Source organism: Rhopilema esculentum, chromosome 11, assembly GCF_057945365.1.
Source record: "Rhopilema esculentum isolate cy_ngs chromosome 11, ASM5794536v1, whole genome shotgun sequence".
Classification (NCBI taxonomy): domain Eukaryota; kingdom Metazoa; phylum Cnidaria; class Scyphozoa; order Rhizostomeae; family Rhizostomatidae; genus Rhopilema; species Rhopilema esculentum.
The window spans coordinates 15451434-15505735 of NC_142825.1; the positions used below are offsets into that span (position 1 = coordinate 15451434).

A 54302-nucleotide genomic window follows, 5' to 3' on the forward strand; every position below is an offset into this window, starting at 1 on the left:
GAACGATCGTCATGGTCGAACGCATGCTGTGGTGATGTTTCCTTAGAAAGTTTGCTTTCAGGACATGCTACGAACTCCACTTAGTTAGCATTAAGTGTCGTTTTTTACATTACGTTAAGCACAATCATATGAGATTAAACGGCTCTAATTAATCAAGAATGCAGGGAGCAGTGATGAAATAACAATAGGTCACTGTCTGATTATTGATCGCGAAACAAACGACACCCCAGCTACACCTACTCGTGTAATTGAGGACTGCAGATGAAAATAGCGCACTCCCGTCAAGTAAAAGTCGTTTCGGTGCAGATATTCTGCACGGGCTCCAGTACCCTCTTTGGTGTACACTTCACGTTTTATCGGGAGAACCCTTGCTATAGGTCAGATGCAACGAGCTGGTTACAGCCGTTTAGCTTGGGAGACAGTGCTAACGCTACAGGTGAATCCTGGTGCAGACGTGTATGGTAATAAAAGCTATAGACAAGAATAAACAAATGCTTTCATTTCAAAATAATCTGCCTTCTTTCGTCGCTAGCTGAAAATCATCAAAACAGACTTCGGATCGCGAAATTTGGTTTGAAAGCAGCCTTGTCTGTCTTAATCAACATATCTCCTTTGCTATGTTTCTGCCGATTTACCGTCTTTTTTGGTTGTACAAAATAGAATAATGCGGATTGACCCCAAGTTAGCTTATTGGCCCAGATTTGTCAAAGTCATAACAGTTCTATTCCAACGCGACAATTGTAGACAGCACAATGAATTTAAAAGCTTCTTTTCTAAATTAAGTTAAGTTTCCTTCAAAGTTGATTTGAAAGTCCAGAGAGAGATGTCTTTGTTCAAAGTACAGAGTGTCTTGACAAAATGAGCTAACCTTGTATGTATAACTTTTTTATCTTCCATATTGAAGCTGTCTTCGAGGAGGGGGGAGGGACTTCTTGGTAGGTGATGTTTTGGAATGGCCTGGGAGCCTAGCCTTGTGAATTGCTAATGGTATGGCACAAATGCACTATCCATAAGAACATGCTAAGCTGCATCAGCTTTGTCTAGGCATTTGCTTCCAAGAAAAAGGTCTAGGGTTTACAAAGCAACCACATAGTTTAAGGTGGTGGCTAGGGGGGGGGGGGCAAACTCGAGCATGCTTTAAAACAAGAAAACAGATATATAACAAACATATATTTGGACAAAATCAAGGTCATGGAATTATAAATATGCCAGATTTTCTAAAAATTCATTTGGAGAAACTGTAGCCAGAGGGGGCAAACTGTTGTCAAAATTTTCATTTGGGGGGCACAGCCCCCCCTGTCCCCCCCCATGACCACCCCCCACCCTGCAGCTACGTGGCTGTTACAAAGGTTAGGGTGAAGTTTACAAAGGTTACTGCCTGAGCCAACCTAGGCCTAATTTTTGACCCAGTCCATCTGGTATTACTCAAATAACTGACCAGCCTTTTTATTATCTTGCTTTCTTTCCAAAATTCAAAACTTCTGTCCACAACAGTGTGATGCAATCCAAGGTATGTGTTTCATAGATTTGACAAAGATAGCTTTCTGAAATAAAAAAGGATGTAGTCAAACATTCAATTGCCACAACTTTTCTCTACTTCTAAGCCATATAATAAGCAAGCAAGCAATACTTCAAGCATATCTAGATATTCTTTGATAAAAATTTATCTTTATAAAAGTCTAGGGAAAGTTCTAACATTTTTAAATTTCTGATACAACATAGGGGTTCAAGAAACTTCCTACTTTTGAATCCACACCCCTTTGGCAATTACCTTTTAGTATGATTCTTTTTGCCTGCCTTGACATACTGCCAGAAAGAAAGTGTAAACACACTACAGCCTTTAAGAAGAAGACATCAATGATTGTGTTATTAATCAACTATCATTATTTAGATTTGTGCAAGGTTGCTGGAACAAATAAAAAGGTCTTAACATCTAATTTGCACCCTTATTTGGTGGAATGAGACAAGTCTAAAATCAATCACCATAATCATGCTTTATATGCCAAGATGTTGGAAATCAGTGCTGCCAAAAGAGCTGTAGGGCAGGAGAGGCAGAGCACCAGGAAAAAGGGCCAAAAATAGCAAAGCAATGAAAATCACACAATTTTGCGTTTGCTTTAGGTGTAACAGCTCCCATGTACCCATTTGTACTCCTATGAACCTTAACATCCCCATGCCACAACATCCCTGTTGTGATTCACAGGCAATCACAGCACTGATAATGTTTCTCCCAATTATACTTCCAGCAATTTTACTGAAGACTAACAAAGATAATGAAGATTTACAAACCAAAAAACAGGGCAGGATGGGAAGAATCCTATGGGGCCTTGCTTTCAGTTTTGCCCCAGGGACTCTGAAACCTCACAGTAGCCCTGAATAGGATTACCCAATTTTGGAGGTAGTCATGTCAAATTTAGGGGGTATTACCCCTAGTATTTGCATGATTTCCCCAACTGCCAATATTATTTATTATAATCTACAAGGATGCAGTGCAAAGCAATGATGCACTAAAGATGCAGATATGTTATCGCCAAACCGTTAGCTTTATTTGAATCAAATCTAGAACAAATTACAGTTCTGGTGCAGCTGACACTTTGGATCATTTTTGTGGACCTACACCTGAGGTGCAGGGCTGTTGGTACACTCAAGATCTTATAAAAAACAGCCAAATTCTACAAACTGGATAATCTAAATTAGCTTCATTTGCAAAAAAAAATTTATGAAAATGTGAATGTGGGGCAGACTCCTAAAGTTCTAAAAAGGGGCAAATATACAAAAGTTGGTGTAACATGACCCCTAGAGCCCTTGAGTTCAAGCACCACAGAGCAGGGGGCTGGGGGGCTTTAGCCAATTGCAAAAAATGCCAAATATTTAGCAATCAACTACCAGTAAAGCCTCTCTTTATGCGGTTTTAGCCCCTCCACATTTTTTAGACCCCCCCCCCCCCACTTTTCTCAACGCTCCGAGGTGCCTGGAGTTCCTATGCCCCTGCTCAGAACAGAAAGGAAAGATGAGACAGCTTCGGAAGAAAGAATGAAAATTGATGAGTTCCTTTCTCATGGGGCTCCGGAAGCACCGTCAATGCCAATTGATCTGTGATGAGTTTTGGTACCAAAAGATAGAAAAATTGGTCCTTTAACTTATGCAAATAAATTAGGATACTCGCAACGCCTATTTCTTCATTTGTCCCTAGTTTTCAATCTTGAATGTCACTTGCAACTAACGGGATTTTCCAAACCAATGATCTTCGATTGTTAATTGATTGTAACATGAATTGTAAAAATGGTGTCAAGAAATGCCACAGCAAAAAGATGGAAGGCACACTGTCTGAAGACTAAATAAACGTATATGGTATTTCAATATTAAAATTTACTGACAATCTCAACATAAACTATATTTCTAGGCAATTCTAGAAACGCCTTTTTTAACTGGACTTGCAATGCAGGCATTTCAAGAATGTGAAGCAATGAGAACTACAAAAGCAAATGAAACAACCTGACTTGAATGGCAATCGATTTCCGTTCAGCCTGTTCGATAGTACAGCTCTACGTTTTCTTTAAGTAGCCGCGTTTAGATGACTACATTGTTTAGAGGAGACAATTAACACAACAATTAAAACAAGGCTGGAACGAGGCAGTTTGTTTCTCATAGTTATAAATGAGGGAGGCTCGGAAGTATAAAAAAGAATCCCTATAATAGCGAACCGATAGCGACCCAAAGACGAGTTGTCATTCTGCTAAATCGGAAAGCTATCACGGCCAAAGGCGAATGTCTTCTACAAACGTTTTCTCGAAGATGATTCAACTCCGATCGATTCTTCTTGTTTTTCTAACAATTTTTCACGAAGATGTGGCAGCGATCCTTGATGTAATGGTTGCCGGGAAAGAGGTGCAGCGATTTTTGGACTTCGGTAAGATTTGCTCTTCGATAATATTTTTACTTCATGGATAAGATATGCGCGAGGGTTAAGTTTCCTTCCTATCACAAGGGGCTGCCTTTTTATATAGATTTTTCTATTCCCTGCCATTGTGGCAGTAACATTCTATTTGACAAATTTTAAGTCTGGTCGCTTTGCGTAATAACGGCAATTGTAATCCCGTTTTAAAGAAATCCCAGTACCCAAGCTTGTCAACTTTGACGTTTGAAAAGCAAAGCATAGAAATTTTTTTCTAATCACGAGGGTTCTTAATAGTTTCATACGCCAGTGATTGGCATACAAAGCAAGCCGGAAAAAATGATTCGAACTCCAGAATTGCAAGTTTACTTTGTAGAGCATCCCATAGTAAGCTGTTTTATGTAAATTCACGCCCATCTCACAAATAAAGAGAATTTGAGGGGTGAAATACTGTCCCTCTTTAATGACATTACTAAAAAATGAATCGAAAGCAACCAGAAGTAGGTTTATTGAGACAGATTTACCTCTCGTGAATGAAAAGAAATTCTGTTTGTATTTCCCTTATTGTTGTAGAAGTTTATTTTGGTGAAATATAGCGGAGAATGTATAACTAAGAGCTGAAACCCGATTATTTCAGCTTGATTGCTTCAATTTTGCCGAGGATCATCATTTCATAGACTCTTGATTAGCGAAACAAAAAAAGCTAAAAAATCCATTTATTAGAATTTCCACAACTCTTTAGGAACTCCAATGTAACTAGTTCAGTCTATTTTTATTTTATTGTCGTAATGAATGCTCTGTCTACGATTGGTCGGGTAGCCATCTTCTTTAGAATAAAGCCGAAGGAGAGTCGAAGAAACTTCCATTTTCTTGGAATTTTTAGTAAGCATAAACAGAAATCTATGTTAGTTTCTTTCAGCAAAAATATTCAATTTAACATAAAGTGCCCCAATCATTTATCGTTGATGGGAAAAATTTTGCTCAAATAATGGAAAGTCCTTTTACAGATTCCGAAAACAAGCAATAAATCGCGTAAGAAAATATTTATAAACAAAAAATCATGGCTCTAAGCAGAGTTTTCCGACAATGCAACACCTATAGAAAATCGAAAGAATACCAATTCTGCTGTAAAAAATGTCATTTAAATAGGTGTGATTTCCCAATTAAAGATCTCCCCTGGGGGAAGGAAAATTCCTTTCTCAATTTTTCTATGACCTAAAGTCCACTTATTAGAAATGAATGGCTGACAGTAGTTTATGTAGGATGCATGTTTCCATCGCTCACTCAATGGCACAACCTTAGCATCGATTAGTGAGAAATATCTCGCAATTTGTTTGTAAACCAGTTATTTGTTTGTTGACAACAAAATATTCCAAGGCATTCCAAAGCCGTTTAGCACCATGCAAAAGAACACTGACTTGGTAAGAAGCCAACCATTTGAATAGTGAAGAGACAGAACCTTCGCAGACACGAGCCAAACCCAAGCCAGGGTATCATTGCGACAAAACTCTCTCCAATCTTCCGCAGTTTCGCATCTTAGCGAAATGAGAGAGTTACTCCTTTATCCATCCCTCTCTCTTTCTCCAACATCTTGAATACGCTGTTGCCTGAACGAATTTGAAAATTTCCAGCTTAGTGTCAAAAAAACTAAAGTGATCCATCTCATTCACTTTACAGAGTTCTTAATTTGTTTTCACATTGCGTGAACCGGCCTACTTGTAACAAGATCACCTGATAATTGAAAGAAAGGAAGCATTACCAGAGTAAAATAAATAAAGTTTTTCCCCTGCTTTGAAAATAGCCTTATTGTTTGGCTCGGAGGCATTACTGAAGCACAGCAACCAGTCGAATGGGAATAAATCAAAAACAACAACTAGAAATTATTGTGCTCAAGTAAGAGCTAAACAGATACACATATAGATCAATATCAATGTTGCGGTAGTTTTAAGATGTCTGAGAACATGGTCTACTTTCAAGCTTAGTCTTTAACATAATTCGATGTAGTTTAATGAGTTTTGTTCAGTGAAATATGGAATGCTTTCCTACAGATATCTAGGCCTCGCATGTTCAAATGATTCTCCAAAACACAGCTTTTCAGTATCTTTCGTGCATCAAATTTCTCGAATTTTCAGATAAAAGATTTTTATTTGCAAGCTGTTTTGTTCATGGCAAGTTTCGCAATTCTTTGATTGGAGGTTACTAGAGTTTGCAAGAAGATTCAACTTCACTCATACGAGTTTGTTTCTCGTACACTCTTTTTTAACAGAACACTCTTTTTAAGAACATTGATGCTCAACCTGCCAAACTGAAAAAAACAAAGCAAGAATATGTCCAGCCTCTGATGGAAAATTACAAACAAAATGTGATTTCAAAATTTTCTCCGAGTTAACAAAACATGGCAATGTTTTAATAAAATCAACATCAAAAAGCACAAAACTTAAAAATTAGAACAACGAACTTAGTCAAAAATTATCTGCTTCTTGTAAAAAAGAACAGGTTGTGCATTTGTTTACATGTCAACCTTTATGCTCTCTAACAGCTGTTTCACAACCATATATGGACAAACATGAAATTTTTTCATTTAGATTATTTTACAGCATTGTATGAACAAACATAATATTGGTCATTTTAGCTCAAGATTAAGCCAGTTGCCATACTTCTAGCAATAAATGTTAAAAGAAAAAGGTTTAGATTTTTTAGATAGATTTATCGATGAAAAAGGCTAAAATCTTTAATTTTTTTTGGATTTGAAAAACGTTAAGGTACTGACGACCAATTGCGGGAGTGTTGCGAGGAGCTCATTCCTAGGAAGTGAGAAAAGGCTTACTTTTATTGGCTAAATATTCTATCAGAAATGCCAACTAGCTCGTCCAAAACTGAAATGTTGAGACAAAGAGCCATTAAAATGCGATATGGTATGGGCCAAGTGTGACGTTGAGATCCGATTTTTCCACTTACTTTACTCAACGATTGTAAAGGTCGTTGCATCGCTTGAACTTCTCGTTAAGCAGGTAGATGTTCTGACCATTGGGTAACAGAATTCTGGTTACATTCTAAAGTTCAATCAATTTAAAAAAATCTGAATGTTTTTGTTGTAAACAGTATACACTAGCAAGATTCATATTGTTTGATTCTTTTCTACTGATAAATTGAACCCTTTAGTCTTAGTAAAGGAAGAAGAAAGAAGCAGATTGACTTTTCACCCGTGATTGTCGTCAAGCCCAAAACGGTTTTATAGGAAGCCGAAAATAACGATTGCCATTTCAACTATCAATGCTTGTCGTTGCAAAACATTATTCTAGGTTAAGAATGAAATCTGTTAGGCTTTTTGACCTTCTTACGTGCCTTTGAGGTTATTCTAAGCGCGTAGAAACGTTTGAGGGAGCTTTTCAAAAAAGCAATAGAGATGAATAGAAAAGGGAAAGTGTACGATCGATATAGAATTAGCCAACGTTTAATCTTGAGTGTTATGCAAACAGCTCGATTTGCTTACAAACTCATAGGCAGAATACCGCTTTAATATTAGCTGCCTTCCCTTAGAACTGATCGTTTTATTTTGGTACTTTAAAATTCAAAAAGCGAACATAGTGATTCACCTTAGAAATGTGATTGCAATGCCATTACAAACTAACAAGGTATATTTCTCATTAACTAGCCCATTAAACTATTAAGGATTTCCAGAAACATACTCTACTGAGTGGTGTTTACTCCATCTCCCTGAATCCCTGAACCTCTCATTACAAGAGCCTTTTATCTACCTTGAAACATTCCTTTTTGGAATGAATGTTTTCTTAGTTCTCCTTTTTTGTGCTAGGTTCTGTTTTATGGCTCTTGAACGCGTTAATCAAGCTGAAGCAACGTTCAAACCTCGCTATTCTCTAATCCATGGACATTTCCTTCGTGCAAGTATTTCTTGGGTATTGCTTTGTGGTGTAGTTTCATGATGCCTGTGTTGTCGAAGTCACTGTATCGAAAATCTCTAGCAGTTTGTTTGTTTTAACTGTTAGGAATTCGTTAATTAAAATCGTGAAGGTAACTACCATAAAAGGAAGTCTTATTCTGGGCTCTTTCATCGTACAGACAAATTTTAGACGAAAAGTTACTAGTTACTTAAAACAAGAAATCCTGAATAATTTTCAATAAATTTTGTGGTTAATCTGCCACCGGCTATGGAAGTTGACATAAAAGAGGTATGGACATCTGATTGGTTCTTCGGTAGGAATATTTCTAGTAGCTGCAAAGGCAGAATCCCTAACGCCGTGCAACTGTACAATGAAAAATGATTTTAATTGACTAAGACTGGCTAAAGAAATAAGCTTAAAAATTCTCATTTTATTTAAATTGGTGGTTCTAATATATTGAGCACAGTGGAAATATCTATGCATCAGGATAGACTTTTCTGGCTATCGCTAACATTTCCAATGCACGTGTACGCAGAAGTCATTGCTGACACGTCCATGGACTAAGATTCGTGATTGCATCGTTAATCATGGGGGCGGCTTCAACTCCACTTTAGAAGGTGTTACTTGGAGGAAAGAATTAACGTAATGTTAAGCTACTTAAAGATGGTATCATTGTGCTTACCGTGGCTATCTTATTTCTGTCAAATCATGAAAGCAGAGGGGAGTCAAACCTCTGAGTGTGGCATGTCTCTAAACACACCCTTTGCAAACGTAGCCGAGGAAATACTTTACGTTCTAGAAACACGAAGCAAATTTCCTACGTGAGACAGGACTCGTCAACCATCAAAGATTACATGCCTTTAGATAGTTTTGAGACAATTTTGCAACCCATTCCTCGTGCTAGTTTGGATTGTGACGTCTGATAACGACGTGTCAAGGTTTGCACAGCAAGGAAAAGCAGTCAATATCTCCAATATGAAGTTGATAAAGATTTGGCAATAAGTGCCTTGCAATTTTAACAAAACAGAAGTGTAAATTAAAAATGGAAAACTTTAAATATGCTTGATTATTTATCTAGCATTTTCATCTCAAGAGTGCAGGCAACATTACTGAAAATGAGCATTAACCTTCTTGAAAATTTTGTATAATTTTTAACATATTGAGGTAAAATTAATCTTGTTCCTTTTCATGTTTCATTGTATTAAAAGGATATTCGTTAAGTCACAGGGCGCCAGACAGCTAGTTCAGCTCCTGCCCTACTTTGCCACAAAAGTCGTGGCTAGCCAAGTAACAATACTTGCCTCGAATTCCTCGTCAGAATAAAATCTTTCCCAGTCTTATCTCATGTAATATAGCTATGACTTAATCATATTATTCGACTAGTTGAATTAAAGCAATCTTTATCAATTTATTACACGAAGATACTGGTTTGCAACAGTAATTCTTTAGTGGACCCGAAAAGTCATTTTCCTCAAATCTTTGCACCATCACGTCATCACCTTTTCAATTTTCTTCACTGAGTGTAAATTTCCGTCAACGTGCTTGTGAAATTTCTGTATTTTTTATCGTTATCGCTTTTAAAATAATCATAAATTAACTATTCCTACGCCTCTTCCGTGTCGGTTTTCTAACCAACATTTTCACTTTATTACTAGGGCGTTGCATTGTTTCACATCCCTAGCTCTATCTCTTCAAACCTCAACAAGATTGGTTGAATAAAACCAAGCATCCTTATATGATTAAAGTATACAAAGGTGACCTAAAATTGATCACTGATTCAGCCTTCCCTGTCCGTTATATTGGTCTTTATAAGATGCTTCATTTCTTGCGTTCTTTAAGAATTTAACTTCAGTTCAGTGATATCTGTCATGAATCCTTTAGACAGCAGAATTTGGCTATTTATCTTAAAACGCATTTACCCTCGAATAGTTGAGTCTTCGATATGGTTAGTTTGTGAATGGCCAACCCTAGCCTTGCTAGAAACCAAAAACGCACTAGGCTGCATTTTCCCTCGGTACTCTTTAAGCAAGAGACACGTCCTATTGTATACAGATCGACATACACTGTTTGATTTCTCGTGAGCAATATATCAGTGTTAAAAGACTTTGCTTGAGCTTTCCTGATCAGCTTATTCTATTGGAATTTAAAAATGTTTTGAAAACAAGTAACTGAGTGAACACTCGCCATACTTTGTAATAGAATTTTATGGGCAATCCTCCCAACCAGTATTAACGACGCTAATATCATAACTTACTGCGTGCTTATTTAGGTAATATGCTCGAAATTGCAAAACTGTTGATTAATAACACAGATGACTTCTTATTTCATTGCTCAAATGTTCGTCAAACAAACAAAATAATTCCTAATTTTATTAAACAATGCCGGCCATATCTAAGATGGATCAGACGGGCCTAAATTTTATCCGCTTTCAAGATGGCGTCGCTTGGCTTGCTTTAATCACCGATTACCAGGTCTTAGCCAACCTAACCTTTGAGGCATGTTTTCAAAGATGTATTATCGTGTCACATTTATTCTTCATATCGTTTTCAATTGGACCGGACATTCTCTGTTTAACAAACATTCTTCTTGATTTTCGTATCACAGGGCAGAATAATCATGTCATGCACTATTCGTCATGATCAGACTTCAATATTGAAGTTTCAAAAAGGATGATGAGTATTAAAGTACAAAATTTCATTAGAACCTCCAACACTAAATCAATGAAATTGATGGCAATAGATCTTTTCAGCCAGACAAAAGAAGACACTGTCAGTAATTATGAAGGCTGTTGTGTTTTGTCAGGGGCCAAAAGGATAAAGCCCAGCGAGTAATTGGAATGAAACTTTACTAAGACTGTCTAAGCTACCAATTAATGTCCAACTATGTCTGTAAATTATTGATCTATTAGCAAAGAATTCTCTAGCAGTTTCTACCCCGTCATTAATTTGCTTAGCTTTCATCTTAATCCATTCCAAATATTTGACCTGTGAAAAGATAAGCGTTTAACGTGATCGTTTTTTTGTCATGGAGAAAGTAATATTCATGGATATCAAAACTCTCATTATTGGTACAGTTTCATGCGATAAGAGGTTGCCATCAATAAACTCCTCAAATTATAAATCTGCACCTAGCCCATATAAAAGCATAACTCGTCACGGAGGTCTTCAAGACTTTTTGGAGTCTTCATGATGTCTTCTCGAGGCTCTCTACAAAAATTTTCTCAGAAAATTAATTTGTTATATTAACTCCAATTGAGTTAACCACTTCATAAAAAATTATCAAGGTTATGTTCAATGTATATTTGGGAAAGTCCCCATTGTGATTCTGACAAGAAGAATGAATTACGAAGGACTTCTTACCGCTGAGCAGGCCAGACTTCTTAACCTTGTCAAAATGTTTAAGACCCTTTGAAAGCCAGTCTGCTTAAAAAATGATTGGATAAACAGAATGAAATGACTTGAATAAGAAGCAGGTTTAAGGATTTATTGGCTTTTTCTCTAAAGTTCCTAATTCTGTCTGGATGCAGCCAAAGTAACAATTTCTTTCGTAAATACGTTAAGAGAGAAGAAAAGTTTTGTCATAGCTTAATTACATTGTTTACATGTGCGAACAAAATCCTAGCTGTTCTCTTTGGAAGAAACTGACCATTCAAAGAGGGGAAGTAGCTAACATCTCAGTGACAGGTGGTCGAATGCATTTTCAATCTGGCGTTCGATGGGATCCCATCGACAACTTATCAGGCTGTAAACAGTTATTATCCATTGCTACATGGCTCAGACCCTGTTCATTAACTTATCTCTTTTGTTGGTACTAGATCTAAATGCAAATCTTGTCATCGTCAAGGATGGACGTATATCACCATTACTACAAAGTCCACAGTTTTCAAAAGTCTGGCCGACCATCAAGGCAGGCATCAACGATCTGGAGTTGAAGTTCCTCTCACCTAAACGGGTAAGTCAGTTAGGATAATCGTTTGGAAATTCTATGCGTGTGTTCTTAAGAGCATTATCTTCTCGTAAGGCTCCATGTCTGCTCAATCTCTTGACCTTTCTTTGCCAGGCAATGTCCTTGTGAGAAGTGATTGGCTCAGAACACAAAAGATTTAGATTATATCTTCTCCAAAATAACTGTTTTGCACGGTTGATTGCTAAAAACTGATTTGTTCGCACTTGAATTAAATTGCTTTACAATTGCTATTCATTTCAGCCGATTTTGTTTTACTTTGCGAACTATAAATATTTCAACATCTTCCTTATCTGTCGAAATAAGAAAAACATCTTGTGAAGCATTTATTTTTTTTCTAGTGGAGGACACTACTGGTAAATTAGTTGAGGAGGGGAGAGGGCAAATGCAAATAGCTATCTCCTCATCAGTTACCAAAAACTCTTTTGGCTTAAAATATTGTTCAACTTATCAAAAGAAAATTCTGATCTGTTATTTTTTCGACTACCCCTCTGTGGTATTGTTTGGTATCTAACAAACTTCAAGCATATGTTGATTTTGTGTTGGCCCAAGCAAAATAATTAATTGGCACCTTGACAACGGTCTTAGAAACAATGCAACATCAATCCATCATTTGATAATCTGATGTGCGTGAGAATGTTATTGCTTCGATATTCATGAAAAAAATGCGATAATGGAACTTTTTTCACTGACTCAGTGGGGTTATTGCAAGAGATTTCAGTTAAAGCCATTTCAATATTTGCTATGATCTCGATACATGAATCTTACAAGGTTGAACTGTTTTAGGTGGGTCAATTGTGACTGAATATTGCTTGAAAAAGGAAGGATTCAGAATGACTTATCTTTTAAGAAAAACTGTGTGATGAATTGCGTGCTTGGCTCACAATGCATTTTCAACTGTTTTATTAATTCATGTAACCTGGATGTCGAGCTGCTGTTATCTCATTTACAGGTATTAATTCTTCCGTAGGTAGAGTACCAACTGTCTTTGAAATCAAGTGATGAAAAGATTATGCCGACTCCTAGAGCAAACATCCCTTTGAAAGGAAGGGTACCTAGAACGATGACGAGTAAGTTACATTTTCCTTTTCTGTTCAGCTAGCAAACCTATATCTATATCTGCCAATATCAGGGACGGATTTATGCGGCAAGAATTAGGAAGGGGGTGGGGGGAGGGAGATTGGTTTTCAACTAAACGTGACGTCACAAAATTGACATTATACAACTTTAAACAACTATTAAGATTGAATGATCACAAAGGCAGTACCGCTACATGTTTTTAAAGCAAAGTAAGAAGAGTTAGCGATAACAGCAACAGTAAGCATATGTTCTACCGGAGGTGACAAGCGCGTTTTTGGAACTCGAATGTTTTCCTTACGAGTGTCGAGATTTTAACAATTTGTTTTAGTCATCAGACTTTTGAATTGAAAAGGAGAAAGATACTTTGAGAAATACGATGGTTTACAAATATCTCTCTTATACTTACTAAAGCTGGTCATCTCAGAAAATTGCCAAAACTCACCCAATTCAATTTTTTGTGCACCTACCATATTTTCGTAGACCATAATCAATTTTTTGTTAGCGTCCTGTTCCACGTCGAGTTTATGATTTGCTGTGCTAAACAAACTTATGCGCTGAGAAAGATTTGGTGGTAGAATACAAAGATAGCATTCTAATTCAAATTTCTCTTTGTTTCCTGAGTGCACTTTGGTTCTACGCTTAGCCTAGTGTGAATTTAGGCATCCCTTCTCTGGAGCAACAAATCTGTTCAAATGACTGATTGACCTTCAATCAATAAAAATTTCAGTCGCGAATGCTATGTATTTTCTTGATTAAATAAAATCTTCATCAAGCGAAATTGGTTTTTAGAATTTTTCCGATGATATTTAGGTGAAATATGTATGAGAAAGCACATTCTCACTGGCAAACCGTTAAACTGTGGCCTAAATCACATTTTAGCCTCGATATTCTCTGTCGGTAGATGTAAGCTCATAACACAAATGTTGTGTGAGACAAAATTAATAGTAATGCTTAGCTAGCGAAAGAGCATAAGGAGCTTTGTCAGGAACATTGTAATTGAGAAATACCAGACTTTTTCACTTAGCGCTACTGCAAGGCGGAAACTGTTTTTTCCAAACCGATTGAAAGCGGTGTTTAAGTGGAGATATACATGATAACGCGGCTCAGTTGGCTGACCAGTGGATGCTTTGAATTGAAAAGGCCTATGGGCTGCCGTAATGCGACTTAGTTTCTGTTGCACGTTGCGAATGTTTGCTATGACTGTTACTAAGAGACCGCCACCGCAAACTCTCCTTCAAATCCTGCGTCTACGCCCCACCTGCAAATTGTGCCATACGGTATAGCATTTTCAGTTATTCATAAACCTTGCTATTCTCTACTGTAGTGGTACAGTTGTCCCTGGTACAGTTGTACAGTTGTCCCACTTTGTCCCTGGTAATCTATCAAACGAAGGTAGCGATTCAATTTTCCATTCTTGGAGACATTTATACCATAAGTTGTTTTTTATTCATGCACCTGCCACTGAAACTGGCTTTTCATTGTCCATTTTCTATATTACTTGAACTTGAACATGTTCCTTTTTCTTTATTTACAATATTATGGTAAAGTAAATGACACTACATCTGATTCCACGGTTTCTTAAACGAAGTATCTATGATAACAATAAATCGAATAGGGTATTTCAATTCACTTGTAAGTTGTCTTAATGGCCTGTAAGGATTTTTGGAACAGTTGTGAAGCCTTTGCTTTATAGTTGAGTTGGTTCTTCATGGTCGAAGTTGCTCCGATAGAGAGAAGCAAACTGTTTGCATTCAAGTGCTGATATATACGAATGGAGACAAACCCAATCGCAGAATTAAATAAGTTGATTGGATAGTGCTTTTAATAGGAGGGAAGTTAGGTTTCGCCTTCATCTGTTAAGACATTCTACCATTGCCTTGCATTTTGCGTCTCGTTTTCATTTATTATGGCTCTTGCAGAATGGTTTAAGTATCATAATAAAAAAATTGGCCCTTTTAAAAATTAGGCCGCTTTCAAAGAAAACGTCACTGGAGTCTGCTAGAAATTTCATAAGTTAATTACAGAGCCGACCAACAATTAAGACAGACTTCGGGGTATTATTTCGACTTCTCTAGAATTGTTTGACTTCTGTGCCAACGTCGGCATCAGCTTTGGTGGCTAAAGAGAGCGTGGTGCCTCTCTTGATTACATTTAATTGCAACGTAATGATGCCAAGTCTTCAAAACGATTACACCCACCATTCTGGCACCCTTTTCTGTCGATCATGCTCTCTGCAAAAAGGTAGTTATAATGCCAAAATGCAAATTTTGCTGCTGTTTTCGAGTTCATGTCTGCATTTTTGCAAAAACATTAACAGGGAGGCATGTTCTTGGCGCTTCGTAAACTAGTTCGATATTCATAGGAAATATGCAGTCGTGTGCATATTCATTTACTAAATCAATGTATTTCACTGTTAAAATTGACCAATATAAGTGCAATGCGTAGTAACTTACTTGTGCTAATGCTGTTAAAAATATGAAATATTTCTGCAAGTTTTATTTTATCGCAGCCTTACATTTAAAAACAATCTCAAAAATTTTAAAATAAAGACTTTTAATAGCAACCCAAGAGAACCGATTGATCCATCAAAGGTAGTTCTAAACATTTAGGACACAGAAAAAACCTTTGTTTTAGACAATTTTGTTTGCAGTTCTTTCTTCTAAACTTAGAATGATACTGGAAGTTAAGATGGGATTACAGCTCTAAGCCGGATGAATAATAGTAAACGATTCTCTTTCCTAAGAGCGCAGTCAACTGCATTGCACCTTCAATGTGATAATTTTGTTATGAATCTGTTCAATTTAAGATGTTAGTGGAAACAGAGCATATTTGTTTGTTTGTAGATGTTTCAATTTTCTTTTTATTCAGATAGGAACTAAAAAGCTTTAAAGTATCTGATGAATGAAGTTTACTCTAATTTAGAAAGCTCAAGAAACAATTTAGACAAAAACCACAGTTTTCACAAATATTAACAAACTTAAGAGAAATTTCAACCAAAGAAAGCAATCTTTGAAGTCAATTATGTTATACGCAGGTTGTCTTTCTTTTAACTGCAACGCACGGGTCCTAATTGCAAAGCAATACAATGCCTTTCGATTTAAAAAACTGAAAATGTACTGGTTTAAATCTTGCACAATCGATCAATATTTGGGCGTCTCAATAGGGGACACATTCATCGTGTTCTTTACGAACATCGTTATTCATATAAACGCTTTATATGTACACATAACTTTTATGCGTCATAAACTTATTGATCTAATCAAAGGATTGATGGCTGCAGGTGAACTTCATTTTAAAAATTTATGATAAAATTATTTCATCATCTTTTGATATGACTACGCGCCATCATTTAATGCTTTCGTTCATAAGTTTCAAAAGATATAATGGCACTAAGATTTGGTTCTGGGAAACTTACTTCTGCACCTCAGAGGCGTTTTTTACTTCTTCTCCGCTATTATACTTTTTTATAAATACCCTGACAGCTAATTTTGCTGTTTTTTCTTATGATAAAAGCAAATAATGACCTTTCATGTTTTCATTTATTTTAACCACCGACACGTTTCGATTTAATAACTTATCCAAACTGGTAGTTCCACTGGCAAAACTTAACTTAAACGTATCAATCAGAAAACTTGATTCATTCATGCTTCTTTATTTTAGCAAATTTTCTAAACACGTGATTTTAGTAGCTACAAGAACAAAAAAACGAGCAAAGAAAGATTTCAGGATTTCTTTTTTTTGCGGCTAAAGGCATTAAGTCGCATATCAATCAGGTTTATTGCCTCAGCGCTTTTTCGATACTTTCATTTGAGCCAATAGGATTAGGAAAATCCTTTTATTCAGTGTTGAATGATATCTGCTGTGATTCGTAATTTCAGAAATATGGTATCAATGACAGAATTTCAATATTTGATTACTCAAATCAAGAAGAAGAAAAACCCGATTATGAATCTGACACCCATTTGTTATGTCATTCAGATGATCTGTCGAAGCAATTGAATTATGGCCTAGAAATTTCGTTCCCATTCTCAACAATTACTTAGAATTCTCACGTATCTTGATTTGCGGACGAAACGTACATAGCACTTACAAATGTGATTTTGCAGCCTAGTCCAATCAAATCTATTAAAGCTTATTTTCAAGAAAGACAGTTTTTGCTATACACTCAACTAACATCAAGGGAATTTTTTACTTAAGCTTGTCTATTATTGAGGAAAGCATCTCTGTCGGTGTCCTTTTTCGTTTAGTTTGTGATAGAAAAATAATGAGCATTGCTCAAAGAAGGCTCGCAGTTTAATCCCCTTATATCTTAGCTCTGAAAGAATTCTGCGTCATCGAGTGACGCATGCTAATAGTATTCTTGTTTATAAACAAGCTGTTTACCTTTGTTGTTGTTGCTGTTATCTCAACTCGTTTGTTAGGCAGATTCTAAACCTTAGGAATGCCATGGGACAATACAAATATTATTTTGCTTGTGTCAAATAATTGTCTTGCCTAGGCGAACAAACATCCAGATCTTAAGTCGTGTTGTGCTTACGTTTACAAAGCAGTCATTTTTCACTATCATTTTACGTCTTTTTCTTCCCATTTTGCTAATGAGCATCATTTTTTATCTTTATATTTGCTATTGTAACATTTCACGTAGGACATGTAGTGACCACACTGAAATCTGTTTTTAGCGTAAAGGCCAGACAGTTATTAACTGAATCGCTGCCAATCGCGTGTTTTTAATTTTAACATAGATTGAAGAGTTGTCAAAGAGAATGAGAACATCAAAAGTTTCTAGAATCAAGACCGATAACGCCCACTGTTTCAGCTTCTATATCAAGGCAACTGATTGTTTTTCCAGACACTGAAAAAAGAACGTCATCTGCTAAATTGCAGTTCATTAGACCACCAACAGTTGCATAAATGTTCTAAAAATACAACAGCCTTGTTGACATCTTTTGCTAGCTATTGACAATTTCAGAATATCCAACTGTTAGTTTATAGTAAAGATAAATCTAAAGGTGAATATAAATTCTGCGGAAAATTCTGGTGAAAACGGTATTTAGACATTTTTCGTTCATTCTTTTCTTTTTTGAACGATTTTGAATAAAATATGTTGGAAAATTACGCACGGTAATATGTAAAACAGATCTATGATGTAAAGTAAAAGTAGAGAAACTATTTATGCTTAGCGATACTAGCAATAACTACTTGTTAAAGTGCATTTATCAAGCAATGCAAATCGTACAGCAGTCTTTGATCGATTACAATTATCGATTTTTGGTATTAAACATTTAACACCATGGCTTGTCTAAACCAAGATGTTTTCTTTCTAGCTTTCAAGATCTACTTCCCATGCAGTGGTAAAAAGACTGGAGAGGTGAAGTTATACATCGACATAAGATTCTTCGACTTGCATTCGAAAAAGCGTCGACTCCCGCCAATACACATCCCTCTAAACAGAAAGTGTGTCAAAGGTAATATATTTATCATCGACCAAAATACGCTTTATTCAAATTTGTACTGTTTTTAACTCGTGTTTGCACGGTGCGATTCATCGTGACCTATGTCGGCACAGACTCTCCAATGCTATCCGATTTTCCTACTTGTTAGAAGATACCGCGACATGTGTCGGGCCTATATTTCTTTTAAAGGATCGTGAGAAAAGTTCTTCTTTAGTTCGCTAAAGAAACACTTCACAAGAGTTGATGCGCTATTTACTTTGAGAACGAGATATCCAAGTAATGTACCCCTTAAGCTTTGATATACCGATGTAAATTTGGTGTATTGCTAAAGAAAAGAACAAGATTCGCTAGTTTTTTGACTAAAATTTATAAAAAAACCACGTCTTGGTGAAGATAAAATTTTGCATTCGGATAAGTATGCATTTGCCTGTAACGAAAAGCGCAATATTATAAGTGTATAGAAATCTGCCGATGAATATTAATCTAGCATCAATATTGCAAAAACTACCTCTTAGTTTCCTGCTGTGAAATTTGTGCGTGCAACGTAGACCTGCAACGTATAACCATCCTGTATTTCACACAGAGGCCTATAGCGCTCTTCAGTTTCATTCATTCATTTATCAATCAATCAATCCTTAATACCATTCTACATAATTACTTTACAACTACTACTATTTACAAGAACCCATAAAAAATATTAAGAAGAATACACTACTACGAAAAAAAATTACATGATTGTATTTAAGATTGATTGAGGAGGAGCTCTCTAAATAGATAAACTAATCGAGAGAGAGCCCCCCACCCCCCAGACCATAGAAACAAAGAAACAAAAATAAAAAAGAGCAACAAAGAACTCTGTTTTTAAGACATTGAATCGAGCTGTTTTAAGAAGTGCGGTAAACAATTACCTTCATTATTCAAGATGTTAGGAACTGTAAATAATCAGTGAACAGAACTAATGTGGCACGAGAGTACAACCAAAAGAATTTTTGATCATGTTTGTTCACTTAATGTTCCTGTCAGACCAAAATACTTACCACATCAATCCGATTTTGTCTCCATTTTAGAAAAGCCAAAAATACAGCCTCGTACAGAAACTCGATCTTGCCAAAAGACATGTGACATGGACTCGCTAAAGACAGAATTCTGCATTAGCGACTTCGGTGAGTAACGAGTTGGCATCAACCAATTATTTTTTGAAATGTACAAATTCTCTTGGAGCCTATTGCCGTCAGTTACTACCTTTTCTAAGAAATGTGGAACAATTTAAAGATAAAATTATTTTCATGCTTCAGCGGGACCTCAGTCATATAAGACTTTGCAATAACCGTTCAAGGTCTTAAGAAACATCCTACCTCAAAAGCCCCTCTTAACACGGCAGTCATTGTACCCCTACAGCCATGCGTCATATGTTTTTACGATATGTTCAATAAGAGAAAATTTGTCAGCCTCTTATAGGGGCTTTTAAATTTGTTAGCCTCTTTAGTCTGAATTGGGTTTTTGTTTTTGGTTGCAGTTGTCAGGGCCAAGATAGAAAGAATTGTCAAAGACAAAGGAAAAACAAAGTATTATTTGCGAGTGACAAAAAGATACAAGAGAGGACGCATCAGAATCAGAAAGAAGCACCAACCTCTAGAAGTGAAGGGAACAAAACTCAGCTGTGAGTGTCAAAAGTTGAACGTTGGGTATGTTTATCTCATTTTCGGCAGGGAAGATCGAAGAACTGACACTCTATTTATTGATGATTATACGATCTCGATGGCGTGGGGAAAGAAATGCAAAAGGTTTGTCAGGACAAATCGTAGGCAACTAAACTGTCCACCAAGATTAGCGTTAAATGCAAGATATCACTGATGAGATTGTTTACGGTGCATTCTAAGGAACCGTGGAGGTCGAACCAGGTCAGTAAAGCCAAGTCGATCAAGTCAATTTGCCAGAAGAAAACGCCAGATAACCTTGTCTATGACTATTTCAAGGCAAGTTTCGTATGCAACCGGATGAAAAAGCTACAAAGGACAAGAAACAAAAAACTGTAAATTTTCGAACGAGAAACAATGTCTTAAACGGTGAACCCTCTCTGGTGCCTCATTGTTGAGAACATCAGACGAATGAAGGTGCTATTAAGTGTTTATGAACAACTTTGCCCTACCTAAGCTTTTCACTTGATGCTGAATAATGTACAGCTCTGATGTCTTACTCCATATTTGTCTGGGAGGAATTGATAGCAAAGTAACAAATCTATCGTGCTTTCTACGTTTCCTGTACAGTGTCTGTGGAAGGGGGGGGGGGGAGGGGTTGGGACTGGAGTTTTAGCCCTACCATCAATCCTAGAAAGTTACGTTTAATTATCTACCGAATTGTCTTCAGCCCTTCCAGTCCATAATATGCTTTGCTATCTTTGATGCTTTGCCATTTGAAGGAAAATAAATGAAGACAAGAAGAGTGTAATCTTTGATAAAATAAGGAAAACATTACGAGCGTAACTAAACAAGAAATGATTCCTGGATCTCAAATATACAGCATGCACCTATACATCAGGCTGTTAGTGTATTTCACGTACCTAATTAGCTTGTATTTGCAAGTAGTCTTTCTTAGAACTTTCTTTCTGTATTTTCACAGTATCAGAAATCAGATCTTTATTTATTATATACATATTTATGTATTTTCTTTTAGAATAGCAAAAAGATACACTGTTCAATAAAAAACTCAAGAAAATAACAATTTCTGATTAACAGATAAAAAGTAGATATAGACGGTTGAAAAATATCTTATGATCATTTTTTATGATCGAAATGATGTCTGCCAGCCTTGTTATTTCACTCGTTCGGGTTGGCTTATGTTGTATTTATAAGTAATTTTTTGCTAGAATTTCTAGTCCAACTGACTTTAGCGAGATCAGGATTTTTTCAAGAGAAGATATAGATTTGCTTTTTTATCTTTATGTACAGTTTGGCAATGGATTTATGTGCAATTAATTATTAGTGGCTGTATACATCGTTAATCATTGCACTGACAAAATGTTTTATATTTAAGTAAATCGAAACAATCAATACTTCCTTCTATTTTGCTCGAGGTCTCCAAAACACCATGCCCCTTGAGTAGTCCATATTTATGACTAGAACTCAAGAAAAATTTACTAGATCTTTTGGTATTGAAGTTATTCATGTGGCGTTGAAATTGTCTGGATAGATCACATCTAATCGCCCTAGTTGCCATATGCACAAGCAAGTGAAATATATTTTACTGATGTCGGTAGACACAATTTTTCTCCTTGATTAGCAGACTATATTAAAAATATGAATTTGAATATGAATATGAAAAAGCCAATTTAGATATATGAATAAAGGTAATGAATAAAAGGTGCAATACAAATTTGCACTGTTTTTGGATTTCATCGAGTGAACTAACCCGAAAAGAAATTTAGACTATACTTTGGCAAAAATCTCACCACAATTAATTTTGTACACAAGTTTTCTTTTTTGCAAAAATTTGAAGGGGTATTTTTTCAGGGTATTTTTTAAGAATTTTAAGCTAGTGAGAAAAATATTCGAAATGGCCTCCAATTTTTCAGTATTCGTTTACCACAACGACATCAATCAACTGCGTATCACTGATTTATAATCGATATCCGTAGAAATACAGTTTTGAGACATACTTCGTCAACAGCAGAATTTTAAGCAAATGCTTGAATTTAATTTTTGCTTGTCCGTGCTTCTGTCAATCCAAACGGAGTAGCAAACACAGTCCTTTAAACAATGAGCTTATATTGCGCTTCATTTCCAACTTTCTGAATATTTATTGTATCTCACAACATGTAAATTATTCTCTGTCATGGTACAATGAGGCAGGTGGATTATATGGTACAAAGTTTGTGTTCCATCCTTCTTTACTGAATAAGCTCTGTTCTTGAAGGACAACTCCTAACACTGATTGCTTCTACTTGTGTATCAATCTTTCCATCCACTACACGATGAGTTAAGAAATTCAAAGTCTATGCTCTGTATTTCATTGTTACACGTACCGTACGATGGTAGCCTGACATGGATCTTAACGCTGTATAATTTTCCTTATTGCGTTGCTTCTTTGCGTGCTGATGCTTGTAAGTGATCTACGACGCTTTCGAACCTTTTTATCATTAGCACAAATTTGTAATTGGAAGCCGACAATTGACTGTTAACTTTCAACTTGTATTTCTCATTGCCGTCATAGTATACATGTATGCCCGCTTTCTCTCTAGCCGTTCTGCTTGGTGCCTAAAGGAAATTTATGGTTCATAAAAGCCAGTTAATCTCAAATCTATTACCATTGTACAAACAGCAACTAGGATTTTAGATGAAGATGTATCATCCTTCTTTGCCCTTTTATTAGGCCCGTTGTTGGCATCGTCCTCTTTTGCTATTCAGCCAAATTTTTACTTATCGGTACAATTCTTCGGTAAAATGTTGCAGTAGGAACAATGGTTTTTGCAACTATGATTAGTGATCTTCTGATTACAATGGTGATTGCTTGCAAATTGTAAAATAGTTTCGTTTACGAAGGGAAATGAAAAAGAGCCCCATTTTTACTACACTCTACATGACCCGCTGCATAGTGTTTTTCAAAATATTAATTTTTATCAAGAATAAGAAATTCCATCCAAATTTATTCTAGTTAGCCATATTAGACAAGGGTGTTTTCATTTCATGCTACATTCACCGTCGCAACATTTAAGTTTCTGAAGGAAAACCACGGACACTATATCTATGCCAAACAAAGAGTAAGGGAGCGGAGGTTTTATCGGGAATTTATTCATTTCGATCACCTAGCGAAAGTCCTGGATGTTTGACGTTTTAAGCCTAATGTTTGATAAGTATCTTGTTCTACATTTTGTCATGTTCTAATTTCAGTTCACATTCTTGTGATATGGTTGCATGATTTCATATAACATTTACGTAACATACTTTCAAATTTGTGAAAGTGAATTGATAAATGTATAGTTATTGAAAATCAAATTAATTTAGAATTAAGGTGATAACTTTAAAAGATACTCTTGTGAACATGGAACTGTATAGAACACGTTTTTATCTGACAAAGGCCTACTCAAGAGGATGGAGTCATCAGATATTTGACTAATAAAAATGTAATCTGTCAGCTATTTTGAATAGATTGTTCTATAGCCATTTTAATAGTTTTCAAATGTGTATTTTAAAGCAGTGCCAATTTTTAACAATTCTGAAAATTTGCCATTTTTCGAATGACTGCCAAGGCAGGTTATCAATCACTTTTGTTTGGCTGCTAGTTCTTCTTTCTTTTACCCCTAAACGTAATTCTTACTGATTTCTGTTAATTATTGTAAGCCTTTGATGGAGCCTTTTGTTCCTATCTCCCACACAATCCAAACCCATGTTTTCGTAAACTCAATTTCCCGTAAGATCTTAAGCCGAGCCCCTCTTTCCGTAAAATTCTTGTGCTTGGCAACTCCTGGCGACTCCCTACTTCTTGGAAGTAAAGATTCTTTGCCTCGGTCAAGTGCCAGTGTGACCAGCGAGGCCATTTCAAAATGGGGTTGTGTTCATGCCTTTTCCTTGGACTATCTCCTTGATCGTTTATAAATCATGAATGCGGAATTAAAAGTTATAAAGGAGTTAGGAAAAGGTCGTGTTGGATATATTAATCTTCGCCATAAAGCTGGCAATGAAAATGAATCCGGCACAAAAGAGACCACGGTGGAAGTTCCATCCACCCTAATTTACACGAGGTATGGACGCGTACCTCATATGACAGAGGACGTGGAGAGATTCCTTCCAACCAGATGCAAGCAAATGATACGCAGATTTAGGCTCTGTGACTTGTAAGTGACTCTAGTATAAGTCATTGTACCTGGTATTTGGCTCATATATGAATTTGCATTTTCATGAGGCACATGACATTCTTAGCACAGTTTGTACCTCTCCTCCCTTCATACACAGAACACGATTGTATTTCTTTTTAACAAGTTTTAATCTCATTGGGGGATAACTTGTCATGACACCATAAAGATGTTTAAATTCTTTGTCTTAATATTACATACCAAATATAATCGCTTTCTTTTTATCTTCAGTTACATTCAATTCAACACCGTAAACTTATTTCAATAATATATCTTTTAATACGTGGCACATTTACATATTGCATGGTGTTTCCATTTTGGGACAATTAAGGGAGTCTTTTTGTGTCTTTGTGGCTGACTCTTTTTATGTCTATTGTCCTCATCATCCAGTCTGCAGAGTATGGCATGTGCACACCGGAGATATTTTTGCGCAAAACCTGTTGCACACCCATATTTTTGGGTGTGGCAACTAAGATGGGTGTGGCTTGGTGTGGTCCCATAGAAAATGTCAGCTGATAAAAACAAGCACAGTTGTGTATGAACAATTTGAGATATCATGAATCTTACTTGACAAATATACAAATAAAAACCTGCGCTATCTTCAACCAGTATACTTCACACGCATTTTTACTGTGAAATGCAAATTCACAAATTTTAACCACAACAGGGAAAAATAGTCGGTGCACACCAGCACACCAGACATTTTTGGTGGTGCACACCGTCACACCAGGCTTTCTGCTCGTGCACACCGGAGATCTCGTCGAAAAGTGCCTTACCCTGCAGACTGGCTCATCATTAGGTGTAAATGTAAAATAATGATTGAAAAATGATAAGGAGTTTTAAGTTTTTAATTTATTTCCATCCAGGTTTGAAGAATCTGTAAGTCAAAGCCTTAAAGCTTCCAACAAGGGGTATAAAAAGTTTACAAACAGCAAAGTATGTGATCTTTCCTCTTCTTATTTACACACTTCCTCATACACTTACACACTTAAACTTTCTCAGGGATCATTAAAGGTCCTAAAGCCCGATGTAAAAGCCTCTTTTGACCTTTGATTTAAGGTTTTTTTGCAGAATAAATACTTTTTGAACTCTAGTATTTTTGACGGACTTTTGTAAAAGTGATAAAAAATGATCCTAAATTGTTATCAAAGAAAGTTGAAAAGCCATTTTTACAGTTTTTCAGGAAACCTTTTAATTGGTTCTTGCTGCTTATCATGTCATGACTGTTTCTTTCTTTAGTATTGACTATGATAGTTGATTCTTTAGTACTTCAAACTCAAACTCAAAACATTTCATTCACAGCAATAATTAACGACTACATTTATATTTAATACTTGAACCACAAATAACAATTATTTTTTACAAAAAAGGAAAACTACATACAGTAGGTACAATCCTTGCCAAAAGTCTTGGTACACCAAGCTAAAATTTTGCATAACTTCAGTAGCATCCCCCTCTCCCCCTTGAAACAATGTTGAATAACAACAGTTTCAAAGCTTGAAATTCGTCCAATGTCAGTTTATCAGCTAGGGTAAGTTATAGGGTTTTCAGGTAACATTGTTTTTGGGGGGAGGGGGGATATTTCTGTATCTTACAGCCAGATACCTTTATTTCTTCAAAATCTTTCATTGGTCGCAGGGTGTTCCAAGGACTTTTGTCAAGGATTGTAGTTCGAAGTTTAGTATGTTTGCTGTCAGACATATGGAAAGAACTCACAAGGAACTATCTAGGTCATATGCCCGATTTGACGTGTATAGGTGATCAATTTCTAGAGAAGAATGTGAATGAAAATAAAAAAGGCTGAATATCAAGATAATATAGGGTTAGTATAATAAGAGATGTAAATTGGTGATACTAAAAACACAATAGTAAGATGCATGGTGGAAATATATGTTTAACGATAATGTTCATAATCGGGTTCAAATAAGTATGTCAATTCGACTTTAAAAATAATTTTTCAGGTTTTTGATGAAAGATGACTTATTCGGTAACTTTTTAATTTGCAATCACAGGGAATTCCAAATTTTGACTCCTTCATATACAATTGACTTTTGTTTATAATTTGTCAAGACCAAAGGGAAAGAGAAGTTGTCATTTGAAGACTGTCTTGTTTCATGCTGATGATGTATATTTGTTTTGATGAACAGGTTGTTGAATAGGTCATTGATGCTTTCATGATAGATATAAAACATGAATTTAGCAACTTCAAGTTTATACATGTTATCAAAGTTGAGAAGATTATGTTTTTTGAATAGTGGTTCATTGGTATTTGGCAAAATTGATCACCCTAACTGCTCTGCGAAGGCTAGATTTTAATGGCTCCAGATTAGTTTTATAAGCACTTCCCCAGTTTAGTATGCCATAAAGTATGTACTCTCTTCAAAATGTACTCGCCTAAGTATGTACTCACTTAAGTATGTACTTAAGTGTATCAGAATCCTTCAATGAGAATTAAGGATCAGACTTCAGATTGAAAAGCTAAGGATTGTTAAATCTATTATATTATTTGTAATTTGACTTTAAAAACATTAGCAAATTTTCACCTGACAAATGACAAAAAATCCAAATTTTCATTTAAGAACTTATTGGAGAAAACTACTATCTTTTGGAAAATGTATAATAAGCACATAGTATTACAATTGTTTGTAAATATTTTGAGCAATTCTTATGAGCCTTTAATTTTTTTCTGTATGAGCTATATTCATGATAATTTCCCATTGCATGACACCATTACCTTTTGAAGAAAGTATTTATTTTCACAGGAAAGTGATATGCTATTTTGTTCAGTTCAAGACACAATTGGCTTTTCCTCAGTGGATATTTCTAAATATGCAGAGGAAAAATCCATTTCAGTTTGGACTCAGAGTGGGAGGAGGAAGGTTTATGTCTTTTTTATCTCATTAACATTTCTTGCCTACAGTGACCATTGTGTTATGAATATGAGGAGGTATTAGGTGCCTTTTCTTCTTCACCAAAAGTCTTTTTTGTTTAATAAACAAACTAAATTACTTGATATTTGTAATAAGCAATGAGTTTATTGTATATAGACAGTTCAATGTCAAATCACTGAGAAAAAAATGAAAATGTCACCAACCATCTCAGATTTTGCTAATTTTTACATATTGTGTACTAACTAATGGGAATAGAACATTCTGAAAATTTCAGTTCATTATCTTTTAGTACTTTCTGAGATATCCATAAATGAATTTTCAAGGATTTTAAGGTAAAATTCTAAGAATTTGCATTATGAAAAGGAAGACCTTTTCAAAATATCCTATTTAACTTTTATGACTAAATTCAGCTATGAGGAATCCAAAAATGATGTCTAATCGCATGCCTGACAGACATTGAAGATTCTATCTTTAAGATTCTGAAAAGACTTTGGTGTCAAATTTCATTATTTGTAATTTCATGGTGTTTGACAGATAGCACAACAATGAGATTTGGCAATTGACTTTGAGACATATTGAAGTACCAGAATATAAAATTCTGACATCATTTGTGTAAGTTCATTATGCTGCCCACCACCCCGCATTTTCATTATGGAGCCAAGTGCAAACCCTGCATTTTAGCTGTAAATTTAAGCAATTTCATCTTGTGCCCCCTGCTCCTGCTGAGTGCATTTTAGGACCCCCAACCCTCAGCTAGATTGTGAGACAGTCAAGTTTTCTTATGGTTCCCCCTTGGGGGCAATAAGTGTATATCAAAATGGAAGCTTTTTTCCAACAGAGAGGTTTGCAGACAATTTGTTGATCAAGTTATATTGTCTAATCATAGCCTTTATTGATTTAGACTTATTGGAATTACTGGTAAATTATAGCTGCAGGAACATTTTGTAAAGTGCATCAAATCATGTAACAGCTTACGAGGAGTATTGCCCTTCCAATGAAAAAAACAAGAGGAAGAAAGCTGCCAAGGCCTCAAGGACCATTGCAGCTTCCAACACTGCTCTTTATTTATTTATCTTTTGTCACATCCACCAGAGTACCAAGGCCAATTTTTTTCAGTGCTCTTTTGAAGGTTGTCACATGTATTTCATTGTAATAAACTAGAGGTGGAAGTTCATTTTCCAGCAGGGAAGCAAAACCTCAAAAAAGCAAATTTGCCCACCAATGACAAAGTTTGCAGAGAAAGGTGCTAAAAACGGTCTTTGATTTGACACTTTAGCAAATATGAGAGCTCTCTTCCCTGTCCCCCACACCTGGGCAATTTCCACCCCTGTAATAAACCTAACAAGGGTCTAAGTTACTTAATCTTTTGGGGGCTTTCCTAGAAAAAAGATTGGCAACAACGCTGAATAAATTGGGACAAGTGCATATATATGCAAAATGTTAAAGAATGGTGAATCTCTGGTAGCATACGCATAGATTGGGTTGTCTCGATTCACACGATTAAGAAATTGAAAGCTACATAAAGAGAGTGGTTTCTTCTGAAAATGAAACATTTTCATTATTTATAGATATTTGGAAGCTTTAAAACTGGTGTGATGACTTTCCAAAACTCTGTAAAGTTTCTCAAATCAGTAACACTGTTCTCTTAATCGCTTGGAGCCTTTACAATTATGTTTCTTCTGGAAATATTGTTTGTAAAATCTGTATGAAGTTGTCTCTTGCGAATGGATATGTCAATTGAATTAAAATAGAATATAATTAGCCAAGGAGAGGTCAAGTGAGAGTATTTGGTACCTACGACTGCATAAGAGCAAAGCAAGGCTCACAGTTTTCTGTAAAATATTTTTGCCATTTCAAAGCTGTTACAAAACGATGTTTTATAGGTTCTTCTTACATGGCATTCAATTGCATTCAATAAAACACTGTATTCCTGTTAAATAGATATTTGATTTTTTTTATTTTTAAAAAATTCGAATGAAATGAATTTTTAAGGAAACCAATATTAATCATTTTTATCAAAGTGAAAATCAGGGATGATATTCAATCTGGTAGTATGTGACTAAGAATATTTTGTAATTCTCTATTAAATAGACCTATGTAGCTTGATTTGTTTTCAAAATGACTTATAAATATTAAATTGTAATTTAGGCCGATTACACAGTGGCAACTTGATACATTTCTTGAATGATCCATTTTTCTTCATAACGTAAATAATAGTTCTATTTCCACTTCTGTTTACAAAAATCTGTTCTATTTATAATAATTCTAATCAGTTACTTACCAACTGCAATTTGTCACACTGTAGTTTATGTTCAATTTAGCTACACAAAACCAAATAAAGTGGAAAAACCCAGTTTTTGCCATTTCAACTAGTTGGAAATATTTTTCAGCAATTTTTCCAAATGGTTTCCTGTTATTTTTCATGTAGATATGATTTCATGTGTCATACTTTGACTGTCTTTTGTTGTCATACTTTGCTATTAACCCTTGTGACAGGTGTCAATCTGTCACATGCTTAATGCGAATGACTTCTTTGGCTAATTTCGCAACTTGTCATGTCTCCGTATTCCATATCCTTTCCATATCCAAAGTAGCTTCCCTGCTCTGTTTTTGAAACTCTTCATAATACATTTCTAATTCCTGTCTAGTGGGTTTATTTGTTAATATCTTGGTTAAGCCTTGTTTCTGGATATTATTTTTAGGATTTCGTATTTGTATAGGACATCGATGAATCACCTTGAATCAGTTGAAACTATTTCATCAATGACTCACCGTGAATTAGTTTGAAAGCTATTTTGAAAGAACTACATTCCATAAAACGTATCACTGATTGACGACTTTCTCACGAGGTTTGCACGACGTTTTAGGATGCCTAATATATTAGCGTGAAATTTGCCATTAATTTCCTCAAATTTTTCCAACGATTTTAGGAACAGATTCCCGTAATTTCTCCACTGCAGAAAGCTACAGTAGATCCTTAAGTTTCCATATGCCTCGTACACGCATTTTCCATAACGTTTCACAAAATCAAATATACGAGTTTTCCAAATACCTTTTATCGAAAAATTTTACTTTTTGGGAACAAAAATTGTCTTTTGAGGGTTTTTGTCTGGAAAGATTGAGATGTTGAATGAGGCCAGTTGTCTGATGATTGCATTAAGCTTGAAACTCGGAGTAGCAACTTAGAACCGTCTTGTTCTATACACCAAATAGCAAGGTGTTGTTGAATGACTACAATGAAATCAAAATGTTGATGTGGTTGAGACCAGCTCATAAGAATCTACAAACAGATTCAAGCGAAAAGGGAAATAATTAACGCTTGTCTTTGGCTTGTCTCTCGTTTTTCAGCAGCTATTTTATGCAGTGACGGTAAGAGTGTTCGCAAAGGTGCATGGTAGTCTCTGGCTGACATCGAACCCATTTGTTTGTGTGTTTTTTCATTGCAAACTATCGTTTGATGTCCCTATTGACTCGATCCAAAATTCGCTACAGAGTTGTTTAGTTGCTAACAGCAAATTATCTTTAAATAGTAATTTGCCCAAACATACATATTTTAATCCATACTCTTTTTAAGTTCCTTTTCCGTGCAAACTAGCAATGCAATAGTGACTTTGCTTGCCATTCTTTCCAGGTCACTTCGATTGGCTTCATGGAGGCTTTGTCAATGTCTGGCGTTGAAATGGCTGAATGTCTTTGCGATATCACACCTGTAGGAGCCAGTGATAAACGATGCAAAAAATCAGTTGATCGAACTTTGAAACATCTTGATCATTGTATTCAAATTTCACAGGAAAATCCGGTAAATATTACCCTTAAGTTGTCACTAGATAACACCAACAACATCGTAACACAACAGCGAACACAAAAACATTTATTTCTTGCCTACGACGTGTTTACGATGCTTCTTATGGATCGTACGGATAGTCAGGCACCGTGCAATGCCATTACCTTTTTGTGTCAAAAACATTTCCATGAATCTGAAAGATCTTTTCGGGGTGATAGAAATCAGTGGAAATTTTACTGACTAAAGAATAGCTTTCAGTCGTGGTAAATCTAAGGCCACATTTGTAAAATATGATGCTGCTCGCTGAATGGTCCAGAAACAGGGATGTTGGATCTGACTTTAAGAAAGATATAATAGCTAAACTGGTTTACAGCAAGTCTCTGCATACTTGTTTGCGGTAGTGTACAATATCATTATATAATGTCGAATTGGAAGCCATAACTCTACAGCATTTCGATTTCATCGCGCTTCAGAACTTATCTCATCTTGATCTATTCAAGTATTCTTAATTCATTAGAAAACTTGCTCTGAAACTTGAAGTTTATCAATGTAATCCTAGCCCCATTCTCTTCCATTGTTTCATTTTATTTTCGACATTCATTTCAGGTAAAGATATTTGATGCCTCCAATCGCATATTTGCATTCAAAATCGCACATTGAATGGATTTAGCAATTTTAAGCACAGTGGGTTTATCATAGAAAACACATGGAATGGAAAATTCTATTTGAGTTTTTTTTATCGTAGGAGAAGTACAATTTTGCTTTGTTTGGTGCGATAGTAGGAGGGGATAATGTCAAGGAAAGACGAAGGTGCGCAGTGGAGACTTCAAAAAGAGACGTCCAAGGTATGGCACGGTTCGTTGTCAATCTAGCTTGTTTGCATCATACGCGATCATGCCCAGAGATAAAGGCACAAATTCGTCAACAACATCACAAAACTTGTCTCTCATTAATCTTCGATGCTATCAAGGTTGGGATGGGGTTGATCTGAGCGAGGCCGTCACAGAGGGAGAGAAAAATTCAAGAATTTGTCATATTCTTCTGCTTTTAAACTTCAATCTGAAGAAAAGCAATGCTAAACGAGCTAAATGGCGGAAACGCCATATTTCTGAAAAATTCTGTTAGGTAAATTTCGCTTGGTTCTGACTAATGGCATGAGAAGCAAAGCATGGTTTGTGCGCATTGCACCACTTTTGTGTCTTGGGAATAAATATCGTAGTTTTAGTTTCGCGGTAGTTTGCTAGAACGCGTCCTCTCAATCTTATAGAGACAAAGCAATTTCAACTCACTGCAATTCTTTTCACAAAAATGTTTTGCCTTCACCGTTGCTCAATCGTTGTTTCCAATCAAAAGAAGTAGATTTTAGAAAGGCGTTAGCTTTGTCTGATTGAGCATTTGTACCGGATTGGTTGAAAACTTTTACGGTACATCTTCGCTAAATTGTGTCAGGATTGCCAGATGTACCAACTTGTCTAGGCACGCGGTCAAAAATTAAAAATATCTCAAAGTTTTCATCCCTCTCTCATTATCATAAGCAAAACTCAGCACGCAGTAAGGAAAGTCTAACCCCTGAAACAACTAAATCCAATTTTGAATGGCATAAAGGTACTCTGCAGACTAGGGGCATCGAACGAACAAATCAGTGTCATTAGAAACAAATTTAATTGGTTAACAACTCCCCCTGAAATTTTCTGTCATGATTCCAACTTGTCCTCGCAGGATCGCAAAAAAAGCTCGGTCTCAGTCTAATCCAACTCCTAATGTACTTCGCGGACTAGTGCGATGGAGCGGGAAACAGGAAACAGTGTTATAGGAAACAGGCTTTTCATCTATTCTCTCCAAGCAACTTCCATAAATTACAGAAAATTTTTCCATACAACATATTGTCTAAAAGCCAGGAAGAGTTTAGTTTGGCCTGAATAACTTGGATCTCCAATTTTCTTCTGCTGAGTTACACAGTTCTGCACATGTTTTGGTATAACTTGGGCTTTGGAACTATTTGATGGTGACGATAAGAATGAAACAATAAGAAAAGGGAAGATAGTTTTGAAAGTCGGGATTAGGAAAATAGTCCTGACGAAGATAAGAAGCAAATGATTGGCTTCAAATGTGAACGGAAAAAGCCTATCTTTGATCCCTTTTCTGTGCCCAGTAAAATTTATGCAAGGGTAATATAGTTGCAATTCTAGTACGCTCTTATACGCCTTAAAGAACATTCGCTGCCTTAAAAAGAGTTAAATCAAGAGTAAGGTGAAGAACAGCTGCAAATTTCGCTGTTAATGTCTTTGGAGAGACAATACCATACTTGCTGGAAAAATATTAGCTGATTAATAAATAGCCTTGGTCGAAATTGAACCGAAAAAAGCGTGTCTTTACAGAGTTAAAATTCAGAAAGTTACTATCTGCTTTACAATTGGGCCTGTGAAAAAATCTATATAAAATATGAATTATTTAAACTAAACACATAATTGCAATCTAAAGTTAAAACGGAAGATAATCAGGAGCTTAGTTCACGTTAAAGATTCTCGTCAGTTTTCAATCTAGTTTTCAAGCAGTGGATACTGGGTGTCAATTTTGTTTCTGAGTAAAGAATATTCAAAACTTTGGCTGTTTAATAGTCGAATGGTTTTTGTCCCATGGATGTTTTCATTTGGGGTATTTGTAAGTCAGACCCAGTGTTGCGTAGAAGGCGAGTTTGAAAATCTGTTAATGTAGAAAAATAACCACTTGGGTATTCTGGGGTTCAGACATTTTTAGGTTATCTTGATGTTTCTAAGTGGATCGCATGTGACAAATTTTCAGCATCTAACGCTGGAGGTTTGCGATGATATCAGCGTAATTGCCTCTTACACATGGGATGGCTGCCCCGACTTCACTTAGTGACTATCAGGGGTACCAATGCTTTCATTAATCGAATTTACCGTTTCACCCGATGGATTTGGCAGTTTTTATAAATGTTGTTGGAGATTGGGCTCGGGTACTCCCGATGTTTACCGTACAGTGTATCAGGACTCCTCAATACACTTAAACAAATATTAACAATGTTTTCTCTATTTGTTTTTTTTGTTTCTTTATTTGTTTATTTGTTTGTTTGTTTGTTTGTTCATTTGTTTGTTTATTCGTTTATTTGTTTATTTATTTGTTTGTTTATTTGTTTGTTTGTGTGTTTGTTTATTTATTTGTTTGTTTGTGTATTTGTTTATTTGTTTGTTTATTTATATGTTTGTTTGTGTATTTGTTTATTTGTTTGTTTATTTATTTTTTTATTTATTTGTTTGTTTATTTATTTATTTGTTTGTTTGTTTATTTGTTTGTTTATTTATTTATTTGTTTGTTTGTTTATTTGTTTGTTTATTCGTTTATTTGTTTGTTTATTTATTTGTTTGTTTGTTTATTTGTTTGTGTGTTTGTTTATTTATTTGTTTGTTTGTTTATTTGTTTGTTTGTGTATTTGTTTATTTGTTTGTTTATTTATTTTTTTGTTTATTTTGTTTGTTTTTAATCATAAATGGATGTTTATGAATGGATATCATCTAGAGATGTTCTCGTTTAGTGCTTCAGGAATTTTTGTATATTAAGAACTATGCAATTTATCTTATTCAGGTTTCGTTTTGGAAGGATTCGACAAGATTGGTGATGATTTCAACGAAATTTTGCAAACAACCTTGGTGAGTTATTAGCTTTTTATCCAAAATAAGAAAATATTGTTTTTTATTCAAATTTGAAAGGACACACAAGGGTACTTTTCGCCTCTTTCGATGATTTCCTATAAAGTATTTCTTTAGATAGTTTGCCTTTCATCAAAGTTTACAATCTGGTGTTCAATCAATTGCCATTCTTTCGAAGGAGTATCTGCCGCCCGATAAGCCAAAGATAATGCTAGGATCTTTTAACCCAGGTAACTCAACAAACATTTCGCAATATGTTTCCTTTCTGATTAAATCATTCGGAAGCTGATGAAGATCATTTCTTTCAAATTAGGGTGTAAACTTGAACAAAATTTCGCATGATCAATGTCCATCCTTTCAGATCGTGTCTTGGCTCTGCAAGGACTGGAATTTAGTTGACATCACAAAGAGATGCACATGAATGTGTTGGCTTGTTTAAGTGAAACCTGTTTTGCAAATCCTTCATTCTTAAAATTTCATTTTACAGTGATTCGCAAATATTTTTGATAGCATTTATATTTATCTTTTAACTTTTTCAAACTTTGTAAAGTTTATTTCATTGTCCAAACTTCAAATTCTATTTGCCTTTCGATTTCCAATTTCCAATTCTATTCAAACATGTTTTGTTTCAGAGCGAACATTAGAGGCTATTCTTAATGGCGTTGATATTGTAGATAATTCGTATCCTTCTCAAACTTGTACTGAAATTCATTTTAAAGAATTCAATTTTAATCGCTGGATGACATCCTCGCCTCTGTACTTCGTATGCTAAATTTATTTTTATATCTGAAGAACAATTGTTTTAATGCCAGGCATATTCTTTTGCCCATATATGTAGTTAATTCATCCATGACCACTACCACAAGACAGTTGCGATTTTAGCCTTTTCTTGCTGATTATTCCCTGACGCAAATCAGATATGTTTATGAACTAACTGAACGTGGTTGTGCTGCAGTTTTTACTTATCGCACTAAAAAAATGAAGACCCACTCTGATCAGGATCCAGCTACAAATGTACTTGAAAATGGACCCCAGTCAACATTGGAAATAGAACTGAGCCAGAAAAGGTGAGATCTTTCAAATTAACCTGCAGTTTTGCCAATATTTTCATAACTTTTGTCAGTTATCAATTATCAAACTTGTATCTTTAAATCTTTTTCTTTTCACATATTTTTCTATCAGTTTGCTACTTTTCGCTTCCTTTTTAAAATTGAAAATTATTTTAATCATTGATGCTGGAGAATAGAATTTTTGCAAATTTGTAAGATATCAAATCATTATTATATTGTTGCTTAAGGTACAAAGATGATTTCAAGCCAATCCTCAGTACTTGCAACTGCATGACCTGCCTGAAATACACAAGGGCCTACCTTAATCATCTTTTGGTGACCAACGAAATGCTGGCTCAGGTTTTACTGATGATGTGAGTAATTTTTTGGTGATAAAAGTCCAAATATGAGTTCGAAAAAGGAAATATTTAAGACATTATAAAGCTTTTCATCTGACACATTTCAAAGTCTGGGGGATAGAATACAACTCTATGTCCCGTCTAGGATTAGAAGATATCAAGTCCCTTATTGGAGAACAGCTCCCTTGGTCTTGCAGGTAAAAAAGCAACCAAAACTTGTAGTTTTGCCATCGGGCAGCACTTAAGATGCAGTTTTCAAAACGATGTACATATAAAATAAATTGATTTTGTGTTGCTTGAAAAATTTTGTTTTACCTTGGACTGTGCTGGTAATATTTTCAATTGGCAAGCAACAGTGGTTGAGCAACCCAAACAGTCATGTGCTGATGTTTCTGTAAGACCTTTTTCGATCCAAAACTGGGTGTACATATTTCCAAGCTTAGCATTACCTTAACCCTAAACCTAACTCTAAGCCTAACCCTAACCCTAACCCTAACCCTAACCCTAACCCTAACCCTAACGCTGACCCTTAGAAAAGTTTTATATTCTGAAGAGTGTCAGATGAAACGCTTAAAGGGTCTTAAGCAATCGGCATGCTTTGCAGTAGCTGTTATTCTACATGTGTCGACATGTGCTTTTTTTATTTCCATGCAATACGATACAAGGCCGGTTTTGAAAGTATAGTCGCAAAGCATGCCGGTCGCGCAAGTCTTTAACTATGTTTATGATGATGTAATTTCTCAATTTTTTGTTCAGTTTTATATAATCATCCTCCATGTTTAGCCTCGTCATAATAATACTTAATATTTAGCCTTTCTAAATATTTAGTCTTAATATTTTGCGCGCATTGGGAATTACTTACAAATCTCTAAAGAAAAGTAATTCCACGCATTTATCTTGGCTTCTTCCACACAAGACCGCCGTTTTTTGAGCCTAGGGCTCAAATCTTGATTGGCTGAGAACCTGCGCTAAGTCACGTGGTCTTTCTCGCTGCTAAGCCGGAAAGTGTATGCAAACTTAGACCAAAGCCAAAAATTGGGAATTTTTACTGCCCTTTTTGTTAAAAATAGCGTTTAAAAGCTGCTGAAATATATTTCAAATTGGATTAACCATAGCCCTACACACATAAATTCTCTACAAATCTGCCGGGGAATATGCCCCCGATTTTTAGTTGCTTAGAAAATGCAACGTAGCCACCAGAAATTTCTTTAAATTGAAGTAGATTGTAATGAATGAATTTAGGGTAAAAATCAACAGATTAACAGGCAAACTAAAATGTTAATTATATTTGTTCTTTCACATTTCGCAAACCTTGTTTATCTCAATTTGATACCAAGGATTTTCGACGAAAAACGATTTTATAAATAACGATCGCTTATGCCGACGCAACAAATTCAGTTAATTTTCCACTTACCGTATTTCCTCGAAAATATGTCGCTAGACGGCTTATTTTTGAATCGGCTTATATTCGGAGGTCGGCCAATTTTCGAGGAAATACGTTATCTCCATTCACGCGTTTCAAATAATTCCACAAAAACCCTTAAAAATGAAATTTCTCCAGCTGGTACATAACATCGTGGAGTTAACGCACATTCAACTCAGTGCAAGAGAATCTTTTTTCCTCTCAATATCAAAAAAGCCTATTCTATCATTTTTGGTGCCAGGAAACATCTTTCGAATAGACCTAAAGCAAATCAATTTTCTTTAATTGAGGAGGCACTTTTGGGTGGTTGGACATCTCTTAGGGAGCAAGTGACTGTAACTTTTTCAAACTGTAAGGACATACAGTATGTAGCCCTTATAAATCTTTTAGATAATAATCTCCCTCTTGTCCTTTCTTTTTATTCTGTCATCTTTTCTTGGGTATTGCAAAACACAGAGCAGTTTGCCATATCTCTTCTCGGGTATTGGAAAATGTTCTTTTGCTTTTAACGAAACTACTATAATAAGGCACTATTACATTGACTGAGCAATTTAATGCATTGGAAGATGCAAGATCATCCAGTTTTTAACACGCTCGTACAAATCTGAATTCATTTGATGTGTACCCTGTGGAAAATTTCCATTCCATGGTGAGAGCTCAATCAAGCCATAGTGACAGTGGTGATCTTCTGCGCCAAAAAGCCAAAGCATTTGGCAACAGCAAAGCAACTTCAGCACAATTTTCATCTGTTTTCGAAGTTCCAAAAAAAGTACACCTTTAGCAGAACGAGACTGAAAAGAATGAAATTGGATGCAGCAATATTCACTTGCAGCATTTTAAAGCAAATTGTCCAAAGTGCCAACTCTGTACATCAGGTGCCACGACCAGCTAGGAAAGCCAAAAACATGACGTATTTGAAACTGTCCGTACTTTATGGAGAAGATGCAGTTGTAACCAAACCCAAGCAGGTATCTTTATATCAATAAATTACCATTTCATTTGCTATTTCAAGAAAAATTACTTACTAACTGCTGAGAGACTTTCTAATTCAATTGCCCCAGCCCAAGAACATTAAATACTCCTAATGTATCCAATATTTCAAAATTAGGGCATCTTTCGTATTTATATAGGAAGCTATGGTTAGAATCAATGCTAAGCAATTTTTGTGAATAGAATTACCTACTTTACATTTAATTTTTACCCTTAGTTAATATTTGGCAAAGCTGGATTTCAGTGGATAAAGAGGAATTTTTCACAGGTTTTTGACATTTTTACCTATGAACAAAATTACATATAACTACTTTTATTCATAGATCAACTTACCTAAATGTGTGCAACCGTTGAACAATACACTCATGAAAAAACTCCATGGTTGTGGGCACTCCTTGCATTCAATAATGCTTCCTTCTGGCCCTGGAATTTGTGGCATTTGAAGACAAGGTGTTTGATGCCATCAAAGCTTTACCAGTGCCCATTCTAAATCCAGACTGTGAGCAAATTGTTGCTGATCGAGATAAAGATGACAAAATATGATGGTGATGAAAACGACGAAGAGGAGTTTACTACCGACGAAAAAGGCTGTCACCGTTGTGATTTGAGAATCTAGCGACTTATTCTCTGCGAAACTGAAAAGACTACAAACTCTACGCGACACGTGATAAAAAAGCTCCATCGCAGCGATCGTTAGAACTTTCTAGAAGCTTCTACGCTATCCTTAGGCAGCTAACAATAGAGCAGCAATCAATCTACAAAAACTACGCGTGCTAGACTGGCTAGTAATTACGAAATTCATTAGCTCATTTACATAATCAGCAATTAGCAAAACTGTCGAGTGCACGTTCCCAACAGTCACCCAGCAACCATTGCTGATGCCTTCCTTCAATTAAAAAGACAGATATTTACACGTGGTTTGATTCCAGGATTGCGAGGCTCAACGTTTTTGGAGCTCTTGTGATCGCGAATCAAATGGTTTTTAAATACCACCAAATTTCCAGCTTTGGTCCTATCCAACTGAGTCACACACACACTACTTACCAAATTCAAATAATAAATGGAAACCAGTTGTTTTAGAACTAAACAAATTTTTTAGACAATATTTCTATTCTATGACCCGGAAAATTTGAACATTGACACTTCGGGCGTTTGGAAACGGCACCAGTACTGCTATATAATGTCATTTCTCGACTAGTTACAAGATGTTTCCACATAGGTTAAAGCATTATGGAAGTCCAAAATCTAATTAGCGATACTAGAATGAATTTGTTGAATTTGTTGCGTCGGCCTAAGCGATCGTTATGAATAAAATCGTTTTTCGTCGAAAATCCTTGGTATCAAGTTGAGATAAACAAGATCTGCGAAATGCGAAAGAACAAAAATAATTAACATTTTAGTTTTCCTGTTAATCTGTTGTTTTGTCAAGATTTTTAATGAACAGTGTACTTAGCTTTGGAACATTCCAGAACATACTAGGAACTTTTGCTTCGTGTGTAATCCCTTAGAATAGCTCTCCATATTAGCTTATTTAGCCCATTGTAAACTTGTATTCGTTTTATTGACGTAATTGTACCTCGGGAACCTTCATGAACCTTCTGAGGGTATCCAAAATTAGCTATGACGCAATTAATAATTTTAGAAACTTTGTATTGAAATGATACGCAATAAAGACAACGTTTGCTAGAACATTCTTAGACTTAGGTATAAAAGTAGTTGAGATTATAATTATTATAATTATTATTATTATTATTTTTATTATTAGTGTTCCATCCGAATGGAAAAAAGCATCGACAATATTAATCCACAAAAAAGACAATACAGATGATCCTTCTAACTTCAGACCAATAGCCTTAGAATCTGTTCCCTTGAAAATCTTCACCTCCTGCCTACGTAACTCTGTTTTCAACTTTCTGAAACAAAATGGTTTCATTGAAAGCCAAATTCAAAAAGGCTTCACTCCCAAGATATCAGGTACTTTAGAACACACGGCACTTATGGGTCATATGATAAATAAAGCTCGCACAAAACAGCGCTCTTTGGTTGTTACCCTGCTTGATCTCAAAAATGCTTTCGGCGAGGTCCACCATACTTTGATTTCCACTATTCTTTCGAACCATCATATACCATCTCATATTCAGGCTCTGGTCTCCAGCTTATATTCGGGCTTCAAGACCTCTATCCTCACAGATACATTCCAAACCCCTGCCATTCCCGTTTGTCGTGGTGTTCTTCAAGGTGACTGTCTCAGCCCTCTTATCTTTAATCTATGCTTCAATACGTATATTCAATACATAATAGCAGAAACATATAAACAGCTTGGCTTCTCTCCCCACGACGAAAACGATCGCATGTTCCAGCCAGTGCATTGGTTCCAATTTGCTGATGATGCTGCGGTTGTTACTAGTGATGAAAAGGAGAACCAGCTCCTGTTAAACTGCTTTACAAGATGGTGTCAGTGGGCAAACTTTATAATAATGGTGGATAAATGTGTCACCTTTGGCATTAAGAAATACTCAACAAGATCTCTTCAGTTCCAGCCAAAGCTTTTCGTGAACAACCAAAGCGTGCCTGTTGTTAAAAATGGAGAATCTTTCAAATACCTTGGCCGCTTCTTTGACTTCGAAATGACCAATGGCAGTCATAAAAAAAACTGCTATCAATGTTTCCCAGCCTTCTGAAAGAAATTGATGACTTGCCTCTGCATCCCAAAAATAAACTTCTATTGTACCACAGCTATGTATTGTCCAAAGTTTCTTGGCACTTCACTGTTGCAGACCTATCGAAGACCTGGGTCATTGAGAACCTCGATAATCTTGTCTCTAAATACATTTGCCAATAGCTTGATCTTCCCATAAGTGCTACTTTAACTAGTATAGTTCTTTCTAAAAATCAATTTGGTCTCGATCTTCAGCTACCTTCTGTCAAATTCACTCAATGCCAAACTGTTTCACGCAATGCCCTCCGAACTTCTCCTAACACAAACATTCAAGCTTTATGGAAAAACACCAGTAGTGGGATGAATCTGCAATACGACATTCACCGTAACACCAAAGATGTACTGAAAGCAGTAAAATCAGACAGTAGAGAACGCTTGGCACATCAATTACTATCTCAGGGTGCTTTTATTTCATTTCTGTTGGACCACTCTCTCAAAAAGCTCAATGGTCTTTGGTCTGTTGTGCAGAGCAACCTACCCACGAACATCTTCAACTTCACCATCAAGTACCTGAACAATACTCTTCCTACGCGCAAAAATCTAAGCCTTTCGAACCTAAGCCAATCATCTGATTGCGAATTCCGCCTCCTTCCCGAAACTTTACTCCATGTCGTTGCAGGCTGCAAAGTTTATCTCGAACAAGGTCGTTATACCTTGCGTCATAATTCTGCTCTAAATTTTCTTGCAACCTCCTTGAAAGCAATAGAGGGATCCTCTCTTTTTGCCGATATTCCTGGCTTCTCCTCACCATCCATCATAACTGGAGACAATCTGCGCCCAGATCTACTTCTGCGTACAAAGGAAAACATTCTTTATGTTTTGGAACAAACGATAGGATTTGAAACTAACCTTAACTGCAATGCAGAAAGGAAACGTTGAAAATATGCTCGCCTTGTCTCAGATCTAAGACCAAGGTTCAAATCTGTCATTTTTGTAAATCTCTCCATCAGCTCATCTTCGGCGACTCATGCAGCTCATTTTTTGAAATGTGTGACTCTCTTTCCATCGATGATCAAAACAAACGATATCTCATTTCTAAGCTTTCTACGATATCCATTCGTACCACCAAATTACATTTTTTGCTGTAGGAACAAAACATGGACTAACCCAGAGCTACTCCTCTTTTAACATTTTTTTTTCTTTTCTCTTTACTACGATTGTAATAGTCTTATTTTGTAAAAACAGGCTAGCCAGTTACAAATTACCTTGTAATAGTGCGACTTGTAATTGTAGTTTTAACTGGAATTCAAAATGAAAAGTTTCCATTATTATTATCGAATATTTATACAGGATAATACTTCAGTAGTGATATGCATATATACATATTTACACTGTTTTCCCAGTAATGCTGTTAAAGTAAAAAGAATAAACAAAATAAAATTTAAAAATTAGTTATAATTAGTTAAGTTGAGTAGTTGTAAAATTGCGATGGTTGTGATCGTGACAAACATTAAAGATCCTGTGAACAGATTTGTGATTTATTGTCGTGGCTAACTATACGATTCCCGACAGTTTTTCACTCTTAATTCCTTCACTACCATCCCCCTCCATTTTATGCTTGGGATATAGTTTGTTTACTTCTTCCGAGGCCGTCATTGGCCTATCGGCGAGAGGGACCACGTTATTTTGCGCAAGCTCTCAGCCAATCAAGGTTTGAGCCCTATGCTAGTTCCGTGTAGTAACACAGCAGCCGCAAAACTATAATATAAATTATGTGTATAACTTATTAGTAGTAATTTAAATCTTTTTTTTTTAAAGAATGCCCAGTGTAAACGTTTAGAGGATAGATGTTTGAAATTTTATAAATAACCGTATACGTATACACATTACCATCGTTCTTTGAAATTTAGACTCTGCAATGGAGCAGGTCTAAAATCCATTTGGATCCAAAATCCTCACCTTTCTTTGTCACCACAAAATAGTACAAAGAAGCAATCTCAAAAAGCTCATTTCGTTTTATAGGCACAATATGCACCATTTTGGGAAATTCCTTGAAGAAATACGAACAGCGATGAGCGAAGCAACGCTGGATAGTTTAAAGGATTTATTAGTGAGTACATCTGTGAGCTAATGGCCTTCAAAATTTTACAAAATTGTTGTTTTGTGTGCTCATTGCCTTTGGCTCCTGAAATGGGAGCCTTTGTATGGTTTTAGATACATGAAGATTTATTGTATGTATAGCACTATGTCTGACATTGGAAAAATAGACATCGAATTTTTATGGGAATCTTGTCTCAGCCAGTTATTTAGAGTAAAAATCAAGGAACCACCTTAAATGTCGAAAAAGATAATAAAACCTCATTATGCTTACAATAATATCATGAATGAAGTTCTGTTGTAAATTCGGAGCTTGTGTTGGCAGTGAATGAAATGGTTGCATGATAACAGAGTTTCTTTGAATGCCATAAAATTGCCATGCTCATCAATTCCAACAGTATGTTGAAGTATGTAATGCTAAATGTCAATGGCAACAGGATTGAGCTTGCAAATGATACCAAAGGCCTAAGTGTCAACGATATAATTTGATTTTTTTATTGACAAAAAGTAATTACAATTCAATTTTACATTCGACTATACTACCCTAATTACTGTACTACGCTACGGGGACGATACCATGAGGAGCGAAAGACAATGACTACCCATGGCCGATACATAAAAACACACAACATTAAACAAAGATAGAAAGAAGAGGAACCAAAACTAGGTAAACTAATTACGAATACAGAGTAAACAGACAAAAAGTAGATGCTAATGTATAGGAGTGTGCAGCAATGGAATATTTAAAAGCGTTCTGAAGCATGAATGAATTTGAGCGTTGCCTGAAGTAGCTTCTTATTTGAGTCAATTGTTAGTCGCTTGTCACCATAAAAAATGCATTTGAGTAAAACTTCATTTGAAAGAGACGCAAAACCACGAGGGAGCAATATTGCATTCACACTATTGACGTTAAATCTAGGCCCATTATACGAATGATAGAGCAGCAGGAAATGTTCTGTGTCCTCTACCCCTATAATTTGCGGGACACAAAGGCTTGAATGTTATGCCGAAATCTCTAAAGTTATGCCGAAATTTATCATTTATCATAATTTAGTTTGCTCGTTCCTACACGTAGCTGAGTAAGAATAGCTAGACCTTTTGGATCATGAATACCGTATACTAGTTTAGGAGTGAGTCAGATAAGCCTCGATAATTGTGTTTTGAAGGTACTTAGTGAGGGTGATAACCTAATCTCTGAGTCAAGTGTGTTCCATTCAGAGAGACAGTCGGGATAAAAGCTGGTCTTGAATCTTTTCGTTCTTGCCCTTATCTACCCAACTACATTTGCATTACGAAAAGTGTACATAGGTTTGGTAATTGTGGAATGGGGTATCTTGTCTAGTCAGGGGTAATATCGTTGTCAATCTTGTTAAAAAGAACGAGGCGTCTGCTTCAACGTCGTAGGCTTAAGGATTCCCAACCAAGTTCCTCGTAGAGTTTTTTCACGAGATCTTCCTTTTTTGCTCCAGTCACTGCTAGTGCAGCAGAATACTTAACTGATTCAAGTTTTTCCAAATGATTATTCAGTGGGGTATCTTGACTGAAATTGCATTTTTTGGGTGGGATGTGGTAAATGACATCACCGTAATCTAAGTGTGGCCGCACATACAATTTACACAATTCAGTTACAGTACTGCGGGGCAAATACTTTGAAAGAAATTTTATTATTCCTATCCCGCGTCTACAGTCAATTAGTATAATTGACTCTCAATGTTAGAGGCAAAGGACAATTTAGAATCAAGCATGATGCATCCTTGTACCCCCTTGCTGCTACCATTGTTGCAGGCTAGCACTTGGCATCTGCTCCAAAAAGAAACATATTTCATGGTTGCTAAACATTTGATATATCCTGCTCATCAGTGCCTCTGTGATTCTTTCACCAAATTATCGCACCTACCTACACTGGAACTCTGTAGTGCTAAACTGGTTCTGGCTATTCCATTAATGAAAACAATTAATGTTAATGCATTTTAATGATAAAGTCTTTTCCCCAAGCAAATAAGTTTTTAAGAAAATAAAATGTAAGTTGATGATGCCATTGCTGCACTTGCAAATTAATCTCTCGCAACGTTCTGCGTAACTGGATAAGACTGGGTAGGGCATGAATGAATTTTCCTATGAAATGTCGCATCTTCCTTACTCTAACAAGAAATTTATAGAATTAGAACAGCTTTATCGTAACGTTTTGCGTTCAAAGAAGTTGACTTACCAGCAAAAATAGGACGTTTAAAGATCAGAAATTCGGAAATTTGCAGTTCTTATTAGTATTAGATTAGCAACAAACCTTTTTGAATTCGAACCGTTTAGGCCCAGTTTAAACATCGAATTTCTGCCTTGTCCAATCAAATTGAATTTTATTCGGCAGTTATGCGAAGGTGCGAATAAATGCTGCAGTTGATAACAGAAAGGGAACATGTCTGCCGCTGGTCACTGCGTCGCGGGCTTATGCGCAAATTTGCCGTTGTACAATGCGTTTCTGCATGGGTATGCGTTTCTGCATGGGCTGAGACGCATATGCGTTTCAAGTGTTACAGTGTAATGGCAGACATGCAGGGCCTAGCTGTGAATGACGTGAAGCGCATATGCGTTAGACAGGACACATAGGTGTTTCAATGGATGTTACAATCATTTCTTGTTAGTCAACATTATTTTGCGATATAATTCGATGGTGTATTGATTTTAGATGTCCCATGCAGAAACGCATAACACTGAAATTCTCTATGCGTTTCTGCATTGGCCTTAGGCAAACTACAAAAAATGATAAAAACTCAAAAATGCTACTTCCAAGGAAAAGTTTGACTTAGATCAGGTTGTTTACTGAAACTGTAAGTGCTTACTATGGTATAGTAAGATTTCCTTGGCCGGAGGAAGGTTGACAACTTTTCTGGACTCTGACTGCCACAATTAAGTATTTGATGCGGCACTAAATTTAAACGTCTTGCTATAGTCGAATACTATTGACACTTAGTTGTTTTCTGAAGAAAAGATTAATATGACCCAGCAGAAATTCGATGTTTGAACTGGGCCTTAGTTTAAAGACTTTTGAATTTCAAAGTTATGTTAGTAACAGGACCTGCCCAAATGGGATTGTAAAGTTTGCTAAATACAGTCACGTGAATTCACTGCAGCGGGAATATTGCAACATTACGCCATGAACCCGAAGAGATATATGAAATGGTCTCTGTAACAGGTCAACACAACGTGAGAACAGTGAAAATGTACATGAAGCACAACAACAACAACTGTCTTTGTTTTTGCTAAGTTTACTTATTAACAGAAAAGGAACAAATACGAGAGGGAAATAAACTGGATTGATGAAGATGGTTTTAGAATCTAAATTTAGATTATTTAGTTTGTGTAAAAAAATTTGAAACTATGGTGGCTCGTGGAGGCCAATGGTCTATGCGGACGGATTAAAAAAAAATTCACGGCTAAAAATCTTTTGTAAATAAATCCTTCGGCAGGAGAATAATAGGAAGTTGTATACGGTTATGAAAGAAATTTGGGCTTCAGGACGATGCTGGAAAAATGATCGAAGAATTGATAAAAGAATTGTGATGAAATTGTGACGTATTGAAACTCAATCGATACAAAACTTGAATCTAAAAGCGTGCACTTTAGTTGACTATAAATATGTCACTGAGAAGATGAGGTATCAGGTTTTTGGTTTGATAATGATACCAGAGGAGCAACTTCTAAAGCTGTCGTTTAGTGATGAAATTCTGTGTTGTCTTAACGAGGAGCAAACAATAAGTGCGGTACAAACGTGAACAAAAGGTACAAGAATAGTTTCTCTGAGTTCTATCTTTGGAGAGTCTTTTGAGTTGTATGAAAAGGGCAAAGTAGTAACAAGTTAATAGGAAAAGATGAACGAGAACAAGTTAGAGGAGAAAAAGGAAAAATACCAGGAAAGGAGGGAAAGAGAAATGAGAGAATATGGAAAACTGAAAATGATAGAAAACAAAATGAAACTCATAAACAGGGAATTCTTCAACCCTGGAATTTTTACAAGCTTAAATCATAAAAGTAAAATGCAATGATCATTTTAAACTTTGAGACCATTCTGGCAAATGACCGAAAGTAAAGTTACTGGAAGCTTGAAAAGCTCACGGTCAGCAAAATGTGAACCACAAATTTTTAAAATTTGATGATACCTTCGGAAAGAGCATGCAAAACTGAGTAAAATCTAAAAACAAATCGTTATGGCTGTTACAACTTTCAGTTTCATCAAACAGCTTGCTTCTCAAATTTAATGACAAAGCAGGCGATTTTAGTCGGGTTAAGCCCGATTATTTAAGTAAGTAAGTAAGTAAGTAAGTAAGTAAGTAAGTAAGTAAGTAAGTAAGTAAGTAAGTAAGTAAGTAAGTAAGTAAGTAAGTAAGTAAGTAAGTAAGTAAGTAAGTAAGTAAGTAAGTAAGTAAGTAAGTAAGTAAGTAAAAGTGAGTAAGTATATAAGTAAGCAAGCAAGATAGCAATCAAGTAAGCAGTCGATTAGCAGTTGAATTGTGCGCGTTGCGATACAAGCATGACGTTTGGTAAAAGTAAGCAACCCAATGCAAATAACAAGATCATTTGCATATCAATTTGATTTCGAAAGGCAGAAGAAGACGACGGTGTTAAAGAAACACTCGATGAAAATACAGCTAAGGCCATGTAATGCATTGGTAGTAAATAAAGAAAAGGTACAAAATTTAAGAAAAAGGCTACTGAGATATTAGCCAAAAAAATGTTCACTGGGGAAATGGGAGTGTAATTCAAAACATCTGAATGATGATAATGAAAAAGTAAAGACAGAATTTTTAGAGATTGGATGATACAAGAAAGAAGTCATTTATATTGTAGCGTTGGAACTGAGAAAACATTTAGTTGTTACCAAGAGGACAAATCTCAAAGCATTATCTTCGATTCATGATCCCAATTTCAGTAAATACAGATTAAAAAAGAGGATGGGTTATTGAAGTTAACCCAGCGTTAAAAAAGAATTTGACAAGCGACTAAATGGTCTGCAAAATGTTAAGGTGCCAAGAACAACTGCATTTAATATATGCAACTGGGATGGTAGAAGAAAGAGAAAGGAAAAAAACCCGGGTGTGTAGAGATGTGAAGTGATGTGAGTCCGGATGTGAATGGAAAATAACAGGTATAGAGAGATGAAAAAGGAAAATAACAGCAGATATAAGTAGCAACAGAGGAAAATTAAATTCTTAATGCGGTCTAAAATAATGGAAATCTAAAAAACCTTAAAGAGTGACAAACAGAAAAAGTGCCACATGAAGAAAATGGAAAAAGGATAAGACCAGTTACAAGAAGGGGTGTGGAGAAAATGTCTTACAAAGTCATCAAGGGTGTTAAGAGAGCGCCATTATGTCTTGAAGGGAAAATAATTTTGAATTAGGTAATGTTGTGCTGGTTGTTGGAGCCAGTAAGAACAAACTTTGATGGCGCTTTGGATATGCATTACCACTAACGTGTCCCCTACAGGAAGAACCGCGAAGGCCAAATTAGCCGATATGCTGAAGTATTTTTATTAATTCTGGGGAGAAGAAAATATTAGCGGTGCGCCTTTAAAGTAAACGAGCCCCTGGACGAGAAGAAATCGATCCGGAAAAATGGAAAATTCCCTAAACGTAACTGGGTTTTACGGTGGAGTCTCAACGTGGTTGAGAGAGATGCAGCAGCCGATTACGTCATTTGTCGGATAAATTTTGATATGAGATAAACATATCTACAAATACATCTGAAATTTAAAAAAGTCATTGTTAGAATTGGTCATTTATGGTTAAAAAAATTCCAAGGCGGAATTCGCTACAGATATGCTGTGAAAGAAAGATTCTTTCTTTCAATCTAGCACATAAACAGAGACATCTGGCAGAGATAGGGAGATTCAAAGCAAAGAAAGTTCTGTCTGAATTCAAAGCAGAGGAAAGTTTCCGTTCAGTCCTTTTCAGCGATTTTGCAAGTAGTGTATGTGGCAAAATCGACATGAAATCAGCAACAAAATTGCTCTTTTTTTTCTTTGGACAAACTATGAAAGATAAAATTTTGGTGTCGAGGGAAATTATGGCAAGACAATGTAACGTTTGATTAGAGTTTTTCTACTCAAGACATACATGAAGTTCTTTGCAGAGACGTTTGTCATGCTGCATCTTTCTAAAAAAGCTGCTGAAAAATAACATAAGATACCTAGAAGAGAAGATTGATCTGCCACTTGTGTTAAAATCGAAGCGACTGGATTGATGAACTTAGCTACTGACGGACTGCAGAAATATGCTACTGACTACGCCTAAAAAGGATACGATAACTGCCTTCTACATTGCTGGTATGACATATTCTTCCAACGACTAGAAAAACTGTCAATTCAAAGAGTTTTGGAACAGACACTATTGCAAGTTTCTTTTATAAAACTTGCCTTGCCATTCTTGGAAAATTCCGTGGCTATACTTTCTTATACATCCTTTGAAACGAGCATTTTGCCCAAATTATGGAAAATTGCTAGGGTTGCACCCATTTACAAAGGCGGTGATAAAAGTAAAAAATCATATTACCGTCCAATACTTGTTATGCCAGTCATTTTCTAGGTTCTTCAAAAGACCTGTCTATAACCAGTTGTACCAATATTTGAACTCAAATAACCTACTTCCAAATGCACTATCTGATTTTCGTGCCTTGCACTTTACCCTAAGCTGTCTGTTAAAAACATCGATGTATGGTACAGCGGTTTGTACCTTGTACAGGTTGTTGGCTTGGTACTGATCGACCATAGAAAGGAATTTGAAACTGTGGATTATAATATTCTATGTCAAAATTTGAGCACTATGGTCTCCAAGAAAATGAGTTATCATGGTTCAAGTCGTACCATTCAAATCCCAAACTGTACTGCAGTATAAATAGATTTTTATCTGAACTAATGGGCATTGATATTAGTGTGCCACAGGTGTCATATTTAGGGCAACTGCTATTTCTTCTCTATATTACCTACCTACCGCTAGCTGTCGAAAACCACATGGTAGCTTTGTACGCTAATGATACTAGTCTCTCCTATCAATCTGATGTCGTTAATCAGCTGAATTCGGCAATGAATATGGACCCTATTAGCGTCTTTGAATAGTTGAAGGGCAATAAATTGTCCCTTAAAGTTGTCAAAACAAAAGCAATGACTATCTCAACGAAACTAAAAGAAAAGCAGCCAGAATAATAATAATGCATTATCTTTACAAAAAGAACGAAAAGATACTGTCCAAACTGCCAAATATCTTGGAATACATTAGACAACAACCCTAACTGGAAAGGTCACATCAAATCCCTGTCAACAAAAATCATTAGAGCAATTGGCTTTCTAAAACATGCCAAAAATTTGCTAACTCGAGACACTTTAAAGACATTTTATACTGGTATTGTTGGTCCCTACTTAAGATACTGTTGCTCGGTTTGGGGAAACTGTGGTGCAATCGAAAAGAGCCATTTTCAAAAACTTCAAAATCGAGCAGCAAGAGTTATTACAAATAGTCGTTTTGATGCTGATGGTAGTCCACTGTTAGATACTCTTGGACTTAAGCCACTTCAAGATTTTAACAATGCAGAAATGATCATTTTGGTTCACTATGGACTAGCGCTATAATATCTATCGGACGTATTTATAGAAAATCTAGAAGTCATTTGGGGTCTTTTTACAATACAGATTTTCAACTGCCGAAAACAACGATCAAATGAAAATTATTTAACTTTATAAATATATTGTAAAGTAACTTTCTTCGTCTTTTAGACAATATCATGAATTAACTTTGTTTTTAATTGTAATATCATAAATTAAATGGAGGGCCCCTTGTAAACCAGCATTTCCTGAAGGCTACCCTCCCTAGATTATTTGAAAATTGTAAATAAAGTAGGTGGAGCTCCTTTTCCTCTTGAGACAATAGGGCTCATCCGACTAAGTTTCTTTTAAGGAAAAAAGTTCAATGTGTTCTACCAAACGCAAAAGTTGAAATTTAAGGACGATTTGGCGACAAAAATGGAACTATGATCAACAAACCGGAAAAACACGAAACTCGGAGTACTTGGGTGATGACGTCACAATAATCTACCTTTAACATTTTTGACTTTGGATCCCATTATCTGAAAGAGCTTCATAAAATTCCACTAAATTTGCAAAATCAGACAAATTTGTTACAAATTGGCTGAGATAAGGCCACAAAAGCACAGGCTTTTTCCCCATCAAAACATTTCATTTGTATGTGTTTATATCTTTGTGAACATAGCCAAAAATAACAGTCATCCTCAAGACATCCATTAGCCATATTTCGCCCGATATTTGACATATTTTACTTGTTCTACATAATTAGAAGCAGTGGTGGCTCCAGCCTGGGATAAGTGGGGCGACAAAAGGGGTGTCAGAGACCACGCCCTTTGGGACCACCTCTTTTTTCCCTGTTGGAAACATTTTCTTCCGGAGGAAACACCTCTTGTCTCCCAAGAAATGTTATTTAAATGTGACGATCTAGATAACGTACATAGCCCACCCTCAAAGTTTTCTCATCTGATTTACAAGAATTTCAAGGACCAACTTTCTGAAAAGAAGAGAAAAAGTACCCCCTATTCCCCCCTCCCCGTGGCTCCATAACTGATTAGAAGTATTGCACTCGTTCTACATAGTTAAAATATTCTAAAAATTGATTTTTATGACGTCATACCCAAGAACTCTGTTGCCCCACGAGTGATTTGCTGCACCTATGATAAAATAATTGTCTATGCAAGAGTAAATGATGTTGTCTTGTTATACTTGTGCGATTCTTGTAAAAATCAGCTGCTAGAAGCTTTAGGTTATGACAGCACAGCTAGAAACAAAAAGTCTTTTTAGTCGCCACAGTCGGTCATGTGCAACAACGGGAAACTATTCAGTTTCTTTTAGCCTTTCACGCCTTAACTCATGAATTTGATTCTTTATCCTACACTTTTGGTTTAGCAAAACAGTCAATGTAGAATTTCAACAGTATCATGTAGAGCTCTTATCAAAGAATTGGAAACTTTTTTGTGCTCTTGGAGAGAACTGTGGTGACCTGCATAAGTTCTTTTCAAGCAAAATAGCTCATTGTGTATCACCAACGCTAAAGAGAATTGATTTGAGGAGAATTTGACGAAAGTATGATCCACAAACCCAATTGATGATTTACGTTCACTGAAAATCTTTGCCTAAAGAGGTAGATGCAAGATGGTACTTGCAAGCAAATCAATGCACAAGCGACAAAATAAATGTTCCTCCAAGATAACCGTCTTTAATTACCTTTCCAGAATCTTGTAAATGCCAGCTAAAAATAGCTCTGGATGATAGCAGTGTAGTAAAAATAAAAGTACTTTTCAATAAAAGTGCCTCTGTTACTTGTTACAATCGGAAATGATTCCCTCTGGAAATGAATCTCTTCTAGCCTTTCACGCCTGAAAAAGGTGTAATTCTACCTACTAGATTGTCGTTCAGTCAAAGCTCTCACCTTAGTTGTCAAAAGAAGCCGTTTTCTTCAGACTTTACAAAATGAAACGTTGCAGCAGCCTCATTGTATCATGCCGCCTCCCTCTCACCAATCAGCGATGCTTTGAAGAAAAACATACTTACAACAGAATCGTGCTGGCAAACCTGCTTCTTGATAATGATATATTTGGCCATGGTTGTTTATATTCTGTTGATTTTACGGATTGCGTTTTTAGCGTAAACATACTTTTCTACAATAAGAAATCAATTAAATCAATTTGGTCCATCAAAGGCTATAGAGCGATGGGTTATCCTATAGAAGACACATTGGCCGCATTGCTATCATGACCGCATTACTAATATTTGAAAAATAAGTCTAAATATTCGCCGTTTTGAAATATGCACCGTATCCACAAAAACTCAATATTTGGCCTGTAAACAGTAATTTTCGGATTCAGCTGCTCAAAACTATGCAGAATGCGCTAGTTAAAAAATATGAGTCACATGGTTTAGCCCTTGCATTGATTACTAGGCAATTTTCAGCAAAAAGTTCCTGGACAATGGAAGGGGAACTCAAAATGGCGAATTTTTGTGTGACACAGTGTGAAAGTAAAGCAATCTGGACAAATTTTTGCGGATGAAATTTTTCCGGCACAATGCAAATAAGGTCAGTTATTTGACACGGTCCTAACACTTTTTGGCCTCTCTTGCAGTAATGAGATTTGTCCCAGGATTCACCAATGATCGCGCACTCGTTTACTGAAGAGTTTGTTGCATCTATAATGCATTTAGCGTGAGCCACATATATCTAGGCCTGGTCCTCAACTTGCAGACAAGAAATTTTTCAGTTTTGGCTCCACAATGATCACAATACTTCTACTCTGAAGAGTTTTGGACAAAAAGTGATCCAGTGTGTCATTTTCCGCTATTTCGTACCATCTTCAAAGACATTTTTCTCAACAATTGTAAAAAATTACAATCTGATCCCTTTTCTGATTGCTAGTTTTTCCGGTATGCTCGCTATTGAATTAAAGTTGGAACAACTGAATTTTTCGCACTCGAAACTTTTTACTAGCCTCAATATGTAATTTGATGGATTTTGTCTTAAGTACCCGGATTGTCGCAACTGGAATGTCAATATACTGAATTTTTTGTCATATTGATTCACGTCAATAGAAGATGGAATACAACTAACACGATGTCTTTTTTTTCGCCGTACTGGCTATTTACCTGATCATTAAGCAGCCATCTTTTTTAGGGCTCTTGGATAGAACCGTGTTATTTTGGATAGAAAGGCTTCCTTTTTGCAAAAATTTCTCCGTTACTTTGCGGTTTAGCTAAATATTGTTTTGGACAAGATTCTTTTTGCAAATCTGGCGCCATACTCCCCTGCGAACGAATATCGGTATTCATTCCAGCCCACTTGTGTTGGCCATTCTACCTGATTGTATTCCAGGCAGGTGCAAAGTATTGTACTTGTTTCTACCTAGAATCAGAAGGTAGATTTTAGGACACTGAGAAGCTTATGCTTATCGAGCAGTGTCCTGGTCCTTCCTCTCGATGTTACCACAGCTCGTTATTCCTACGCATGGAATTACAAAGAGTTGGTGACTCTCCTCGCTCTGGGTGAAAGTTTGCTCATGCCAGGGACTCGAACCACAAACCCTTGAACAACTGACCATTTTCGCAACTGAGCAGGTGCAAAGTGGGTGTACTAGACTTTTCATGCTCATCCGCCAGAATAAAAAGCAAGACGAGATATCGGATTAATAATGTTTCTT

At 36.0% G+C, this 54302-nt stretch overlaps 2 protein-coding genes across 2 annotated transcripts; both read left to right on the forward strand.

Annotated features, from left to right (window-relative positions):
- The first annotated feature begins 3624 nt into the window (after window positions 1-3624).
- Window positions 3625-23373, forward strand: LOC135693468 (uncharacterized). Its single transcript, XM_065211964.2, has 6 exons — window positions 3625-3910; window positions 11612-11748; window positions 12731-12830; window positions 18165-18305; window positions 19361-19456; window positions 19810-23373. Exons 1-6 carry the CDS (start codon window positions 3769-3771, stop codon window positions 20145-20147), a joined length of 954 nt encoding a protein of 317 aa, XP_065068036.1. The 5' UTR covers window positions 3625-3768; the 3' UTR covers window positions 20148-23373.
- Window positions 23374-23809: 436 nt separating this feature from the next.
- Window positions 23810-43606, forward strand: LOC135693663 (queuine tRNA-ribosyltransferase accessory subunit 2). The gene is made up of 11 exons (XM_065212193.2): window positions 23810-24123; window positions 25008-25077; window positions 26904-27020; window positions 30664-30831; window positions 31562-31661; window positions 34420-34484; window positions 34663-34714; window positions 35117-35165; window positions 35402-35551; window positions 35782-35907; window positions 42987-43606. Exons 1-11 carry the CDS (start codon window positions 23888-23890, stop codon window positions 43093-43095), a joined length of 1242 nt encoding a protein of 413 aa, XP_065068265.2. The 5' UTR covers window positions 23810-23887; the 3' UTR covers window positions 43096-43606.
- Window positions 43607-54302: the final 10696 nt, after the last annotated feature.

Excerpts from the sequence above, each read along its gene's own strand:
- LOC135693468 (XM_065211964.2), top strand. The coding sequence starts at position 3,769 with ATGTCTTCTACAAACGTTTTCTCGAAGATGATTCAACTCCGATCGATT. Across the intron at positions 3,911-11,611 it reads GCAGCGATTTTTGGACTTCG|ATCTAAATGCAAATCTTGTC; the intron begins GTAAGATTTGCT and ends TGTTGGTACTAG. Across the intron at positions 11,749-12,730 it reads AGTTCCTCTCACCTAAACGG|GTAGAGTACCAACTGTCTTT; the intron begins GTAAGTCAGTTA and ends ATTCTTCCGTAG.
- LOC135693663 (XM_065212193.2), top strand. The coding sequence starts at position 23,888 with ATGAATGCGGAATTAAAAGTTATAAAGGAGTTAGGAAAAGGTCGTGTT. Across the intron at positions 24,124-25,007 it reads AGATTTAGGCTCTGTGACTT|GTTTGAAGAATCTGTAAGTC; the intron begins GTAAGTGACTCT and ends ATTTCCATCCAG. Across the intron at positions 35,552-35,781 it reads ATAGAACTGAGCCAGAAAAG|GTACAAAGATGATTTCAAGC; the intron begins GTGAGATCTTTC and ends TTGTTGCTTAAG.